This window comes from Arachis hypogaea, chromosome 20 (assembly GCF_003086295.3).
Source record: "Arachis hypogaea cultivar Tifrunner chromosome 20, arahy.Tifrunner.gnm2.J5K5, whole genome shotgun sequence".
NCBI classification, from domain to species: domain Eukaryota; kingdom Viridiplantae; phylum Streptophyta; class Magnoliopsida; order Fabales; family Fabaceae; genus Arachis; species Arachis hypogaea.
In genome coordinates, this window is record NC_092055.1 from 96,639,307 (window position 1) to 96,711,395 (window position 72,089).

Genomic DNA, 72,089 nt, shown 5'->3' on the forward strand with positions numbered 1-72,089 from the left:
TTTTTTCAAAATTCTTTTTAATTAACTAATTGTTTTAATTTCTAATTTTATTCTATTTTCCTTCTTAAATTTGAATTCTAACTAATAACTAAATTAAAAAAATATTTTTCTTTTCTTTTAAATTAAAATTCGAATTTCTTCTCTCTCTCATCTCTTTCTATTTATTTAATTATTTACTAACACTTCTCTTCTTCTTATAATTCGAACCCTCTCTCCCTCTCTGTGTTCGAATTCTTCATCTTCTCTCTTCTTCATTCTACTCTTCTATTCTTCTACTCACATAAAGGAATCTCTATATTGTGACATAGAGGATTCCTATTCTTTTCTATTCTCTTCTTTTTCATATGAGCAGGAGCAAAGACAAGAACATTCTTGTTGAAGCAGATCCAGAACCTAAAAGGACTCCAAAGAGGAAGCTAAGAGAAGCTAAAGCACAACACTCTGGAGAGGACTTGACAGAATTTTTTGAAAAAGAAGAAGAGATGGCCGAACCCAATAACAATGGTGGAGATACAAGGAAGATGCTTGATGACTTTATTGCACCCTATTCTGACTTCTGTGGAAGGAGCATCTCAATTCCTGCAATTGGAGCAAACAACTTTGAGCTTAAGCCTCAATTAGTTTCTCTAATGCAGCAGAATTGCAAGTTTCATGGACTTCCATTGGAATATCCTCATCAGTTCTTAGCTGAATTCTTGCAAATCTGTGACACTATCAAGACCAATGGGTTTAATCCTGAGGTCTACAGACTTATGCTTTTCCCCTTTGCTGTAAGAGACAGAGCTAGGACATGGTTGGACTCACAACCTAAAGAAAGCCTGAACTCTTGGGAAAAGTTAGTCAATGCTTTCTTGGCCAAATTCTTTCCACCTCAAAAGTTGAGCAAGCTTAGAGTGGAAGTCCAAACCTTCAGACAGAAGGAAGGTGAATCCCTCTATAAAGATTGGGAAAGATACAAGCAATTGATCAGAAGGTGTACTTCTGACATGTTTTCAGAATGGAGCATCATATGTATATTCTATGATGGTCTGTCTGAATTGTACAAGATGTCATTGGACCACTGGTGCACGAATTATGAATCACACTTTTGACAACTCGTACCACTAACCAACAAGTGCACTGGGTCGTCTAAGTAATACCTTACGTGAGTAAGGGTCGAATCCCACGGAGATTGTTGGTTTGAAGCAATCTATGATTATCTTGTAAATCTTAGTCAGGAGGTCAATTATATTTATCAATTTGAATTGCGAAAAGTAAAAGAGCATGGATTAAATACTTGTTCTGCAGTAATGGAGAATATGTTGGAGTTTTGGAGATGCTTTGTCTTCTGAATCTCTGCTTTCTCCCTGTCTTCTTCTTCACGCACGCAAGGTTCCTCCCATGGCAAGCTGTGTGTTGGTGGATCACCGTTGTCAATGGCTACCATCCGTCCTCTCAGTGAAAAAGGTCCAGGTGCGCTGTCACCGCACGGCTAATCATCTGTCGGTTCCCACTCTTGCTGGAATAGGATCCATTGATCCTTTTGCATCTGTCACTACGCCCAGCCCTTGTGAGTTTGAAGCTCATCACAGTCATTCAATCTCTGAATCCTACTCAGAAGGTTTAGACTTTCCAGATTCTCATGAATTCTGCCAATGGATTCTAGCTTATACCACAAAGATTCTGATTAAAGAATCCAAGAGATGTTCATTCAATCGAATGTAGAACGGAGGTGGTTGTCAGGCACGCGCTTATAGGTTGAGGATGACGATGAGTGTCACGGATCATCACATGCATCATATTGAAGTGCGAATAAACATCTTAGATAGAAACAAGCATGTTTGAATAGAAAACAGAAATAGTTGCATTAATTCATCGAAACACAGCAGAGCTCCTCACCCCCAACAATGGAGTTCAGAGACTCATGCCGTCAAAGAGTAAAACGTTCAGATCTAAAAATGTCATGAGGTACGAAATAGACCTCTAAAAGTTGTTTAAATACTAAACTAGTAACCTAGGTTTACAGAAAATGAACAAACTATGATAGAGGGTGCAGAAATCCACTTCTGGGCCCACTTGGTGTGTGCTAGGGCTGAGACTTAAGCTTCTCACGTGCCTAGGCTATTTCTAGAGTTGAACTCCAGGTTGTAACTTGTTTCTGGTGTTCAACTCCCATTTGTAACCTGTCTCTGGCGTTTCACGCCAGACTGCAACATGAAACTGGCATTGAACGCCAGTTTACGTCATCTATCCTTGAGCAAAGGATGGACTATTATATATTGCTGTAAAGTCCTGGATGTCTACTTTCCAATGCAATTGAGAGCGTGCCATTTGGAGTTCAGTAGCTCCAGAAAATCTATTTCGAGTGCAGGGAGGTCAGAATCCAACAACATCAGCAGTCCTTTTTCAGCCAGAATCAGATTTTTGCTCAGCTCCCTCAATTTTAGCCAGAAATTACTTGAAATCACAGAAAAATACACAAACTCATAGTAAAGTCCAGAAATGTGATTTTTATTTAAAAACTAATAAAAATATAATAAAAAGTGACTGAAACATATTAAAAACTACCTAAAAACAATGTCATAAAGCATATAAATTATCCGCTCGTCACAACACCAAACTTAAATTGTTGCTTGTCCCCAAGCAACTAAAAATAAAGTAGGATAAAAAAAGAGAATATACAATGAATTCCAAAGACATCTATGAAGATCAGTCTTAATTAGATGAGCGGGGCTATTAGCTTTTTGCTTCTGAACAGTTTTGGCATCTCACTTTATCCTTTGAAGTTCAGAATGATTGGTATCTATAGGAACTCAGGATTCAAATAGTGTTTATTGATTCTCCTAGTTCAGTATGTTGATTCTTGAACACAGCTACTTTATGAGTCTTGGCCGTGGCCCTAAGCACTATGTTTTCCAGTATTACCACCGGATACATATATGCCACAGACACATAACTGGGTGAACCTTTTCAGATTGTGACTCAGCTTTGCTAAAGTCCCCAATTAGAGGTGTCCAGGGTTCTTAAGCACACTCTGTTTTTGCTTTGGACCTCGACTTTAACCGCTCAGTCTCAAGTTTTCACTTGACACCTTCACGCCACAAGCACATGGTTAGGGACAGCTTGGTTTAGCTGCTTAGGCCAGGATTTTATTCCTTTAGGCCCTCCTATCCACTGATGCTCAAAGCCTTGGATCCTTTTTATTACCCTTGCCTTTTGGTTTTAAGGGCTATTGGCTTTTTGCTCTTGCCTTTTGGTTTAAAGAGCTTTTGACTTTTTCTGCTTGCTTTTTCTTTTTTTTTTCGCATTTTTTCTTCGCATTTTTTTTCCACAAGCTTTGTTCTTCACTGCTTTTTCTTGCTTCAAGAATCATTTTTATGATTTTTTAGATTATCAAATAACATTTCTCCTTTTTCATCATTCTTTCAAGAGCCAACAATTTTAACATTCATAAACAAAAAATTCAAAAGACATATGCACTGTTCAAGCATTCATTCAGAAAACAAAAAGTATTGCCACCACATCAAAATAATTAAACTATTTTAAAATTTAAAATTCATGTACTTCTTGTTCTTTTGTAATTAAAACAAATTTTTTTATTTAAGAAAGGTGATGGATTCATAGGATATTCATAACTTTAAGGAATAGACTCTAATCTTTATTTATTATTTAATAATATAAATTAGGCATAAAAGCAGACACTTAATAATAAAAGACAGGAAATTAAAGACATAAAAATAAATGACTCTAACTCTAATACTCATATAGATAAAAGGTTATCTCAGAGTTAGGACTCAACAACCTTTATTTTGGAAGGTAGATGCTTCTTTGGTTTGTGGGGTGCTTGGCCTTTCAAGAGACAGCTTCTGGCGCTTCAGTTCCTTTATGTCACGCCCCTGCTCTTCTTGTTCTTTAAGCAGTTTGCACAGCATGCTGTTTTGATTTTGCTGTTCTTCCTTCAGTTGATCCACAGCTTCTTGCAACTTGGTGACAGATGCTTCTAGGCACTCCCAGTATTAAATTTGAGGGATTTTCGGGAGGAGCTCCTCTGCTTTTCTCTTGATGGGGTCGTCCTGCACTTGTAGTCCTTCCATAGACTTTTTGGTGTTTGGTTGCTCAACTGAGATATACTTATCTACTCCCATTTTTATTCCAGCATCTTTACATAGCAGAGAGACTAAGCTTGGGTAAGCCAATTTAGCATCTTTGGAGTTTTTGTTTGCAATTTTGTAAAGCTCACAAGCAATCAGCTGATGAACTTCCACTTCTTTTTCTAGCATAATGCAATGAATCATCACTGCTCTTCTGATGGTGACCTCAGAGCGGTTGCTAGTGGACAGTATAGAGCGTCCAATGAAATCCAGCTAGCCTCTGGCAACTGGTTTGAGATCTCCTCTCTTGAGTTGGTTCGGGGCACCCTTTGTGTTGGTTGTCCACATGGCTCCAGGGAGGCATATGTCCTCTAGAATTTTGTCCAATCCCAGGTTTGATCTCATCATTCTCCTATTAAAGGAGTTTGGGTCATCTTGCAGTTGAGGCAGCTTGAAGATCTCCCTTATTTTGTCAGGATGGGCGTGAACAACCTTCCCTCTGACCAGAGTTCTATAGTCATAGAATGCGGTTCCAGCAATTCTCTGCCTGTCCGTCTGCCATAGATTAGCATAGAATTCCTGAACCATGTTTCTTCCCACCTTTGTTTCAGGATTAGCTAGGACTTTCCAGCTCCTGTTTCGAATTTGCTCTTGGATCTCCGGATATTCATCTTCTTTCAGATCGAATTTAACTTCCAGGATCACCGATCTTAGACCCATTATTTTGTAAAAATGGTTTGAATGTTCTTTGGTTATGAACTTTCCTTGATTCCAAAGTGGTGTTGGAATATTCTCCTTCTTGCCTCTTGAGTCGGTTTGTTTTCCCTTGGGAGCCATGATCTTAGTGGGTATTGGCTTGGTGATCACGGATAAACACACCAAACTTAGAAGTTTGCTTGTGCTCAAGCAAAAGAAAAGAAAGGAGAGGGAAAGAGGGAGAGACAAGCGCAACTTGTGGAGGAGAGGAGGATGCCGAATGAGGATTTAAAGGGAAAAAGGGGGGGTGGGTTCGAAAATTTAGAAGGAGATATGATTTGCAAAAGATAAGTATGATAGGAAAAAGATATGATTTTAAAATTGAAAAGATATGAAAGATATTTGAAAAAGATAAATCTGAATTTTGAAAAAGATGATGTGAAGATTTGAAAAAGATATTGATGATTTGAAAAGATTTTTGAGTGAAAAGAGATAGCTTTGTTTTGAAAAGGATTTGAAAAAGGGCTTATGAATTAAGATACATTTGATTTTTTTTTTGAAATTAGGGTTTTTAGAAATTAGGGTTTGTGACATGTTTGTGCAAGAAATTATGAATTGAAACATAAAAAATGAAAAAAATTTGAATTGAAAACGAAATTGCCTACTCCCCACATTCCTAGCGTTAAATGCCCAACTGCTGCATGTTTTGGGCGTTTAACGCCTAGTTGGTGCTTGGTCTGGGCGTTTAACGCCCAGCTGTTGCTTCTAGCTGGCGTTAAACGCCAGAAACCCCTATGTCACTGAGCGTTTTTCTGAACGCCCAGGATGCTGTCAATCTGGCGTTAAATGCCCAGAAGTTGCTTCTTTCTGGCGTTTAACACCCAGATGGCTATCATTACTGGCGTTAAACTCCCAGTAGATGCTCCTTTTGGGCGTTTAACGCCCAGTTGTGCCTCTTACTGGCGTTTTTTTGCCAGTGAGCTCTTTCTCTCTGTTTTGTGTGCTGAATCCTTCTGTAACCCTGTGAACCTATGCAATTGACTCTTTACCTTATTAACAATGAACTTTATATAAACAAATAAAATCAAGAATAGGGCAAAATAACAGAAAAAGTTTCGCAATGGCTGGGTTGCCTCCCAGCAAGTGCTTCTTTATTGTCTTTAGCTAGACCTTGCTGAGCTTTTAATCTAGCCTCAGCCTTGAGCACTCTTGCTCAACATTGCCTTCAAGATAGTGTTTGATTCTCTGTCCGTTAACAATGAACTTCTTATCAGAATCAATGTCTTGAAGCTCCACATAACCATATGGTGATACACTTGTAATTACATATGGTCCCCTCCACCGGAATTTTAGTTTCCCAAGGAATAGCCTGATCCCAGAGTTAAATAGCAGAACCTTTTGTCCTGGTTCAAAGACTCTTGATGACAGCTTTCTGTCATGCCATCTTTTTTATTTCTACTTATAAAGCTTGGCATTTTCGAAAGCAGTGAGTCTAAATTCCTCTAGCTCATTTAGCTGGAGTAATCTTTTTTCTCCGGCTAATTTGGCATCAAAGTTCAGGAATCTGGTTGCCCAGTAGGCCTTATGTTCCAGTTCCATGGGGAGATGACAGGCCTTACCATACACAAGCTGGTATGGAGAGGTTCCTATAGGAGTCTTGAATGCTGTTCTGTAAGCCCACAGAGCATCATCCAACCCTCTTGCCCAATCCTTTCTACGGGTACTGACAGTCTGTTCCAGGATTCTTTTTAGTTCTCTATTAGAGACTTCAGCTTGCCCATTTGTCTATGGATGATATGGAGTGGCCACCTTGTGGCTAATCCCATACCGGACCATGGCAGAGTAAAGATGTTTGTTGCAGAAGTGAGTGCCCCCATCACTGATTAGTACTCTAGGGACACCAAACCTGCTAAAGATATGTTTCTCGAGGAACTTCAGTACTGTCTTAGTATCATTAGTGGGTGTGGCAATGGCCTCTACCCATTTTGATACATAATCAACTGCCACCAGAATATAACTGTTTGAGTATGATGGTGGGAAAGGCCCCATGAAGTCAATTCCCCATACATCAAACAACTCAATCTCCAAGATCCCTTTTTGAGGCATGGCGTAACCATGAGGCAGATTACCACCTCTCTGGCAACTGTCACAGTTACGTACAAACTCTCGGGAATCTCTATAGAGGGTAGGCCAGTTGAAGCCACATTGGAGGACCTTGGTGGCTGTTCGCTCACCTCCGAAATGGCCTCCATATTGTGATCCATGGCAATGCCATAAGATCTTCTGTGCTTCCTCTCTAGGTACACACCTACAGATTATTCCATCTGCACATCTCTTAAAGAGATAGGGTTCATCCCACAAGTATTACTTTGCATCAGTAATTAATTTTTTCTTTTGTTGCCTGCTGTACTCCTTGGGTATGAACCTTACAACTTTATAGTTTACAATGTCTGCAAACCATGGTGTTTCCTACATGGCGAATAAATGTTCATCCGGAAAGGTTTCAGAGATCTCAAAAGAGGGGGGGCGCCCCTTCTATTGGCTCTATTCGGGACAGATGATCAGCCACTTGGTTCTCTGTCCCTTTTCTGTCTCTTATTTCTATATCAAACTCTTGCAGAAGCAACACCCATCTTATGAGCCTGGGTTTTGAATCCTGTTTTGTGAGTAGATATTTAAGAGCTGCATGGTCAGTGTACACAATCACTTTTGATCCTACCAAGTATGATCTAAACTTGTCAATGGCATAAACCACTGTAAGCAATTCTTTTTCTGTTATTGTGTAATTTTTCTGGGCATCATTTAAAACATGGCTAGCATAATAAATGACATGCAGAAGCTTGTCATGCCTCTGCCCCAGTACTGCACCAATGGCGTGATCATTGGCATCACACATTAGTTCAAATGGTAATGTCCAGTCTGGTGCAGAAATAACTGGTGCTGTGACCAGCTTAGCTTTCAGAGTCTCAAATGCTTGCAGACACTCTGTGTCAAACACAAATGGCATGTCAGCAGCTAGCAGATTGCTCAGGGGTTTTGCAATTTTTGAAAAATCCTTTATAAACCTCCTGTAGAATCCTGCATGCCCCGGAAAGCTTCTGATTACCTTAACATTAGCAGGTGGTGGTAATTTTTCAATTACTTCCACTTTAGCTTGATCCACCTCTATTCCCTTGTTTGAAATTTTATGCCCAAGGACAATTCCTTCAGTCACCATAAAGTGGCATTTTTCCCAGTTTAAAACTAGGTTGGTCTCTTGGCATCTTTTCAGAACAAGTGCTAAATGGTTAAGGCAGGAGCTGAATGAGTCTCCAAATACTGAAAAGTCATCCATGAAGACTTCCAAAAATTTCTCTACCATATCAGAGAAGATAGAGAGTATGCACCTCTGAAAGGTTGCAGGTGCATTACACAGACCAAAGGGCATCCTCCTGTAAGCAAACACTCCAAAAGGACATGTGAATGCTGTTTTCTCTTGGTCCTGAGGATCTACTGTAATTTGGTTATAATCTGAATAGCCATCCAAAAAGCAGTAGTATTCATGACCTGCTAGTCTCTCTAGCATCTGGTCTATGAATGGTAATGGAAAATGATCCTTTCTGGTGGCTGTATTGAGCCTTCTGTAGTCAATACACATGCGCCACCCTGTAACTGTTCTTGTAGGAACCAGTTCATTCTTTTCATTGTGAACCACTGTCATACCTCCCTTTTTGGGGACAACTTGAACAGGGCTCACCCAGGGGCTATCAAAAATAGGATAAATAATCCCAGCCTCTAGTAACTTGGTGACCTCCTTCTGCACCACTTCCTTCATGGCTGGATTTAGCCGCCTCTGTGGTTGAACCACTGACTTGGCATCATCCTCCAATAGGATTTTGTGCATGCATCTAGCTGGGCTTATGCCCTTAAGGTCATTTATGGACCACCCAAGAGCTGTCTTGTGTGTCCTTAGCACTTGAATTAGTGCTTCCTCTTCCAGTGGAATTAAAGCAGAGCTTATGATCACGGAAAAAGGGTCACCTTCTCCCAGAAATGCATATTTCAGGGATGGTGGTAATGGCTTGAGCTCAGGTTTAGGAGGTGTTTCCTCTTCCTGAGGAAGTTTCAGAAGTTCTTTCAATTCTTCTGAATCCTCCAAATCAGGCTGAACATCTTTAAAGATGTCTTCCAGCTCTGATTCGAGACTCTCAGCCATGTTGATCTCCTCTACCAAAGATTTAATAAGATCAACTTTCATGCAGTCTTTGGGTGTGTCTGGATGCTGCATGGCTTTGACAGCATTTAACTTAAACTCATCCTCATTGACCCTCAGGGTTACTTCCCCCTTTTGGACATCAATGAGAGTTCGTCCAGTTGCTAGGAAAGGTCTTCCTAGAATGAGAGTAGCACTCTTATGCTCTTCCATTTCCAGCACCACAAAGTCAGTGGGAAAGGCGAATGGCCCAACCCTGACAATCATGTCTTCAATCACGCCTGATGGGTATTTAATGGAGCCATCAGCAAGTTGGAGACATATCCGGGTTGGTTTGACTTCTTCAGTTAAACCAAGCTTTCTGATAGTGGATGCAGGTATTAGATTGATGCTTGCTCCAAGATCACATAGAGCTGTCTTGGTACAATTACCCTCTAGTGTGCATGGTATTAGAAAGCTTCCGGGATCTTTAAGCTTTTCTAGAAAGCTTTTCAGAATGACTGCACTACATTCTTCAATGAGGAGAACTCTTTCAGTTTCTCTCCAATCCTTCTTATGACTCAAGATCTCTTTCATGAATTTGTCATAAGAAGGTATTTGCTCAAGTTCCTCTGCAAACGGAATCTTTATTTCAAGAGTCCGAAGATAGTCTGCAAAGCGAGCAAATTGCTTATCCTGCTCCACTTTATGGAGTTTTTGAGGATAAGGCATCTTGGCTTTGTATTCCTCAACCCTAGTTCCTGCAAGTTTACTTCCTACAGAGGTGGTTGGAGAAGCCTTTTTAGAGGGGTTGTTATCAGCACTTGTGTGTGTCTGATCCCTCACTGGCATCTGATTGCCAGAGTCAGAAGCTGGAGTGGCGTTGGACGCCAACTCTTTATTTGTTCCTGGCATTTGAACGCCAGAACTGAGCTTCCATTGGGCGTTTGACGCCAAATCATTGCTTGTTTCTAGCGTTTGAACGCCAGAGTTATTCTTCTCTGGGCTCTTACTGTCCTCAGAGGGATCGTGAATAGCAGTTTGTTCATTTCTTGGCTTCCTGCTGCCTTGAAGTGAGGTATTTAATGTTTTTCCACTTCTTAATTGAACTACTTGGCATTCTTCTATTATTTGTTTTGATAACTGCTGTTCTATTTGCCTCAACTGTACTTCCATGTTTACATTAGCCCTTCTTGTATCTTGTAATATCTCCTTGAATTCGGCCAGCTGTTTTGTTAGAAAATCTAATTGCTGATTAAATTCTGTAAGTTGTTTTGCAGGACTGAGTTCAGCAGTTACTGTTTTAGCCTCTTCTTTCATAGAAGATTCACTGCTTAGGTACAGATGCTGATTTCTGGCAACTGTATCAATGAGCTCTTGAGCTTCTTCAATTGTCTTTCTCATATGTATAGACCCACCAACTGAGTGGTCTAGAGAAGTCTGAGCTTTCTCTGTAAGCCCATAATAGAAGATGTCTAACTGCACCCATTCTGAAAATATTTCAGAGGGGCATTTTCTTAGCATCTCTCTGTATCTTTCCCAAGCATCATAAAGAGATTCATTATCTCCTTGTTTAAAGCCTTGGATGTCCAGCCTTAGCTGTGTCATCCGTTTGGGAGGGAAGTATTGATTCAGGAATTTCTCTGACAGTTGTTTCCATGTCTTTATGCTAGCTTTAGGTTGGTTATTTAACCACCTCTTAGCTTGATCTTTTACAGCAAATGGAAACAGTAATATTCTGTAGACATCCTGATCTACTTCTTTATCATGTACTGTGTCAGCAATTTGTAAAAACTGTGCCAGAAACTCTGTAGGTTCTTCCTGTGGAAGACCGGAATACTCGCAACTTTGCTGCACCATGATAATGAGCTGAGGATTCAACTCAAAGCTACTGACTCCAATGGAGGGTATACAGATACTGCTCCCATATGAAGCAGTAGTGGGGTTAGCATATGACCCCAGAGTCCTTCTAGACTATTCAATTCTATTTAGGTCCATGATGGAGGAAAGGGAATTGATGTGAATTGCAGTTAAAATATATTTTTATTATTATATTTTATATATTTTTTTTAAAAAAGGGAACGAATAATTAAAAAAAAACGAAATAAAATGAAATAATTAAAAATTAAATATAAATTTCAAAAATTAAGAACAAAAATTTAAAACTAAAACAATTACTTAATTAAGAAGATTTGAAAACTTTGGATATAATTTTTGAAAAAGATTTTAAATTTTGAAATAAAAATCAGAAATTCAAAATTGATTTTCGAAAATTTGCTTTAAAATAGAGAGAAAAGATATTTTTGAATTTAAAGAGGAAAGAGAAAAACAATAAAATAGCACAAGATTTAAAATTTTTAGATCTAATGCTCCTTGTTTTCGAAGATTTTGGAGGTAAAACACCAAGGAACACCAAACTTAAAATTTTAAGGTCAAGACACAAGGAAAACTCAAGAACACCCTGAAGACTCACAAGAACAACAAGAACATGAAGAAAGAACACCAAACGTAAAATTTTTAGAAAATCACAATAAAATTTTCGAAAATTATAGAAAGATCAACAAGAAGACACCAAACTTAAGGTTTGGCACAATATTTAATCAAAGAAAAATTATTTTTGAAAAAGATTTTAAAAAGAAGATACCCAATTACCAAGAACATAGACCAACGCTCTAGCCAATTGAGCTGTAAATGTAACACTTGTTTTGAAGAAGTATTTTTGAAAACTAAGAATAAAATTTTTTTTTCTTTATTAATCTGTGATTTATCTTTAAGTCTTTTATTATATTCACAATTCTTGCCACTAACCAGCAACTGCACTGGGTCGTCCAAGTAATACCTTACGTGAGTAAGGGTCGAATCCCACGGAGATTGTTGGTTTGAAGCAATCTATGATTATCTTGTAAATCTTAGTCAGGAGGTCAATTATATTTATCAGTTTGAATTGCGAAAAGTAAAAGAGCATGGATTAAATACTTGTTCTGCAATAATTGAGAATATGTTGGAGTTTTGGAGATGCTTTGTGATGAGATATTTTGGTGAGAAACGAATCTTTTCCAAAACACCACAAATCTAACCGGCAAGTGCACCGGGTCGCATCAAGTAATAAAAACTCACGGGAGTGAGGTCGATCCCACACGGATTGAAGGATTGAGCAATTTTAGTTTAGTGGTTGATTTAGTCAAGCGAATCAAGATTTGGTTGATGATTGTGTGACTTGCAGAATGTAAATTGCATTGAAGTAAAGAGAACAAGAAATAAATGGCTGAAACTTAAAGAACAAGAAATTAAATGGCAGAAACTTAGAGTGCAAGAAATGTAAATTGCTTGAAATGTAAAGGGGATTGGGATGTGGATTTGCAGAAATTAAACAAGGAAAAACTAAATTGCATCAAACAGAAGAGGGAAAGGGAATTGGGATTGAACCGGATCTTGAAGCAGTAAAGTAAATGAACAGAAAAAGCAATAAACAGGGAATTGAAATGAGAAATTCAGATCTCAGGACCCAGAGACTAGAAAACCAAGTCTAGATCTCAATGCCTTCCTAGATCCAACAAGAACAATAGCAAGGAAATTGTAAATTGCAAAGAAAAGAGATGAAGAACAATGAACCGGAAATGGAATTCAATTAACAGTAAAGAAACAGAGAGATCCAAGATTGAGATTGAAACAGAATTTCTTCAATTCTCCAATCCAAGATCCAAGACAAATGTAAAATGAAATTGAAAGCGATGAAAACAAGAAATTAAAGTTCACTCAAGTTCAAAAGCTCTCCGAAAACTATTTTGAAAATTCTAAAAGGAAAGCTCCCCGAATAACTTGAATTCTATCCTATTTATACACTTTCAAAAATGATCTTCAAGCCTTGAGTTGGGCCTTTGCTCTTGGTGGAATTGGGTTGAAAGAGGCCTTGGTTGATTGCTCTTGAAGTTTGAAGAAGAACCAAAGTGAACCAATTGAACCGGTTTTGAGGTTAGCCAAAGTTGGACCAAAAGTTTGAGCCAAAGTTAGGGGTCTAACTTTGGCCCTAACTTTTCATAGCAGCAAGCATATTTCTCTGGTATGCACGTTGGTGCCAACGTTAGGGGTCTAACTTTGACCATAACGTTGGCCTTGTCTAGTGCTAGTGGTGCCAACGTTAGCCCCCAAGTTAGGGGTCTAACGTTGGCGCAAACGTTGGTGTCTCTCCCTTGTGTCTTCATGTGCCAACGTTAGCCCCCAAGTTAGGGGTCTAACGTTGGCGCAAACGTTGGTGCCCAGGGAAGAAGTTTCTCAAGTTCCAACGTTAGCCTCCAAGTTAGGGGGCTAACGTTGGGGCTAACGTTGGCCCTTCTCCCTTTCTAATTCATGTGCCAACGTTAGCCTCCAAGTTAGGGGGCTAACGTTGGGGCTAACTTCTTGCTTCCTGGTTCAATTTCACTTATTCCATTGTCCTCTCTTCACTCCTAGCCATTCCTCTTTGCTTCAACCTTTCTCCAAGCTTTCTTCACCTATCATTAATCAACCAAACTCATCAAAGCTATGCTCAAAATCATGAGATATTCATTCTTTCATAATATGCAACAAATATAGCACAAAACCTCATGAAATGGCATGAATTCATATATGGTTGGTTCAATCAAGGGAAACATGAAAATCTACTCAATTAGCTTGCTTGTAGCTCAAGAAAGTGCATAATTCTAATGAAAACAAAAGAAAAAGACTAGTTAAAATAGGCTAGGATGACTTGTCATCACTTTGTCTTCTGAATCTCTGCTTTCTCCCTGTCTTCTTCTTCACGCACGCAAGTTTCCTCCCATGGCAAGCTGTGTGTTAGTGGATCACCGTTGTCAATGGCTACCATCCGTCCTCTCAGTGAAAAAGGTCCAGGTGCGCTGTCACTGCACGGCTAATCATCTGTCGGTTCCCACTTATGCTGGAATAGGATCCATTGATCCTTTTGCATCTGTCACTACGCCCAGCCCTTGTGAGTTTGAAGCTCATCACAGTCATTCAATCCCTGAATCCTACTCGGAATACTACAGATAAGGTTTAGACTTTCCGGATTCTCATGAATTCTGCCAATGGATTCTAGCTTATACCACGAAGATTCTGATTAAGGAATCCAAGAGATGTTCATTCAATCGAAGGTAGAACGGAGGTTGTTGTCAGGCATGCGTTCATAGGTTGAGGATGACGATGAGTGTCACGGATCATCACATCCATCATATTGAAGTGCGAATAAACATCTTAGATAGAAACAAGCGTGTTTGAATAGAAAACAGAAATAGTTGCATTAATTCATTGAAACACAGCAGAGCTTCTCACCCCCAACAATGGAGTTCAGAGATTCATGCCGTCAAAGAGTACAAAGTTCATATCTAAAAATGTCATGAGGTATGAAATAGACCTCTAAAAGTTGTTTAAATACTAAACTAGTAACCTAGGTTTACAGAAAATGAACAAACTATGATAGATGGTGCAGAAATCCACTTCTGGGCCCACTTGGTGTGTGCTGGGGCTGAGACTTAAGCTTCTCACGAGCCTAGGCTGTTTCTGGAGTTCAACGCCAGGTTTTAACCTGTTTCTGGCGTTCAACTCCCATTTGTAACCTGTTTCTGGCGTTTGACGCCAGACTGCAACATGGAACTGGCATTAAACGCCAGTTTACGTCATCTATCCTTGAGAAAAGTATGGACTATTATATATTGCTCGAAAGCCCTGGATGTCTATTTTCCAACGCAATTGAGAGCGTGCCATTTGGAGTTCTGTATCTCCAGAAAATCTATTTCGAGTGCAGGGAGGTCAGAAACAGCATCAGCAGTCCTTTTTCAGCCTGAATCAGATTTTTGCTCAGCTCCCTCAATTTCAGTCAGAAATTACCTGAAATCACAGAAAAACATACAAACTCATAGTAAAGTCCAGAAATATGATTTTTATTTAAAAACTAATAAAAATATAATAAAAAGTGACTGAAACATATTAAAAACTACCTAAAAATAATGCCAAAAAGCGTATAAATTATCCGCTCATCAACCACTCTGCTGGAGGATCTCTTCATCTGAAGAAGACGCCTGCAGAAGCCCAGGAACTCATTGAGATGGTTGCAAATAACCAGTTCATGTACACTTCTAAAAGAAATCCTGCGAATAATGGGACGACTCAGAAGAAATGAGTTCTTCAGATTGATACTCTGAATGCCATATTGGCTCAGAATAAAATATTGACTCAGTAAGTCAATATGATTTCTTAGAGTCTAACTGGAATGCAAGCTGCATCTGGCAGTATTAAAGAAGCCTCCTGACGTGGCGAAAATTGGCAGATTAAGAATTTAATGTAAGAAATACGTTGCAAGTACAGTTCTTAACTGGAAAAAGTCCGCTTATCAATTTAAAAGGGTTGTCACGAAATTAGAACAAAAATACTGGGAGTATGAATCCCAGGTCGTCTCCCAACGAGTTGCAGGAAAGAATGCAGCTTATTGATCAGAGGTTTTCCAGGAAATTTTTTTGATGTTGAGAAATAGGAAAATAAATAAGAGAATTTATATAATTCAAATAAAGGTCTTGACCGGGAGTAGATTAATTGGAAGTTCTATCCTTGTTGGATTTCTCTCAAGATCAATTGATAATTGAAGGATGCTTCTACTTAGTTATCCTTTACCAAGTAAAGGAAAGTCAAGTAAGTTGGAAGTCTACTTCTATTCACAAGTTCTAATCCTCTCCCTTGGGAAGGATTAGCATTAATGACTAGAGAGACAACCAACAATAAACCCAATTACAATTTAACTCTTGAGTAATCCAACTCAAGTTTCTCCTTTCAATCAACTCCCAATCAAGTTAGGAAATTACTCCATTATCATGAATGTAAACTTCACAAAATTAAAAAAGAAAATAAAAAAAGACATGATAATCAATAATCAAAAAGATTAATCAAAAATAAAAATGGTTCTCGTATTAATAAATTATAAAAATAATCCAATTGTAACTCTGGATAAATTAAGGATATGAAAGAGTATGTGAAAAGTAAGGAAACAAACTAGAATGATGAAGTCTTGGCGGAGGTAATAACTCTTCTCAATATCCCAATCTAAAAAGCAGTAAAGCAAAATTCTAAGAACTATGAATGTGTAGAGAGAAAACCAAGAGGAGGGGTAAAATCAAATCTAAAAAACTGAAAACTATCCTAATGTGTTCTCCCCTTGAGTTTCTGCATGTTTCCTGGCTTTAGTCTGTGTTTCTGGGCCGAAAACTGGGTCAAAACACGGCCCAAAATCGCCCCCAACGAATTCTGTTAAATCGCCCCCAGCGTGCGCGTCGTTCAGCGTTTTTCCTTGCCACGCGTGCGCATCGTCCACGCGTGATGCACGAAAACCTATCTCTCAACAGATGTCCCTCGGCAAGTATACCGAATTTTCATCAAGTAAAAACTCACAATAGAGTGAGGTCGAATCCCACAGGGATTGATTGGTCAAGCAACTTTAATTGGAGGAATGTTCTAGTTGATTGGAGAATTGCAGGAAATTAAATGGCGGGAATGTAAATGGTAGAAAATGTAATTGTTGGAAATAAAGAACTGAATGTAAATGATGGAAAGTAAATTGCAGAATCTTAAATGGGAAAGAGGGAAGATGAACATAAAAGTAAATGGTAGAAATTAAAGAGAATGGGTGAGATCAGAAATGGGGGATTCATTGGGTTCAGGAGATGTTGTATTCTCCGGATCAAGTTCATTCTCATCTCTTCCTCAATCAATGCATTCATTGATCTCCTTGGCAATCTTAAGTGATTGGATTCCAATTCCTTGGCAACCCAATCTCTCAAATCTTGATCAATAGCCAATTCCTTGGTCTAATTGCTCATGAGAAGAGATGAAGTATGGTCACTGATTATACCACATGTATTCCCAAATCAAAGTATTGGTAGGATTATATGTCACCATATCCATCCAAACCCCAATTTGGTCCAACATGAGAAAGCATTTCTCGCATGATCTCTTCATTCCTCTTCCATGGTCTGAAGAGATCCAAGTATGAATGGCTTATTTTCCAAGATAACTACCCAATAGGATGAAGATTGAAAGCTTTCTAGTAAAATCAAGAGAAAAGAAAGAAGAAGAATAATGAAAACTATTATTGATCCATCAAATTACAACAGAGCTCCCTAACCCAATGAAAGGGGTTTAGTTGTTCATAGCTCTGGGAATGGAAAGCATAAGTGTAAAGTACATTATGAAAACTAAAACTAGAAGTTGCAGTAAAATATACAGAGTGTAGTTCTCCAAAATGCCAAAAAGCTCCCTTACTAGTTCAAAACTACTCCTATATATACTACTCTTCTGATCTTCTAGTTGGCTCTTCAAGTCTTGGATATGGACTTTTGGATCTTTAGTTGAAGCAGTTGTAGTCTTCAGTGGGCTCAACTTTGCTTGCAGAGAAAGTGTGAGTTAGGCATGGACGTTAGTTAGGACGTTAGTGGTGTTAACGTTAAGTGAAAATGTGGGTTCGAGAACGTTAGTGACGATCACCTTTTTCACTAACGTTCCTAACCCAAGATGGTCCACGTTAACTTCAACGTTAGTGGCACCAACGTGACCACTAACGTTGCCTCTTGGTCCTTCATAAACGTTATTGGCATTCACCTTTTCCAATAACGTTTGCTTGTTGCCCTTCCTCCCTACGTTAGAGTCCACGTTAGTGTAGCTAACGTGACTCCTAACGTGGGCATGCCTCAGCCTCGAGAGCGTTAGTGACACTTACCATTGTCACTAACGCTCCAAACGCCCTTTCTCACGTTAGTGCCTCACGTTAATTGTATTAACGTGGCCACTAACGTGGTGGTGATTTCCATCTCCAACGTTAGTGACAAAGGTGGGTGTCACTAACGTTGGCTCATCATTTCTTTCCTCCACGTTAGCTTCCACGTTAATGTAACTAACGTGGCAACTAACGTGGCTAATGGTGGCTTGGTCCAACGTTAGTGACAAAGGTGAGTGTCACTAACGTTGGCACTTCTTTGTTCCTTCCACGTTAGAGTTCACGTTAATGTAGTTAACGTGACTTTTAATGTGGCTAAGTGTGCCCCCTTTTTCCAACGTTAGTGGCATTCACTTTTACCACTAACGTTGGAGCTTTACTTTTCCTCCACATTAGCTTCCACGTTAATATAGTTAACGTGGCAACTAACGTGGGTTATGATGGCTCACGAAGGCGTTATTGGCGATCACTTTTCTCATTAATGTTGCAGGCTAGCTCCCATTCCACGTTAATGGTCACGTTGGTTAGACTAACGTGGCTATTAACGTGGCATCTTCCTTCCTTCCTTTGTCCTGAAATCAAGCAAGTAAAGTGTATCAAAGCTAGGTTCTAACTCATGAGATCGTGCATCCTCTATTTTATCACTCAATTCATGCATAATTCTCATAAAATCATATAAAACTCACAATGTTTGCTTGAATCAGGATGTAAGCCATTATCTACCCAAAACTTGCTTATTAACTAAGAGAATGCAAGAAACTACCCTAAAACAGTAAAGAAAAGGTCAGTGAAACTGGCCAAAATGCCCTGGCATCATAACACCAAACTTAAAGCTTACTTGTCACTAAGCAAGTACTGAAACATGAGAATGATGAATGAAATGACAAGAGAAATGAGTCATTATTGTGGAAGTCATGTCCTTGGTTTTATGAGGTTTCATGCATAGCAACTTAGGTTCATTCCTTCACTGGCTTTCAGACCTTTATCATGCCCCGAAATACTCACTTGATAGCACCGTATGAGACTTTTATTCATTGATCCCTTTATCCTTTCAGGGTTTAATTGTGTTCTTAGACGAGGTGCTTTGTGAGGGGGCGACTCTTTAAGATAAGCTTTCAGTCAGCACTCCCGAACCAGTTGGTCCAAGGTGCTGGGTGTTAAGACACCCCTAAAGACTTACTCCCTCAAGTCTCTTTCCCCCATACATACACACCACGGGCACATGGTTTGTTATTTTTCTTCTTGAGACCTTGGTGTCTAGCACCTCTTTGGGTTACTAAGTGTTCTGTAGCAAAGGTTACTCTTGATAGTGGACTTTCAGCTGATAATCCTGGGTTAGTTAACCCAAGTTACCAAGTGATAAAGCACCCCTGAGAGCTTATTCATCCAAGTATATCCTTTACACAGGAGCACCACAGACACATGCCTTAAGATTCAACCATTGGTGCCTAGCCTTATTTCTTACTCTTTTTCTTTATTTCTCAGCTTTCATTTTTCTTTCCCTTTTTTCTTATCAGGATCTTGTTATTTAGCTAGTCTCATGGGGTGTGTTTCAAGCATATGATTCAGGACAGATAGTTGCCTTTCTACCTTGTTGGTGAACCAACTTAGCTAAGTAATTACTACACCACAAGCTTAAAAACTTACTCCACAATTTGAACCTCACTCTGGTCTTTCATAACATCTCTTTTTATTTGACTTAAAAGGACAAGCATACAAGTAAGCAAAGGTGGAAATGCAGCAGGTAACTTGAAACAGCACACATATGACAAAGGCGGGGAAAAACGAACATTAAATCTTAGTGATGTAAACTAAAGAGTAACTAATAATCAGGGATACATTCAGACTTCCAATTTGAGCATTTCCAAGCATATGGAGTCAAGTAACAATACAACCTTTTGATGGCGACTTCTAGCCATCCCTTTGTTGTCATCGTCCATAGCTTTTGCATCCTTCTTCGCCTCCTTGGATGATGGTGCACCGCTTTTCCCGAAGATTTGATTGAATTCCTGTAAAGTTATTAGAAGTTGCTTGTTCCCAAAGCACTTGAGAAATAGTTAGCCTGCATGTACGCTTATGAATTTCTGAACCTGATTTGGTGTGTGGACACCAAACTTAGTTCCTTGCCTAGTGCAACAGATTGAATACATGCAGAGAACCTTATGTGCGTTTATTACTAAAACGACTATAAACTAGAAACTAAGCTCTTGTAAAGTGGTTTTCCTGATTGGTTGGGGCTAGCAATCTGCTCTTGAAGAGGTGTAGTGTGATTCTAACTGAAATCTTTGGTGGAACACTAAACTTAGAATTACACATTCACTCTTGGATTGTTTTGGTGTGCAACACCAGACTTAGCACCTTGCAATACAGGGCAAACTACTTGTAACTTTTATTGAAATGATCATGAAAAGGAAACTACCTTAGGTTGGGTTGCCTCCCAACGAAGCGCTCTTTTATCGTCGTTAGCTCGACGATTTCTCCATCAGTTGAGATGATATTTTATTTTGAGGCTTTCCCCCATGTTGCCCATGTAATACTTGAGCCTTTGTCCGTTCACAGTAAAGGTCCTCTTTGAGCTTTCCTCCATGATTTCTATGTGTCCATACGGCGAAACCTTTGTGACAACAAAGGGTCCAAACCACCTTGATTTGAGTTTTCCGGGGAAAAGTCTCAATTTGGAGTTGTAGAGGGCACTTGCTGTCCTTTTTCGAAGCTCCTGGGTGTCAGATTGAGGTCATGTCTTCTCTTTGCCTTTTCTTTATAGATCTTGGCATTTTCATAGGCTTGAGATCTAAACTCCTCCATTTCCTGCAGCTGCAAGACTCTTTTTTCACCCGCGGCAAGGCTATCAAAATTTAGTAGCTTGAGAGCCTAGAGAGCTTTGTGTTCAAGCTCCAATGGTAAATGACAGGCCTTTCCATACATCAGTTGATATGGGGACATCCCGATTGGTGTTTTGAATGCCATTCTGTATGCCCAAAGAGCATCATCTAGCTTCTTTGACCAGTCTTTTCTTGATGCTCCTACAGTCTTCTCCAGAATTCTTTTTAACTCTCTGTTAGATATCTCGGTTTGCCCACTTGTTTGGGGGTGGTAAGGTGTGGCAACCTTGTGCTTTACCCGTATCGTAGGAGAAGAGCTTCTAGTGGTCTGTTACAAAGATGGCTCCCTCCATCACTGATGAGCGCTCGTGGGACTCCGAACCGGCTAAAGATATTCTTTCTGAGGAAGTTCATAACCACCTTGTTATCATTTGTTGGGGTTGCAGTGGCCTCTACCCACTTGGAAACGTAATCCACTGCTACTAGGATATACTTGTTTGAATATGAGGTTGGAAATGGTCCCATGAAATCGATTCCCCATACATCAAACAGTTCCAGCTCTAAGATGAAATTCTGTGGCATCTCATTTCTTTTGGGTAGGTTTCCAGCTCTTTGGCATTCATTGCAGTTCTTTGCTACTTCCTTGGCATCCTTGAAAAGGGTGGGCCAAAAAAATCTGCTTTGTAACACCTTGGCTGCAGTTCTTTCCCCTCCAAAGTGGCCTCCATAGCACGAACCATGGCAGTTCCATAGGACCTCTCTTCCCTCTTCTTCTGAAACACATCTTCTAAGGATTCCATCTGAACACTTCTTGAATAGATATGGTTCATCCCAAACAAAATACTTCGCATCATTGATGAGCTTTCTTTTTTGATGTTTGTTGATTTCTGGAGGTAAAGCACCAGTTGCCTTGAAATTTGCAATATCTGCAAACCAAGGTGCTCTGTGAACTGTCATCAACTGCTCATCTGGGAAGAACTCATTTACACTTGTATCATGTGTTCCTTCTTTATCATGAGGGATTCTGGATAGGTGATCTACTACTTTGTTCTCCACTCCTTTCCTGTCTCTAATTTCAATATTGAATTCCTGCAACAACAAGATCCATCTTATTAGTCTTGGTTTTGATTCTTGCTTGGCAAACAAATATTTAAGTACTGTGTGATCTGTGAAAATGATCACTTTGGCACCAATGAGGTATGATCTAAACTTGTCAAATGCAAAAACTATTGCCAGCAACTCCTTTTCAGTAGTGGTATAATTTCTTTGAGTGTCATTGAGGACTTTACTAGCATAGTATATCACATGGACCAAGTTATCTTTCCTCTGTCCTAACACTGCCCCAACTGCAAAATCAAATGCATCACACATCAGTTCAAATGGTAAGTTCCAATCAGGTGGGGAAATGATAGGGACAGAGGACAGCCTCTTTTTCAAGTTTTCGAATGCTAGCATGCATTTTTCATCAAAGACAAATGGTGTATCAGATATAAGGAGATTGCTTAAGGGCTTGGTTATCTTTGAAAAATCTTTAATAAACCTTCTGTAAAAGCCAGCATGCCCTAAAAAGCTCCTAATTGCCTTGACATCACTTGGTGGGGGTAATTTTTCAATGAGTTCCACCTTAGCTCTGTCTACCTCAATGCCTTGGTTAGAAACCTTATGGCCAAGAACTATTCCTCCTGTCACCATAAAGTGACATTTCTCCCAGTTCAAGACCAAATTGGTCTCTTGACATCTTTTTAATATGAGAGCCAAGTGATTTAGGCAATTAGGAAAGGAATCTCCGAATACTGAAAAGTCATCCATAAAGACTTCAATGAATTTCTCTATCATGTCTGAGAAAATGGAGAGCATGCAGCGTTGGAAGGTTGCAGGCGCATTACATAGCCCAAATGGCATGCGCCTGTAGGCAAACACTCCATATGGGCAAGTGAATAAGGTTTTCTCTTGGTCTCTCAAATCAACCACTATTTGGTTATATCCTGAATAACCATCGAGAAAACAGTAATATGCATGTCCTGCAAGTCTTTCCAGCATCTGATCCATGAAAGGAAGGGGAAAATGATATTTTCTTGTAGCTTCATTGAGTTTTCTGTAGTCTATGCACATCCGCCATCCTGTGACGGTCCTTGTAGGAATGAGTTCGTTCCTCTCATTGGGTACTACAGTGATTCCTCCTTTCTTGGGGACCACTTGGACGGAGCTGAGCCATGGGCTATCTAAGATCGGAAGATAACCCCTCCCTGCCATAACTTCATGACTTCTTCTGTACCACTTCCTTCATGACTAGGTTCAGCCTCTTTTGGGGTTCAATGGATGGTTTGGCATCATCTTCCAACAGTATCTTATGCATGCATATGGCCGAACTGATTCCCTTCAGGTCAGCAAGGGTCCATCCAATGGCGTCCTTACACTTTTGCAGTACTTGGAGTAGTTTATCCTCTTGATCTTGGCTGAGGGCTGAGTTTATGATCACTGGGTAACTTTCATTCTTTCCTAAATATGCATATTTGAGAGTGGGTGGTAGTGCTTTGAGTTCAAGTTTGGGTGCTTCTTTTCTTTCATTCTCCTCCTTTGGTGCACCCTGAACATGAATCTCCGCTGTTGCAACCTCTTCGCTAGATGCTGATTCCTCTTCTGTTAACCCTTCAAGTTCTTCTTCTTCAAAAATCTCTTGTACTGCATCTTCCAGTGAATCCAACCTCACACATTCTCCCAATGGTTCTTGTGGGTAGCTCATGGCCTTGAACACATTGAATGTCATCTTCTCATTGTGTAATCTCAGGGTAAGTTCACCTTTTTTGACATCAATGATAGCTTCAGCAGTGGCCAAGAATGGTCTTCCCAGGATGATGGAGGCCTTGGCTTCTTCCTTCATGTCCAATACTACAAAGTCTGCTGGAAAGATAAAATCTCCTACCTTCACCAGTAAGTCTTCTACTATGCCATGAGGAAACTTGAATGATCGGTCTGCCAGTTGTAGGGCCATTTTTGTTGGCTTGGCCTCCTCAATCCTCATTTTTCTCATCATAGCTACAGATATCAGATTTATGCTGGCTCCTAAGTCACATAGAGCCTTCTCCACTGTGATTTCCCCTATAATACAAGAAATCTAGAAGCTTCCAGGATCCTTCAATTTCTGGGGCAGTTTGTGCTGAATGATGGCATTACATTCTTCAGTTAGTATCACAGTCTCATTGCTTTTCCAGCTTCTCTTCTTGGTCATTAATTCCTTTTAAAACTTGGCATAGAGTGGCATTTGCTCTATTGCTTCAGCAAAGGGTATGTTGATTTGTAGTTTCTTGAAGATTTCCAAAAATCTTAAGAATTGGTTGTCATCCCCCTTCTTTTTCAATTACTGAGGGTATGGAGCTTTTGGGACGTCTGGCTTCCGCATTTCTCCTTTTTGCTGTGAACTGGGAGTGGAAATTTGGACTTCATCTCGTTCCTCTTCCCCTTCATTTGAGTTTCTCTCTTGTGATTTCTTGGGAGTTTCCTTCAATTCCTTCCCACTTCTGAGGGTGATAGCTTGACATTCCTCTCTTGGGTTTGGATCGGTGTTGCTGCACAGGTTATGGCTGGAAACTTGCTTGAATAAGTAGCCAATTTGTGTCTCAAGTTTCTTGATGGTAGCATCTTGATTCTGCATATTGGACCGCACTTCCTCTCGAAATATTTTACTGTCTTGAACTTCTTTGCATATGCGTTCAAGTAGAGTCTCAATCCTTGAGAGTCTATCTTCGGATGATGGTGAGTTGGGGTTGGAGGGATGAGAATGGCCATTTTGATTTTGATATGGATGTTGAGAGGTGTTGTTAGATGGGTGCTGATATAATCTCTGTGTGGAATATTGGTGAGCCACATTGTTGTTGGGGTTGTGACATCTCTGATCTTGGCCTTGATCTTGTTGATTTTCCCATCCAAAGTTTGGGTGGTTTCTCCAACCAGGATTATAAATTTTTGAGTATGGATCATGGGTCTGCCAAGGTGAGTTTCCAAAGTAGTTGGCTTGTTCCTGATCACCCTCTGCTTCTGCATTCACTCCTTCTTGGGTTGCTGATGAGGTGGTGATTGCTGCCACTTGGTTCCTCTCCATCTTCTTGGTAAGGTCAGCCAGCTGCTTGGTGATCATCTTGTTTTGGGCCAGCAGTGCATCCACGTTGTTTAGCTCCATCACTCCTCTAGTGTTGCCTCTTTGAGAAGCATAGAAGTAGTCATTCTCAGCTACAGTCTCAATGACATCTATGGCTTCTTCAATGGTCTTCTTCTTGTTCAGAGATCCCCCAGATGAGTGGTCTACTGCCTTCTTTGATTCATAAGAAAGACCTTCATAGAAAATGTGTAACTGCACCCATTCATTGAACATATCTGGCGGGCACCTTCTTGTCAAGTCATTAAACCTCTCCCATGCTTCATAGAGAGTTTCACCATCTTGTTCCCTGAAGGTTTATACCTCAGCTCTCAACCTGTTGATTCTTTGAGGAGGATAGAATCTCACCAAGAATTTGTTCACCACATCTTCCCAGGTTGTTAGACTCTCATTCGGGAAGGATTCCAAACATTTAGATGCTTTGTCCTTGAGTGAGAAGGGAAACAGAAGCAGTCTATAGGTGTCGGGATGAACACCATTAGACTTCACAGTATCACATATCCTCAAGAATGTGGTGAGATGTTGATTGGGATCTTCTTGGACACTTCATCCGAATGAACAGTTGTTCTGAAAAAGGGTGATAAGATGTGGCTTTAGTTCAAAGTTATTAGCATGTATGGTTGGCTTTTGGATGCTACTTCCACAGTTTCTTGGATTTGGGTTTATGTAAGATCCCAGAACTCTTCTCTCTTGCTCAGCATGATGCACTGGACCTTCTCTGCCATGGTTGTGAGCATCTTCTTCATGATGGTTCTCTATATTCTCATCCATGTCTGGTTCAAAGTACTCTTCCTCTTCCTCAGCACCAACAACTCTCTTTCCTCTTGCTTCGCTCCTTAATCTAAGATAGGTCCTCTCAGGTTCAGAATCAAAAGAAGTTGAAGTCCCACTTCTTCTACCTGTCATACAACCAACAAGGCCAAAGCAAAAGGGAGATAGAGAGTATTCTTGTTAAAAATGATGTTAGTGTGAGTGATGCAATATATCAAACAGTTAGTGGGTTAGTGAACTAAATTGTAACAAATAAGAGAAAACCACAAACGGGTAGGGGTAGCGGGAAGAAAATAACTAAAACTGAAAGTGAATCAATCAAACAGAAATCAAATCAAACAAAAGAAAAGTGCTCAGTCTAGTTATCTACCAATTTAATCATTGTTGATACAAAATCAATCCCCGGCAACGGTGCCATAAACTTGATGCACAGAAACTTGTCTCTCAACAGATTTCCCTCGGCAAGTACACCGAATTGTCGTCAAGTAAAAACTCACAATAGAGTGAGGTCGAATCCCACAGGGATTAATTGGTCAAGCAACTTTAATTGGAGGAATGTTCTAGTTGAGCTAAGTAGAAATTGATTGGAGAATTGCAGGAAATTAAATGGCGGGAAAGTAAATGGCAGAAAATGTAATTGCTGGAAATAAAGAACTGAATGTAAATGACGGAAAGTAAATTGCAGAATCTTAAATGGGGAAGAGGGAAGATGAACATAAAAGTAAATGGTAGAAATTAAAGAGAATGGGTAAGATCAGAAATGGGGGATTAATTGGGTTCAGGAGATGTTGTATTCTCCAGATCAAGTTCATTCTCATCTCTTCCTCAATCAATGCATTCATTGATCTCCTTGGCAATCTTAAGTGATTGGATTCCAATTCCTTGGCAACCCAATCTCTCAAATCTTGATCAATAGCCAATTCCTTGGTCTAATTGCTCATGAGAAGAGATGAAGTATGGTCACTGATTATACCACATGTATTCCCAAATCAAAGTATTGGTAGGATTATATGTCACCATATCCATCCAAACCCCAATTCGGTCCAACATGAGAAAGCATTTCTAGCATGATCTCTTCATTCTTCTTCCATGGTCCGAAGAGATCTAAGTATGAATAACTTCTTTTCCAAGATAACTACCCAATAGGATGAAGATTGAAAGCGTTCTAGTAAAATCAAGAGAAAAGAAAGAAGAAGAATAATGAAAACTATTATTGATCCATCAAATTACAACAGAGCTCTGGTGCACGAAATTGTGATCTCAGGCAACGGCGCCAAAAACTCTGTACGCACGTCTTAATAAATTGTTTTTCATTCACAACTTCGATACAACTAACCAGCAAGTGCACTGGGTCGTCCAAGTAATAAACCTTACGTGAGTAAGGGTCGATCCCACGGAGATTGTTGGTATGAAGCAAGCTATTGTCATCTTGTAGATCTCAGTCAGGCGGATAATAATTGATTATGGAGTTTTCGAAAATAAATAATAAATAGAAAGAGAATAAAGATAGAAATACTTATGTATATCGTTGGTGAGAATTTCAGATAAGTGTGTGGAGATGCAGCTTGAGTACTGTTGGATGCAGCTTGCATTCCATTCAGACTCTGAGAAATCATATTGACTTGCTGAGTCAATAGTTTGTTCTGAGCCAATATGGCATTCAGAGTATCAATTTCAAGAACTCCCTTCTTCTGAGGCATCCCATTACTCACAGGATTCCTCTCAGAAGTGTACATGAACTGGTTATTAGCAACCATATCAGTGAGTTCTTGAGCTTCTGCAGGCATTTTCCTTAGGTGAATGGATCCACCTGCAGAAGTATCCAATGACATCTTAGCTAATTCAGACAGACCATCATAGAATATATCCAAGATGGTCCATTCTGAAAGCATGTCAGAAAGACACTTTTTGGTCAGTTGCTTGTATCTCTCCCAAGCTTCATAGAGGGATTCACCTTCTTTCTGTCTGAAGGTTTGAACATCCACTCTAAGCTTGCTCAGCTTTTGAGGAGGAAAGAACTTGGCTAAGAAAGCTGTGACCAGCTTATCCCAAGAGTTCAGGCTATCTTTGGGTTGAGAGTCCAACCATACTCTAGCTCTGTGTCTTCCAGCAAAAGGGAAAAGCATGAGCCTGTAGACTTCAGGATCTACTCCATTAGTCTTAACAGTATCACAGATCTGCAAGAATTCAGTTAAGAACTGAAAAGGATCTTCATATGGAAGTCCATGGAACTTGCAGTTCTGCTACATCAGAGAAACTAATTGAGGTTTCAGCTCAAAATTGTTTGTGATGTGTGGAAAACGATCCAACACGAAACTAACCGGCAAGTGCACCGGGTCGCATCAAGTAATAAAACTCACGGGAGTGAGGTCGATTGAAGGATTGAGCAATTTTTGTTTAGTGGATGACTTAGTCTAGCGAATCAAGAGTTGATTTGAGTGGTTTGTATTCGACAGAAGCTAAATTGCATGAAATTAAAAGGGAGAGGGACAATTGGCAAGAATTTAAAGTGCAGAGAAATTAAAGAGGCTGAATCTTATAGTGCAAGTAATATAAATTGCAGAAACTTAGATTGCAAGAAATGTAAATTGCAGAATCTTAAAGTGCAAGAAATGTAAATGGCTTGAATTGTAAATGGAATTGGGAATTGGATTTGCAGAAATTAAACAAGGAAAAGTAAAATGCAATAAACAGAAAAGTAGAAGATGACTTGAATTAAACCGGATCTAAAACGGAAATGAGAAAAAGCTTAGTGTAGCAATGAAATAAGGAAATTTAAATTTAAAACTGTAGATCTCAGGACTCAAGAGACTAGATAGCTGAGTCTAGATCTCACTGCCTTCCTAGATCCAGCAAGAACAATTACAAAGGAAATAAAGAAATGTAAATTGCAGAAAGAGTAGAAGAAGAAGCAATTAACAGAAATTGGAATTCAATTATGCAGAAAATTTAATAAGATCTCAAGGTGAGATTGAGACAGAAGTTCTTCAATTCTTCACCCAAGATCCGAAGCAAGAAAAGTAAAGAGTGCTCAAGCAAGAACAAGGAAGAAGAGAGATCAATTCTCCTCCCAAATTCCCTTGAATTAAAACAACAATGCCAAGAAATGTAAAGGTGAGCTCTCTCTGTAAGTGTTTTTCCCAATGCTAAAGGAAAGCTCCCGGAAAACTTAAATCCTAAGCTATTTATACACTTTCTTCAAATGGTCTTCAAGCCTTGAATTGGGCCTTTGCTCTTGATGGAATTGGGTTGATAAAAGCCTCTGTTGATTGCACTTGGAGTTGGAGAGAAATCCATTGTGAACCGGGGCATAAAGCACAAAAGCTTGAGTCAAAGTTTGAGGCAAACTTTTGCTCAAGCTTTTTATATCAACCACCCCCTTTTGCTGATATCCACGTTTGAGCTAAAGTTTGAGGTTAAACTTTTAGCCAAACGTGGATCCCCTTGTGTGCATGTGTGGCGCCAACATTTGCCAAAAAGCTTGAGGCAAACATTGGCGCAAGCTTTTCTCCTCCAGGGTATGCATGTGTGGCGCCAACGTTTGCCAAAAAGTTTGAGGCAAATGTTGGCGCAAGCTTTTCTCCTCTAGGGTGTTGGTGTGTGGCGCCAACGTTTGCCAAAAACCTTGAGGCAAATGTTGGCGCAAGCTTTTGCTCCATCCTGGGTGATTTCAACTTTTCCAAAAGCTTGAGCTAAAGTTTGAGGCAAGCTTTTGCTCAAGCTTTTTGTTCTCTCTTGCTCCTTGCTCTTTCTTCTTTCTTTAACCTTCTTCAAAGCTCTTTTCACCTATCATCAATCAATCAAACACATCAAAGCTATGCTCAAAATCATGAGTTTATTATTCTTTCATAATATATGACAATTATAGCACAAAATCTCATGAAATTGCATTAATTCATCCATGGTTGATTGAATCAAAGGAAATATGAAATTCTACCCAATTGGCTTACTTATGGCTCAAGAAAGTGCATAAAAATAATTGAAAACAAAAGAAAAGACTAGTGAAACTAGGCAAAGTTGACTTGTCATCACAACACCAAACTTAAAGCTTGCTTGTCCCCAAGCAAGAAAGGAATTATTGAGAAGAAAGAATGAAAAGGAAGAGGATGTTTATGCTAGCAGAGTATTATTGGTAGCTCATGGGGTTTCATGTAGATATGTAAACACTCACTTCTTATTGATATTTAGGCCTAGAAAGTATCCTCCAAGCATCAAGTAACACACTGCTATGACCTCTCACTTATTACTTTGTCCTTGGTCACTGTTTCCCCCTTTTTTTTATAAGCTTTAGTTCAGTGTCTTGTGTAACAAGCTCTTTTCTTCATTCATGCTTGACACATTATTCACTATAGACACTTGGCTCACATTCCTATTTAGAACATTGATGTCCAGTACCTCTTTGGGTTACTAAATGCCTTGTAACTAGGTTGCTCTTGATAGTGGACTTTCAGTTGATAATCCTAGGTAAGTTAACCCAAGTTACCAAGTGTTGATGCACTCCAAAGAACTTAATAATCTAAGCAGATCCTAGTACAAAAACACCACAGGCATATATTCTAAGGTTCAAGCTATTGGTGTCTAGCTTTATTTTCTTTCTTCTTTTGTCCTGCTGCCACCTTTGGCTTTTTCTTTCCTCTTTTTGTTCTTCTTTTTAGCCAAGGACTTTTATCTTGTTGAGATTCATAGACAGTGAGCTATTTTCTACTTAAAAGGAGACAGTCTAGTCCTTTTATTCCCTAAAAGTGAGCAATCATACAATCACACATACATACCACCACTCACTTTTATTGTACTTTCCGCTAACAAAGAACTATCTTACTTCACATTCCAAACATTTCTTTTATTGAATTACAGATGCAGGGGACAAAGCTTGCATTTAGTTAAGTGAAAGTAAACACACAAGCACACACTTAGACTAGCTTATTTGTTTAAAAAAAATTGATTCTACTTGTACTAGATGAACACTTTAGCAAGATATAAATCATAGCATCTCTCAACAGCTGAAGTTAAGTATAGATATAACCTATTGGTTTGCAGTTCTTTTGTCCTTCTTTCTGTTGGTCCCCTTTTGAGTCATGGTGCATAATGTCTTCAATTGGTGGTTAGTTCCCTGCATAATTCTCAAAAGTTGCTTGCTTCTCAAGCCCTTAGGTGACTGGTTAGTATGCATGAATTGAGTGTGGCTTTTGGATTTAATTTGGTGTGGGAACACCAAACTTAGTTCCTTGCCACTTCCTCTGATGCAACAGGTTAACTATATGTAAAATCTTGTGTTCTTGCTAAAGGTTATGAAGTTAAAACTAGAGAGCAATTAGGTAATTGAATAATCTGTTTGATTGCTTAGAGCTAGTATTGTGCAAGAAGTGAGAATGTGTTTTTAAATGATGTTTTGGTGGAACACCAAACTTATAATCCTTCATTCTCCTTTAAATTGTTTTGGTGTGTAACACCAAACTTAGCTCCTTGCAATGCATACCAAATATTCAACATTTTTATTGAAAAGGCTATGAAAAGAAAACTACCTCTGGTTGGGTTGCCTTCCAACAAGCTCTCTTTTAATGTCACTAGCTTGACATCCTTCAATTCTTTTCAAGAAGGCTGTAGGCTCTGAACCTCTTTTTCCTTATCCCATTGTCCTCCCAAGTACAGCTTTGCTCTGTGACCATTTGCTGTGAATTGACTCTTTATTGCTTCATCTAGCGATTCAATACTCCCATAAGGAAAAACCTTTGTTACCAAGTATGGGCCAGTCCACTTAGACTTAAGTTTGCCAGGGAAGATCTTAAGCCTTGAGTTATACAGGAGCACTTGCTGTCCTGGTTTGAACTCCTTCTTTGTGATCTTCTTATCATGCCACCTCTTAGCTCTTTCCTTGTATATCTTAGCACTCTCATAGGCTTCTAGCCTGAATTCATCCAACTCATTTAGTTGTAACAACCTTTTCTCTCCTGCAGCTTGGGAATCAAGGTTGAGGAGTTTAGTGGCCCAAAAAGCTCTGTGTTCAAGCTCTACAGGGAGGTGGCAGGATTTGCCATACAATAGCTGAAAGGGTGACTTGCCAATAGGAGTTTTGAAAGCTGTCCTGTATGCCCATAATGCATCTTCTAGCTTCATAGCCCAATCTTTTCTTATGCTTCCCACTGTTTTCTCTAGGATCTTCTTTAATTCCCTATTTACTAGTTCAGCCTGGCCATTAGTCTGAGGGTGGTAAGGTGTGGCTACTTTATGGATTACTCCATATTTGTGGAGGAGTTTCTCCATCTGTTTGTTGCAAAAGTGACCACCACCATCACTAACAAGACCCTTGGGCACTCCATATCTTGTGAAAATGTGCTTTTTAAGGAACTAGAGGACAATCTGTGCATCACAGGTGGTTGTGGCTATGGCTTCCACCCACTTTGAGACATACTCTACTGCCACCAAGATATATCTAAAAGAGTAGGAAGGGGAAAAGGGTCCCATGAAATCAATGCCCCATAAGTCAAACAGCTCCACTTCCAGGATGAAATTTTGAGGCATCTCATTTTTTTTTGTCAATCCTCCAGTTCTTTGACATTCATTGCATTGGTGAACAAACTCTCTGGCATCCTTGAAGATAGTTGGCCAATAAAACCCACTTTGTAGTACCTTTGCAGCTGTTCTCTCTGGTCCAAAGTGTCCACCATATGCTGAGCCATGGCAATGCCATAGTATGTCCTTCATTTCACTTTCAGGGACCCACCTCCTAATCATTCCATCAGAGCATCTCTTGAATAGAAAATGTTCATCCCACAAGAACTTCCTTGCTTCATTGAGTAATTTCTTCATTTGTTGCTTGGAAAATTCTTGAGGTATCTTCCTTCCTACCTTGTAGTTTGCTATGTCAGCAAACCAAGGTGTTTGTTGAACTTGGAGGAGGTGTTCATCAGGGAAGTTCTCATTTACTTGCTGTGGTTTATCTTGCTTAGCTTCTTGTGGCACTCTTGATAGATGATCTGCTACTTAATTTTCACTTCCCTTCCTATCCCTCACTTCAATATCAAATTCTTGTAGCAGCAACACCCACCTAATAAGCCTTGGCTTTGAATCCTGTTTAGACATTAAATACTTGAGAGCAAAATGGTCAGTGTATACTATAACTTTTGAACCGATCAAGTATTGTCTAAACTTATCAAATGCATATACAATTGCTAAAAGTTCTTTTTCAGTGGTGGTATAATTTTTCTGTGTTTCATTCAACACTTTGCTAGCATAATATATGACATGATGTAATTTGTCCTTCTTTTGCCCCAGTACAGCACCAATAGCAAGGTTGCTTGCATCACACATAAGTTCAAAGGGTAAATTCCAATCAGGGGGTGTGATAATTGGTGCTGTAATGAGCTTTCTCTTGAGAGTTTCGAAGGCATGTTTACAGTTGTCATAAAAAATGAAGGGGATATCATTCATTAGTAAATTGCTCAATGGTTTTGCTATTTTTGAAAAGTCTTTGATGAACCTTCTGTAGAAGCCAGCATGCCCAAGAAAACTTCTTACTGCTTTCACATTAATAGGTATAGGGAGTTTTTTAATAACTTCTATTTTAGCTTTATCAACTTCTATACCTCTACATGACACTTTATGCCCAAGAACTATTCCTTCTGGAACCATGAAATGGCACTTTTCCCAATTCAACACCAAATTAGTTTCTTGGCATCTTTTCAAAACAAGAGTTAAGTTATGCAAGCAAGTGTTAAATGAATTGCCAAAAACAGAGAAATCATCCATGAAGACTTCTAAGAATTTTTCCACCATATCAGAAAAGATGGAAAGCATACACCTTTGAAAAGTGGCTGGGGCGTTGCACAGCCCAAAGGGCATCCTTCTATAGGCAAAAACTCCAAATGGGCATGTGAAGGAGGTCTTCTCTTGATCCTTGGGATCTACTACTATTTGATTGTAACCAGAATACCCATCCAGGAAGCAGTAATAAGCATGGCCTGCTAGTCTTTCCAACATTTGATCAATGAAGGGCAGAGGAAAATGATCTTTTCTTGTTGCATCATTCAATCTCCTGTAGTCTATGCACATTCTCCACCCAGTCACTGTCCTGGTGGGGATCAACTCATTCTTCTCATTGGTGATGACTGTCATTCCTCTCTTTTTTGGCACAACTTGAACCGGACTCACCCAAGAGCTGTCTGAGATTGGAAAAATTATTCCAGCATTCCATAGCTTCATCACTTCTTTTTGAACTACCTCTTTCATGGTTGGGTTGAGTCTTCTTTGAGGTTGAACCACAGGTTTTGCTTCTTCCTCCAATAAAATTTTATGCATACAAATAGCAGGGCTGATGCCTTTGATGTCCTCAATTGTCCACCCCAAGGCTGTTTTATGAGCTTTTAATACTTCAATCAACCTTGCTTCCTCATCCATGTTCAAGGAGGAATTTATGATCACTGGTAATGCCTCTGCTTCCCCAAGAAACACGTATTTGAGGTGAGGGGGAAGAGGTTTCAATTCCTGTTTTGGTTTATCCTCCTTCTTGTCTTCAATGAATATTTCTACCACTTCCTCTCCTTGATCTTTCTGATGCTCCAAATAGTTATCTTCAAACATTTCTTCTACCAGCCCTTCTATCATATCCACATTCATGTAGTTCTCTTGCTCTGAGGGGTGTTGCATTGATTTGAAGACATTGATTACCATTTGTTCATTATGCACCCTGAAGGTCATTTCTCCCTTTTCCACATCAATAGTGGTTCTTGCTATGGCTAGAAATGGTCTTCCCAAGATGATTGAGTTGTTTCCTTCCCCTTCTGTGTCTAAGATTACGAAGTCTGCGGGGAAGATAAACTTTCCAACCTTCACTAGTAAATTCTCCACAATTCCATTGGGTGTCTTGATTGATCTATCGGCCATTACTAGTGACATCCTGGTAGGTTTGATTTCTTCTATAGCAAGCTTTCTCATCAATGATAGAGGCATCAAGTTGATGCTGGCACCTAGATCACATAAGGAATTTTGCAATGTTATCTTGCCTATGGTGCATGAGACTACAAAACTCCCTGGGTCTTTGAGCTTTGGTGGGATACCCATCTGGATCACAGCGCTATATTCTTCAGTGAGCATGATAGTTTCCTTTTCTTGCTAACTTCTCTTCTTGTTGATTAGCTCCTTCATGAACTTGGCATACAGAGGCATTTGCTCCAATGCCTCAGCTAAGGGAATATTTATCTCCAACTTCTTGAAAGTCTCAAGGAACTTATGAAAGTGTTGATCCTTTGCCTCCTTGTTGAATCGTTGGGGATATGGCAGTGGAGGTACAAAGTTCTTCTCTACTTGTTGCTTTTGATTCTTGGTTGGCTCTTCAATTGCTTCATTCCCCTTTTTTGGAATTTTTGATTGTTCCTCCTTTTCTTGAGTTTGCTTTGAAGTTTGCTTGCTTGCCATTGCATCATCACCGTTGGCTTCCTCTGCGTGTGTTGGCTTTTCCCCCTCTATTGGCCTTTTCCTGTTTTCCGCTTGCTTTCTTGTAGTGTCATTGTTGCTCATCAATGTTCTCCCACTTCTTAACTGTATTGCCTTGCATTCTTCCTTAGGATTTCGAATTGTGTCACTTGGTAGGGAACTTAATGGTCTCTCAACAGAAATCTGCTTGGAGATTTGCCCAATCTGCCTCTCTAGGTTCTTCATGGAGGCTTCATGGTTCTTGGTTGTCATTTCTTGGTGTTTCCACATTTTGTCCATCAAGGTTTCCAAGTTAGTGATTCTTTGAGAGTCATGTGAAATTGGCTGGTTATGGGGTGTTGAGGGTTGGTGGTAAGTGTTTTGGTTTGTGGGTTGGTTATTGGATGGATAATAGCTGGAGTTGGGGTGGTTGTTTTGGGGTTTTCTGTAAGGGTTTTGGGTGGTTTGCTGCTGGTTGTTGTTTTGGTTGTTTCTTGAAGTATTTTGATTTGAATTTCTTTGCCATGGTTGTTGGTTTTGGTTATGGTTATCTCCCCACCTCAGGTTTGGATGGTTCTTCCATGAAGGGTTGTAAGTATCACTATAGACTTCATTTGACCCAGAATTTTGGTTGTGCATGTACTGGACTTGCTCCTGCGGTTGCTCCTCTTGGGTTTCTTCATTTGTTCCCCATGTGGTTGATGGTTGATTGGTGCTTACTGCTGCAGCTTGGAGGCTATCAATCCTCTTGTGGGTAGCTCATGGCCTTAAACACATTGAATGTCATCTTCTCATTGTGTAATCTCAGGGTAAGTTCACCTTTTTTGACATCAATGATAGCTCCAGCAGTGGCCAAGAATGGTCTTCCCAGGATGATGGAGGCCTTGGCTTCCTCCTTCATGTCCAATACTACAAAGTCTGCTGGAAAGATAAAATCTCCTACCTTCACCAGTAAGTCTTCTACTATGCCATGAGGAAACTTGAATGATCGGTCTGCCAGTTGTAGGGCCATTTTTGTTGGCTTGGCCTCCTCAATCCTCATTTTTCTCATCATAGCTACAGATATCAGATTTATGCTAGCTCCTAAGTCACATAGAGCCTTCTCCACTGTGATTTCCCCTATAATACAAGAAATCTAGAAGCTTCCAGGATCCTTCAATTTCTGGGGCAGTTTGTGCTAAATGATGGCATTACATTCTTCGGTTAGTATCACAGTCTCATTGCTTTTCCAGCTTCTCTTCTTGGTCATTAATTCCTTTAAAAACTTGGCATAGAGTGGCATTTGCTCTATTTCTTCAGCAAAGGGTATGTTGATTTGTAGTTTCTTGAAGATTTCCAAACATCTTAAGAATTGGTTGTCATCCCCCTTCTTTTTCAATTGCTGAGGGTATGGAGCTTTTGGGACGTCTGGCTTCCGCATTTCTCCTTTTTGCTGTGAACTAGGAGTGGAAATTTGGACTTCATCTTGTTCCTCTTCCCCTTCATTTGAGTTCCTCTCTTGTGATTTCTTGGGAGTTTCCTTCAATTCCTTCCCACTTCTGAGGGTGATAGCCTGACATTCCTCTCTTGGGTTTGGATCGGTGTTGCTGCACAGGTTATGGCTGGAAACTTGCTTGAATAAGTAGCCAATTTGTGTCTCAAGTTTCTTGATGGTAGCATCTTGATTCTGCATATTGGACCGCACTTCCTCTCGAAACATTTTACTGTCTTAAACTTCTTTGCATATGCGTTCAAGTAGAGTCTCAATCCTTGAGAGTCTATCTTCGGATGATGGTGAGTTGGGGTTGGAGGGATGAGAATAGCCATTTTGGTTTTGATATGGATGTTGAGAGGTGTTGTTAGATGGGTGCTGATATGATCTCTGTGTGGAATATTGGTGAGCCACATTGTTGTTGGGGTTGTGACGTCTCTGATCTTGGCCTTGATCTTGTTGATTTTTCCATCCAAAGTTTGGGTGGTTTCTCCAACCAGGATTATAAGTTTTTGAGTATGGATCATGGGTCTGCCTAGGTGAGTTTCCAATGTAGTTGGCTTGTTCCTGATCACCCTCTGCTTCTGCATTCACTCCTTCTTGGGTTGCTGATGAGGTGGTGATTGCTGCCACTTGGTTCCTCTCTATTTTCTTGGTAAGGTCAGCCAGCTGCTTGGTGATCATCTTGTTTTGGGCCAGCAGTGCATCCACGTTGTTTAGCTCCATCACTCCTCTAGTGTTGCCTCTTTTAGAAGTATAGAAGTAGTCATTCTCAGCTACAGTCTCAATGACATCTATGGCTTCTTCAATGGTCTTCTTCTTGTTCAGAGATCCCCCAGATGAGTGGTCTGCTGCCTTCTTTGATTCATAAGAAAGACCTTCATAGAAAATGTATAACTGCACCCATTCATTGAACATATCTGGCGGGCACCTTCTTGTCAAGTCATTAAACCTCTCCCATGCTTCATAGAGAGTTTCACCATCTTGTTGCCTGAAGGTTTATACCTCAGCTCTCAACCTATTGATTCTTTGAGGAGGATAGAATCTCACCAAGAATTTATTCACCATATCTTCCCAGGTTGTTAGACTCTCATTCGGGAAGGATTCCAACCATTTAGATGCTTTGTCCTTGAGTGAGAAGGGAAACAGAAGCAGTCTATAGGTGTCGGGATGAACACCATTAGACTTCACAGTATCACATATCCTTAGGAATGTGGTGAGGTGTTGATTGGGATCTTCTTGGACACTTCATCCGAATGAACAGTTGTTCTGAAAAAGGGTGATAAGATGTGGCTTTAGTTCAAAGTTATTAGCATGTATGGTTGGCTTTTGGATGCTACTTCCACAGTTTCTTGGGTTTGGGTTTATGTAAGATCCCAGAACTCTTCTCTCTTGCTCAGCATGATGCACTGGACCTTCTCTGCCATGGTTGTGAGCATCTTCTTCATGATGGTTCTCCATATTCTCATCCATGTCTGGTTCAAAGTACTCTTCCTCTTCCTCAGCACCAACAACTCTCTTTCCTCTTGCTTCCCTCCTTAATCTAAGATAGGTCCTCTCAGATTCAGAATCAAAAGAAGTTGAAGCCCTACTTCTTCTACCTGTCATACAACCAACAAGGCCAAAGCAAAAGGGAGATATAGAGTATTCTTGTTAAAAATGATGTTAGTGTGAGTGATGCAATATATCAAATAGTTAGTGGGTTAGTGAACTAAATTGTAACAAATAAGAGAAAACCATAAACGGGTAGGGGTAGCGGGAAGAAAATAACTAAAATTGAAAGTGACTCAATCAAACAGAAATCAAATTAAACAAAAGAAAAGTGCTCAGTCTAGTTATCTACCAATTTAATCATTGTTGATACAAAATCAATCCCCGGCAACGGCGCCATAAACTTGATGCACGGAAACTTGTCTCTCAACAGATTTTCCTCGGCAAGTACACCGAATTGTCGTCAAGTAAAAACTCACAATAGAGTGAGGTCGAATCCCACAGGGATTAATTGGTCAAGCAACTTTAATTGGAGGAATGTTCTAGTTGAGCTAAGAAGAAATTGATTGGAGAATTGCAGGAAATTAAATGGCAGGAAAGTAAATGGCAGAAAATGTAATTGCTGGAAATAAAGAACTGAATGTAAATGACGGAAAGTAAATTGCAGAATCTTAAATGGGGAAGAGGGAAGATGAACATAAAAGTAAATGGTAGAAATTAAAGAGAATGGGTAAGATCAGAAATGGGGGATTAATTGGGTTCAGGAGATGTTGTATTCTCCAGATCAAGTTCATTCTCATCTCTTCCTCAATCAATGCATTCATTGATCTCCTTGGCAATCTTAAGTGATTGGATTCCAATTCCTTGGCAACCCAATCTCTCAAATCTTGATCAATAGCCAATTCCTTGGTCTAATTGCTCATGAGAAGAGATGAAGTATGGTCACTGATTATACCACATGTATTCCCAAATCAAAGTATTGGTAGGATTATATGTCACCATATCCATCCAAACCCCAATTTGGTCCAACATGAGAAAGCATTTCTAGCATGATCTCTTCATTCCTCTTCCATGGTCCGAAGAGATCTAAGTATGAATAACTTCTTTTCCAAGATAACTACCCAATAGGATGAAGATTGAAAGCTTTCTAGTAAAATCAAGAGAAAAGAAAGAAGAAGAATAATGAAAACTATTATTGATCCATCAAATTACAACAGAGCTCTGGTGCACGAAATTGTTATCTCAGGCAACGGTGCCAAAAACTCTGTACGCACGTCTTAATAAATTGTTTTTCATTCACAACTTCGATACAACTAACCAGCAAGTGCACTGGGTCGTCCAAGTAATAAACCTTACGTGAGTAAGGGTCGATCCCACGGAGATTGTTGGTATGAAGCAAGCTATGGTCATCTTGTAGATCTCAGTCAGGCGGATAATAATTGATTATGGAGTTTTCGAAAATAAATAATAAATAGACAGAGAATAAAGATAGAAATACTTATGTATATCGTTGGTGAGAATTTCAGATAAGTGTATGGAGATGCAGCTTGAGTACTGTTGGATGCAGCTTGCATTCCATTCAGACTCTGAGAAATCATATTGACTTGCTGAGTCAATAGTTTGTTCTGAGCCAATATGGCATTCAGAGTATCAATTTCAAGAACTCCCTTCTTCTGAAGCGTCCCATTACTCACAGGATTCCTCTCAGAAGTGTACATGAACTGGTTATTAGCAACCATATCAATGAGTTCTTGAGCTTCTGCAGGCATTTTCTTTAGGTGAATGGATCCACCTGCAGAAGTATCCAATGACATCTTAGCTAATTCAGACAGACCATCATAGAATATATCCAAGATGGTCCATTCTGAAAGCATGTCAGAAAGACACTTTTTGGTCAGTTGCTTGTATCTCTCCCAAGCTTCATAGAGGGATTCACCTTCTTTCTGTTTGAAGGTTTGAACATCCACTCTAAGCTTGCTCAGCTTTTGAGGAGGAAAGAACTCGGCTAAGAAAGCCGTGACCAGCTTATCCCAAGAGTTCAGGCTATCTTTGGGTTGAGAGTCCAACCATACCTAGCTCTGTCTCTTGCAGCAAAAGGGAAAAGCATGAGCCTGTAGACTTCAGGATCTACTCCATTAGTCTTAACAGTATCACAGATCTGCAAGAATTCAGTTAAGAACTGAAAAGGATCTTCAGATGGAAGTCCATGGAACTTGCAATTCTGCTACATCAGAGAAACTAATTGAGCTTTCAGCTCAAAATTATTTGTGATGTGTGGAAAACGATCCAACACGAAACTAACCGGCAAGTGCACCGGGTCGCATCAAGTAATAAAACTTACGGGAGTGAGGTCGATCCCACAGGGATTGAAGGATTGAGCAATTTTTGTTTAGTGGATGACTTAGTCTAGCGAATCAAGAGTTGATTTGAGTGGTTTGTATTCGACAGAAGCTAAATTGCATGAAATTAAAAGGGAGAGGGACAATTGGCAAGAATTTAAAGTGCAGAGAAATTAAAGAGGCTGAATCTTAAAGTGCAAGTAATATAAATTGCAGAAACTTAGATTGTAAGAAATGTAAATTGCAGAATCTTAAAGTGCAAGAAATGTAAATGGCTTGAATTGTAAAGGGAATTGGGAATTGGATTTGCAGAAATTAAACAAGGAAAAGTAAAATGTAATAAACAGAAAAGTAGAAGATGACTTGAATTAAACTGGATCTAAAACGGAAATGAGAAAAAGCTTGGTGTAGCAATGAAATAAGGAAATTTAAATTTAAAACTGTAGATCTCAGGACTCAAGAGACTAGATAGCTGAGTCTAGATCTCATTGCCTTCCTAGATCCAGCAAGAACAATTGCAAAGGAAATAAAGAAATGTAAATTTCAGAAAGAGTAGAAGAAGAAGTAATTAACAGAAATTGGAATTCAATTATGCAGAAAATTTAATAAGATCTCAAGGTGAGATTGAGACAGAAGTTCTTCAATTCTTCACCCAAGATCCGAAGCAAGAAAAGTAAAGAGTGCTCAAGCAAGAACAAGGAAGAAGAGAGATCAATTCTCCTCCCAAATTCCTTTGAATTAAAACAACAATGCCAAGAAATGTAAAGGTGAGCTCTCTTTGTAAGTGTTTTTCCCAATGCTAAAGGAAAGCTCCCGGAAAACTTAAATCCTAAGCTATTTATACACTTTCTTCAAATGGTCTTCAAGCCTTGAATTGGGCCTTTGCTCTTGATGGAATTGGGTTGATAAAAGCCTCTGTTGATTGCACTTGGAGTTGGAGAGAAACCCATTGTGAACCGGGGCATAAAGCACAAAAGCTTGAGTCAAAGTTTGAGGCAAACTTTTGCTCAAGCTTTTTATATCAGCCACCCTCTTTTGCTGATATCCACGTTTGAGCTAAAGTTTGAGGTCAAACTTTTAGCCAAATGTGGATCCCCTTGTGTGCATGTGTGGCGCCAACGTTTGCCAAAAAGCTTGAGGCAAATGTTGGCGCAAGCTTTTCTCCTCCAGGGTATGCATGTGTGGTGCCAACGTTTGCCAAAAAGTTTGAAGCAAACGTTGGCGCAAGCTTTTCTCCTCCAGGGTGTTGGTGTGTGGCGCCAACGTTTGCCAAAAAGCTTGAGGCAAACGTTGGCGCAAGCTTTTGCTCCATCCTGGGTGATTTCAACTTTTCCAAAAGCTTGAGCTAAAGTTTGAGGCAAGCTTTTGCTCAAGCTTTTTGTTCTCTCTTGCTCCTTGCTCTTTCTTCTTTCTTCAACCTTCTTCAAAGCTCTTTTCACCTATCATCAATCAATCAAACACATCAAAGCTATGCTCAAAATCATGAGTTTGTTATTCTTTCATAATATATGACAATTATAGCACAAAATCTCATGAAATTGCATTAATTCATCCATGGTTGATTGAATCAAAGGAAATATGAAATTCTACCCAATTGGCTTACTTATGGCTCAAGAAAGTGCATAAAAACAATTGAAAACAAAAGAAAAGACTAGTGAAACTAGGCTAAGATGACTTGTCATCAGTTTGCTCCAATGGTAGGGATGGAGATGCTTCCTCCATGTAAATTGGAATTAGGTGCAGTAAAGTCACCAAGCATTCTCCTTGCATTATTATTATTTTTGGCTGCCATCTCCTCTTCCTGTTCGAAAATTTCTGAAAGGTGCTTGCTAGATTATTGTAGTTTAGCTTCTCTTAGTTTCCTCTTCAGAGTCCTTTCAGGTTCAGGGTCTGCTTCAATAAGAATGTTCTTGTCCTTGCTCCTGCTCATATGAAAAAGAGAGAACAGAAAAATAATAATAATAGGGATCCTTTTTGCCCAGGTATAGAGGTTTCCTTAGGTGAGTGGAAGAAAAGAAGAGTAGAAGAAAAGAAGAAGAGAAAAATCTGAACTCAGAGAGAGAGAGGGGGTTCGGATTTTTGGTGAGTGAGGAAGAGATGTTAGTAAATAAATAAATAAATAGAATGAGATGAGAGAGAAAGAGGATTTTCGAAAATAATTTTTGAAAAATGGTTAGTGATTTTCAAAAATTAAAAGAAGAAATAAATTAAAATTGAATTTTGAAACAATTAGTTAATTAAAAAGAATTTTTGAAAAAGAGGGAGATATTTTCGAAAATTATAGAGAGAGGGTTAGTTAGGTAGTTTTGAAAAAGATAAGAAACAAACAAAAAGTTAGTTAGTTAGTTGAAACAAATTTGAAAATCAATTTTGAAAAGATAAGAAGATAAGAAGTTTATGAAAAGATATTTTAAAATCAAATTTTTGAAAAAGATATGATTTTGAAAAAGATAAGATAAAAAGATATTTTTGAAAAGATATGATTGAAATTAGTTTTGAAAAATATTTGATTTTTAAAATCACAATTAATGACTTGATTCACAAGAAATCACAAGATATGATTCTAGAACTTAAAGTTTGAATCTTTCTTAGAAAGTAAGTAACAAACTTGAAATTTTTGAATCAAAACTTTAATTGATGATGTTATTTTCGAAAATTATGTGATAAAGATAAGAAAAAGATTTTTGAAAAATATTTTTAAAATTTTCGAAAATAAATAAGAAAAATGAAAAAGATTTGATTTTTGAAAAAGATTTTGAAAAAGATAAGTTTTTTTTTTAAAATTGAAAAATTGATTTGACTCATAAGAAACAACTAGATTTTAAAAAAATTTGAAAAAGTCAACTCAAATTTTCGAAATTTATGAGTGAAAAAGGGAAAGATATTTTTTTTATTTTTGAATTTTTAATGATGAGAGAGAAAAACAATAAAAATGCTCAATGCATGGAAATTTTAGATCAAAACATGTGATGAATGCAAGAACACTATGAATGTCAAGATGAACACCAAGAACACTTTGAAGATCAAGATGAACATCAAGAACTTATTTTTGAAAAATTTTTTATGCAAAGAAAACATGCAAGACACCAAACTTAGAAATCTTTAATGCTTAGACACTAAGAATTCAAGAATGCATATGAAAAACACCATACAACACAAAACAATATAATATGAAGATCAATCAAGAAGGTTTTATCAAGAACAACTTGAAGATCATGATGAATGCAATGCACGAATGCAATTTTCGAAAAATGCAAGATGAGTATGCAATTGATACCAAACTTAAAAATTGACTCAAGACTCAAACAAGAAACGCAAAATATTTTTGATTTTTATGATTTTATTAATTTTTTTGGATTTTTGTATATTATTTTCGAAAAAACATATAGGAAAAAGAAAATAAGGATTTCAAAATTTTTAATATGAATTCTAGGAATCTTGTACTCTTAGTCTAAAGCTCCAATCTGAGGGTTAGGCATGGCTTAATAGCTAGCCAAGCTTTAGAAGATACAAATCAGGCATGCAACAGCTGATATTCAAATTAACTTGCCTCTATGCTGATGGTTGGAAGCCCCTATCCAAAATAATTAGACATGGCTTTACAGCCAGCCAGGCTTCAACATGTTTCATGAAACACTAGAATTCATTCTTAAAAATTCTGAAATAATTTTCGAAAATAGATGAGAAATTTTTGAAAGATTTTTGAAAAATTTTTTTTGAAAGTAAAACAAAAAGAAAATTACCTAATCTGAGCAACAAGATGAACCGTCAGTTGTCCAAACTCGAACAATCCCCGGCAACGGCGCCAAAAACTTGGTGCACGAAATTGTGATCTCAGGCAACGGCGCCATAAACTCTGTACGCATGTCTTAATAAATTGTTTTTCATTCACAACTTCGATACAACTAACCAGCAAGTGCACTAGGTCGTCCAAGTAATAAACCTTACGTGAGTAAGGGTCGATCCTACGGAGATTGTTGGTATGAAGTAAGCTATGGTCATCTTGTAGATCTCAGTCAGGCGGATAATAATTGATTATGGAGTTTTCGAAAATAAATAATAAATAGACAGAGAATAAAGATAGAAATACTTATGTATATCGTTGGTGAGAATTTCAGATAAGTGTATGGAGATGCGTTCATTCCTCTGAACTTCTGCTTTCCTGCTGTCTTCATCCAATCAATCTTACTCCTTTCCATGGCTGGCTTTATGTAAGGACATCACCATTGTCAATGGCTACTTTTCATCCTCTCTGGAAAATGGTCCGATGCGCTGTCACTGCATGGCTAATCATGTGGAGGCATCACCGTGGTCAATGGCTGCATCCTATCCTCTTGTGAAAATGGTCCAAATGCTCTGTCACAGCACGGCTAATCATCTGAGGTTCTCGATCATACTGGAATAGGATTCACCCTCCTTTTGCGTCTGTCACTATGCCCAGCACTTGCGAGTTTGAAGTTCGCCATAGTCATTCAATCCCAGAGTCCTACTCGGAATACCACAGACAAGGTTTAGACTTTCCGGACTCTCATGAATGCCGCCATCAATCTAGCTTATACCATGAATATTCTGACTAAGAGATCCAAGAGATACTCATTCAATCGAAGGTAGAACGGAAGTGGTTGTCAGGCATGCGTTCATAGGGAATGATGATGATTGTCACGTTCATCACATTCATGTTGAAGTGCGAATGAATATCTTAGAAGCGGAATAAGTTGAATTGAATAGAAAAACAGTAGTACTTTGCATTAATTTATGAGGAACAGCAGAGCTCCACACCTTAATCTATGGAGTGTAGAAACTCTACCGTTGAAAATACATAAGTGATGAAGGTCCAGGCATGGCCGAGAGGCCAGCCCTCATGATCTAAGAACTAGGCATCAAAAGATGTCTAATTCAATAGTAAAAAGTCCTATTCATACTAAACTAGTTACTAGGGTTTACAGAAGTAAGTAATTGATGCATAAATCCACTTCCGGGGCCCACTTGGTGTGTGCTTGGGATGAGCTTGAAGTTTTCACGTGCAGAGGCTTCTTTTGGAGTTGAACGCCAAGTTGTAACGTGTTATTGGCGTTCAACTCTGGTTTGTGACGTGTTTCTGGCGTTTAACTCCAGACTACAGCATAGAACTGGCGTTCAACGCCCTTTTGCGTCATCTAAACGGAGCCAAAGTATGGACTATTATATGTTTCTGGAAAGCCCTGGATGTGTACTATCCAACACAATTAGAAGCGCGCCATTTTGAGTTCTGTAGCTCCAGAAAATCTACTTTGAGTGCAGGGAGGTCAGAATCCAACAGCATCAACAGTCCTTCTTCTACCTCTGAATCTGATTTTTGCTCAAGTCCCTCAATTTCAGCCAGAAAATACCTGAAATCACAGAAAAACACAAAAACTCATAGTAAAGTCCAGAAATGTGAATTTAGCATAAAAACTAATAAAAACATCCCTAAAAGTAACTAGATCCTACTAAAAATATACTAAAAACAATGCCAAAAAGCGTATAAATTATCCACTCATCAAGATCCCTAACCCAATGAAAGGGGTTTAGTTGTTCATAGCTCTGGGAATGGAAAGCGTAAGTGTAAAGTACATTATGAAAACTAAAACTAGAGGTTGCAGTAAAATATACAGCGTGTAGTTCTCCAAAATGCCAAAAAGCTCCCTTACTAGTTCAAAACTACTCCGATATATACTACTCTTCTGATCTTCTAGTTGGCTCTTCAAGTCTTGGATATGGGCCTTCGGATCTTTAGTTGAAGCATTTGCAGTCTTCAGTGGGCTCAGCTTTGCTTGCAGAGAAAGTGTGAGTTAGGCATGGGCGTTAGTTAGGACGTTAGTGGTGTTAACGTTAAGTGAAAATGTGGGTTCGAGAACGTTAGTGACGATCACCTTTTTTACTAACGTTCCTAACCCAAGTTGGTCCACGTTAACTTCAACAACGTTGCCTCTTGGTCCTTCGCAAACATTATTGGCATTCACCTTTTCCAATAACGTTTGCTTATTGCCCTTCCTCCCTACGTTATAGTCCATGTTAATGTAGCTAACGTGACTCCTAACGTGGGCATGCCTCAGCCTCGAGAGCGTTAGTGACACTTACCTTTGTCACTAACGCTCCAAACGCCCCTTCTCACGTTAATTGTATTAACGTGGCCACTAACGTGGTGGTGATTGCCATCTCCAATGTTAGTGACAAAGGTGGGTGTCACTAACGTTGGCTCATCATTTCTTTCCTCCACGTTAGCTTCCACGTTAATGTAACTAACGTGGCAACTAACATGGCTAATGGTGGCTTGGTCCAATGTTAGTGACAAAGGTGAGTGTCACTAACGTTGGCACTTCTTTGTTCCTTCCACGTTAGAGTTCACGTTAATGTAGTTAACGTGACTCTTAACGTGGCTAAGTGTGCCCTTTTTTCCAATGTTAGTGGCATTCACTTTTACCACTAACGTTGGAGCTTTACTTTTCCTCCACGTTAGCTTCCACGTTAATGTAGTTAACGTGGCAACTAACGTGGGTTATGATGGCTCATGAAGGCGTTATTGGCGATCACTTTTCTCACTAATGTTGCAGGCTAGCTCCCATTCCACGTTAATGGTCACGTTGGTTAGACTAACGTGGCTATTAACGTGGCATCTTCCTTGCTTCCTTTGTCCTGAAATCAAGCAAGTAAAGTGCATCAAAGTTAGGTTCTAACTCATGAGATCATGCATCTTCTATTTTATCACTCATTTCATGCATAATTCTCATAAAATTATATAAAACTCACAATGTTTTCTTGAATCAAGATGTAAGTGATTATCTACCCAAAACTTGCTTATTAACTAAGAGAATGCATAAAACTACCCTAAAATAGTAAAGAAAAGGTCAGTGAAACTGGCCAAAATTCCCTGGCATCAACGCGTTCGCGTCACTCGTGCAGCTTCCAATCCACGCGTTCGCATCAGGCACGCGAGCGCGTCACTTCGATTTCTCTATATCTTGCGGTCACGTGAGCTATGCCTCCGCGTCGCTTCTCGTTGGTCATCTCTTTAATTTCTTGTGTTCCTTCCTTTTTTGCAAGCTTCGTCTCCATTATCTAAGCCATTTCTGCCCTATGAAACCTGAGACACTTAACACACGGATCACGGCATCGAATGGTATAGAGGAGAATTAAAATACATAATTAAAGGATCTCTAAGAAGCGAGTTTTCAACCATAGAACAAATTTGGGAAGGAATTGTAAATACATGCAAATCATATGAATAAGTGGGTGAAGACTTGATAAAACCACACAATTAAACACAATATAAATCATAAAATAATGGTTTATCAACCTTCCCACACTTAAACATTAGCATGTTCTCATGCTTAGTTGAAGGAGATAAAGTAAATGAGTAGGAACATGTAAAACTCATGCAATGCAATGCAACCTATATATATATGAATGCAACTATATGATTCTTGTCCACTTGGTTAAAAGTAAGTAAGTTCTTTAAGACCATCATAAATCAAATTCCACTAATTCAATTCTTATACAGTAAGAACAGATTAAAATACAAGAAGGTAGCTCATAAAAGCAAGGAACATAGAATTTAAGCATTGAACCCTCACTGATGATGTATGTGCACTCTAGTCTCTCAAATGTATAGGGTAATCACTCTACTCTTCTCTAATCATGCTTTCTAAATTTTGTTCTACACCTAACCAATCAACAACATTTAATATACCAATGCAAACATCATGAGGTCTTTTCAAGGTTGTAATGGGGCTAAGGTAAGGGTAAGGGTATGTATATGGCTAAGTAAGCTTATAAATTGAATCTTTAATTAACCTAAGCTTTCACCTAACACATATATATATTCTATACAACTTCAAATTTCATACCTAGCTATCCAAAATTTTCCTTTCACATTCCATACTCATGCATCAACCTTTATTTTAATTTATCACATATGCATTGATCTTTGAACTTCAACTTAGCATTGGGGTAATTTTGTCCCCTTATTTATTTATTGAATATTTTTTTTTGAATATGAAAATAAACGTAGCTTCTCAATGCACATAGATTTTTAATTTTTATAGTTTCACATGAGTAGGTACCCAAATTCCCATTATTTTATCATGACACATTCCCTTATTAACCCTTGTCCCCACAATCTTCCCATATTCAGTTAACACACAATTTCTATCTTAAGCTAACCAAAGATTCAATTGGGATATATAATTGTTTTTCTGCTTAAGGCTAGTAATGTGCTAAAATATAGAACAAATGGGATTTTAAAAGGCTCAAAGTGGTTAACAAAGGTAATTTAAAGGGTAGGCTTATTTGGGATAAGTGATCTAAACAAATAATGGCCTCAATCATATGCAAGCATATAAATATATTAAACATTGGACATATAGGATGAAACAAAATATAGATTACAATCATAGAGAAGTAAACACACAAGAATAAAATATTTATGGTTAAATAATGTAACCATGTACTTAGGCTCAAAATCTCACGGGTTGTGTGTTCTTGGCTTTTAAACTATGTTCCAAATACAACTTCAAGCAAATTTAACATAAAAGTTTTGATTAAAATTAGTGAAATTTTTCAAAAAATAGGGTCTTAGAAGAAACTTATTATCTTTTCAATCAAGTAGAACATGCATGCAATTAACCTATTACTGTGCAATCTATCCTATTCTACAAAAGAAAAACTAACTAAATATCCTATTTTATTGGTGTTAAGGAAGAGAAATTACCTCCGGAAGTCAGGTACTAACCGACCTCCCCACACTTAAGGCTTTACACCGTCTTCGGTGCCATCTGTCAGGAACAAAGGGGGGCTAGTAGCAGTATCTCCACCATCGGGACCGTCATGGTTCCCTGTGCTGGTAAAAGAAGTGGAGTCCGAGGTGTCTGGGTCTTTGTAGTTCCCCATAAGTAGCTCCTTGAGGTATGTGAATCGGCGCTTGTTTCGACGCTCTCTTAACTTTGCTTTGTGTTCCTGCCGATCCAACCTTTCGAGTATCTGATGGAGCAGTTGGTTTGTTGTAGGTGCTTGTGGTACTGATGGAGGAATATCTTCAGCCGGTTCTGTAGGCTGGCTTGTAGTGGCTGGTGGTGGTCTGATATATTTCTCGTTAGGGACGTACTGATCATCCCGTGGAAGCATGGCTTTGGTGTCCCCAGCTCTGTAGGAGACTCCGGCTGCTGAGACGAGATCTGAAACCAAGGCGGGAAAAGGTAGATTGCCCGTAATTTGTACATGTCCCATTGCATTCCGGATGTGTCTTGGTAAGTTTAGGTGCTGGTCTATAAGAATACACCAAAGTAGAACAGGCATGTCTGCAGTGAAGGAGGACTCATGGGTGCTCGAAAAGACATAATGGGACATGATCTGTGCCCATACTCGAGCTTCCAAGGTAAGTGCTGAAGCCGATATCCCTTTAGGTCGGGATCGATGGTATCCGTAGATCCATCTGCTGCCAGGTTGTGCGATAACTCTGAGAACGGCGTCCCAGTCAAATTGGTATGTCTGGCGCTTGAGTGAGGCTTTTTGGAATGCGTCCAATCCTTCTAGAGCAGGGAGAAGATCTAAAGCTCGCTGAATGGCCTCTTCAATTATGGAGACTTATTTCTGACGGACATAGACAGACTGCATGGTTGGCATGTGAAAGTTGGAGTAGAATTCTACTACCCATGAGAGATCAACCTGCCATGACTATCTCCGTAGGAATCCCCATTGTCTTCGTTTAATTTGCGGCTTAACAAAGGTAGCAATGTTAGTCGGGAGGATAAGAAGGTACTCATTGTTGTAATTCCTCTCTGCCAGGATAAGGAACATCTGCTCACAGTAGCGGTTAGGAAACCGCGCAGTGTCTTTTGCTGGGAAGGCCTTTTCTTTTTCATCGACCTTGATGATCCTCTTTATTCTTTTTGTTGAGGGCTTTACTGCTGTTGAAGATGGCTCTGCCACTAATGCTCTTTTTGTTCCTCTCCTTGCTGGTGGTTTGGGAATAGCTTTCTCCTTTCCTTTCTTGGTGGCCATCCTGAAAAAGGAAAGAGAAAAGAAATTTGTAAAATTAAGGGTTAGAGCAAGAAAGAGAACATGATATGTGATAATCAATGCACGGTAAATAATGATGACGTTAACACATGGTCATGATTACATGTGAAAGCTCATCCATGGTAATATAGCAAGTGCATGTGATGGCAATTGAATGCAAGATGTTTATTGGCATGCCGGCAAAGGCATGAGTAGCATAGATCAAGCATACAATGTCCAAGTTAGATTACCACAGCATTCAAACTAACAATCTGTTTGTATTGACAATAATATTTTAATCAATAAAATATAAAAGGGATTTTGTGAAAAAAATGGCATTAAGGTAGTAGGATAACATAAAAGTATTGCATGATGTCGTACGGGCTTTTTCACAAACACATAGCATGCATGGTGAATATGTTCTTGAAAATATAAAATAGAACATGCAAGTACCCCTTTGAAAATGTAATATTAATTGTCAAACAGATTCATGATAATCCACAAGCAAAATATAGAAACTAAAGACCGAAATAAATTTCCAACACCAATTAAAAGGAGTAAAAAGAAAGAAAGAAAAAGAAAAAGAAAATATAGATAAAGAAAGTAAAAAGAAAAAGAAGAAGAAAACATAATAAAAAATAAGAATAATAATGTAAAATTAAAGAAGGGGAGAAGAAAATAAAAACTTTGATAATGGTGGTGAAAAAGAAAGTAGGAGGAAGTAAGAAAGAAGTAAGGAGGAAGAAGGAAGAAGAAAGATATAAGAAAAATAAGGATTTGGAGAAGAAAAGATAAGATATTTTGGCTGATCTGGATATTCTGTGCGCCGTATGTGAAGCGGACGCGTGGGTCACGCTTTCGCGCTGTTGGCGCGATTGCTAAATGATGCAGACGCGTGGGGCACGCGGTCGCGTGAGTTGATTGGTGCGATTGGCGCGAGGGCAGCCTCGACTTCGCGCAACTCTCTGTTCGAAACTCTTTTTGCCAAACTTTAGGGTGACGCAGTCCCGTGGTTGACGCGATCACGTGAATGGCTATACTTTGAAAAATGATGCGGACACATGGGTCACGCGTTTGCGTGAGTGGGCTTGTGCTTCAAGCATGGGTCCAGCCCCATTCCAGCCCAACTTACTGCCTTACACCCATTTACGTCGATTTCACAAAGCCACGCGTTCACGTCGGTGACGCGGACGTATGGGGAGGCTAGTTCGCAAATGACGCGAACACGTGGTTGACGTGGTCGCGTGGGCATATTTGTGCCTAAGGCACGCCTCCAGCCATGCTTTCGCGTGACTCTCGGTTCAATTATCTTTTCTTCCTAATGCACTCGTGATGCGGATGCGTCAGTGACGCTGTCGTGTCACGTGCGTGTTATTTTTTTTTAAATAAAAATGTGTAGAATGCTCATGCGGACTATATGCAGCTATATGCAGGGATGATGAGAAAAGTTATAATAAAAAAATTAAAGTAAAAATAAAACTAAGAATGAAATGGAAGGATCATACCATGGTGGGTTGTCTCCCACCTAGCACTTTGCTTTAACGTCCTTAAGTTGGACGCTCTACTAGCTCAGTCTTCTGCTGTTGGTGGATCCTCCAAGAGGAAGATCTCTAGCTCCTTGTTTTTCTTTATCTTCTCACCATGATATAGCTTTAAGCGATGTCCATTGACTTTGATGAATTCAGAGCTTGAAGGATGACTCAGGTGGAAAACTCCATATGGCTCAGCCTTCTCTACTCTATATGGACCTTCCCATCTTGATCTCAACTTGCCTGGCATGAGCCTCAGTCTGGAGTTGTAATGGAGGACTAAGTCCCCAGGTTGGAACTCTCTCCTCTTGATGTGCTTATCATGCACAGCCTTCATCTTCTATGAGGTTTGACTATCTACTACAATATACGCTTTATTTCTCTGTTAGACACCTCGGCTTGTCTATTAGTCTGGGGATGGTAGGCTGTTGCTAGTTTATGAATTATCCCATGCTTTTTCAGTAATCCTGTTAGTCTCCTGTTACAAAAGTGGGTGCCTTGATCGCTCACAATTGCTCGTGGTGATCCAAAGCGACAGATAATATGGTTTCTAACAAAGGAAACAACAGTGTTAGCATCATCAGTGTGGGCAGGAATTGCTTCCACCCATTTAGAGACGTAATCTACAGCTAACAGTATATAAAAGTAACCACTAGAATTTGGAAATGGACCCATGAAGTCAATTCCCCAAACATAAAAAATTTCACAGAAAAGCATAATCTGTTGAGGCATCTCATCCCTCTTGGATATATTACCAAACCTTTTGTAAGGGAAACAAGATTTACAAAATTCAGCAGCGTCTTTAAAAAGAGTAGGCCACCAGAATCCACAGTCTAAAATTTTTCTAGCTGCTCTTTGAGGGCCAAAATGTCCTCCACTCTCAGATGAGTGGCAGGCCGCTAAAATGGACTGAAATTCCGATTGAGGCATACACCGTCTAATTACTTGGTCAGTACCACATCTCCATAAATATGGATCATCCCATATATAATATTTGGACTCGCTTTTCAGTTTGTCTCTTTGATGCTTAGTAAAATTTGGAGGAAAAGTGTGGCTAACTAGATAATTAGCTACAGGTGCATACCAAGGGACTACTTCAGATACTGTTTGTAGGTTATCAAATGGGAAATTATCATCTATAGGAGTGGAGTCATCCTTAATGTGCTCAAGGCGACTCAAGTGGTCTGCCAGTAGATTCTGGTTACCACTCCTATCCTTAATTTCTAAATCAAATTCTTGTAGTAGCAGTATCCAACGTATAAGCCTTGGTTTAGACTCTTTTTTAGCTAATAAATATTTTAGAGCTGCATGGTCTGAGTACACTACTACTTTGGTGCCAAGTAAATAGGCTCAGAATTTATCCAGAGCAAAAACAATAGCAAGAAGCTCTTTTTCAGTAGTAGTGTAATTAGACTAAGCAGCGTCTAAAGTCTTAGACGCATAAGCAATTACAAAAGGATCTTTACCTTCGCACTGAGCCAGCGCCGCTCCTACTGCATGGTTGGAGGCATCACACATAATTTCAAATGGCTGGCTCCAGTCTGGTCCTCTCACAATTGGAGCTTGAGTCAAGGCGGTCTTCAGCTTATCAAACGCTTGCATGCAGCTTTCGCTAAACTCGAACTCAATATCTTTCAGCAGCAATCTGGATAAAGGCAATGCTACCTTATTGAAGTCCTTAATAAATCTCCTGTAATAACCTGCATGGCCAAGGAACGAACGGACTTCCCTCACGGAGGAGGGGTAAGGTAAACTGGAAATAACGTCCACCTTTGCTGGATCTACAGAAATGCCAGTATTAGGCATAACATGTCCTAGTACAATCCCTTATTTTACCATAAAGTGACATTTTTCAAAATTCAATACAAGGTTCATACTAACATATCTATCTAACACTCTAGATAAACTATCCAAGCAAAGGCTAAATGAATCACCATATACGGTAAAATCATCCATAAAAACCTTCATACAGTTCTCAATAAGGTAAGAGAAAAGACTCGTCATGCATCTTTGGAATGTAGCAGGTGCATTGCATAAGCCAAAAGGCATTCTCTTATAAGCATAAGTTCCAAAAGGACATGTAAAAGTAGTCTTTTCCTAATCTTCAGGAGCTATATGAATTTGAAAATAGCCTGTACAACCATCTAAAAAGCAATAATGGGATTTACCTGATACGCGATCAAGCATCTGATCAATGAATGGCAAGGGGTAATGATCCTTGCGAGTGGCTTGGTTGAGACACCTATAGTCAATGCAAACTCTCCATGAATTTTGCACTCTAGTTGTCAGAAGCTCTCCATGCTCATTTCTTATTGTTGTGACTCCAGACTTCTTGGGCACTACTTGTACTGGACTGACCCATTCACTATCTGAGATGGGGTAAATGATATCTGCTTCAAGTAGCCTGGTCACTTCTTTCTTGACAACTTCTAAGATGGTGGGATTCAATCTTCTTTGAGGTTGACAGACAGGCTTTGCCCCCTCTTCTAAGAATATTCTGTGCTCACAAACTTGAGGGTTGATGCCTACTATATCCGCCAGGCTCTATCCAATTGCTTTCTTATGTTTTCTCAGCACACTGAGTAGCTGTTCTTCTTGTTGAGAAGTGAGTTCCCTTGCAATGATAACTGAAAACTTCTGCTTGTCCTCAAGGTAAGCATACTTGAGGTGTGGAGGGAGGGGCTTTAATTCTAATTTCTGCTCATAGCCAGGCTCTGGATCATCTGAAGCTGGTGATAATGGCAATGTGCTCGCATTATCTTCAAAAAGTGTCCCCACACTTGGACCTTGCACTATGTACTTCTCTTCTAATTCTTCCTGGTGAATTTCAGCTACAATTTCATCAATGATGTCACACTGGGAGATAGAATGATCTTCCAGAGGGTGCTTCATAGCTTCATTTAAACTAAACTTTACTATTCTGTCATCTATCTCAAAGGAGTAAGTTCCTGAGAATGCATCCAGCTTGAACTTTGAAGTCTTCAGGAATGGTCTTCCAAGCAGGATTGATGATGGCCTTCTTGAGTCATTAGGGGGCATTTCCAGAATATAAAAGTCAATGCGAAATGTGAGCCCCTTAATGCTCATTAATACATCTTCAGTAATTCCAACCACTGTAATAATGCTTTTATCTGCTAACATAAAACGAGCTGCCGACCTTTTTAAGGGAGGGAGCCTCAAGGTATCATATATAGACAAAGGCATTATACTAACACATGCTCCTAAATCACACATGCAGTCAGAAAATATCACACCTCTAATGGTACAGTTAACCATACATGGACCTGGATCACTACATTTTTCAGGTATACCTCCCATTAAAGCAGAAATAGAACTACCTAAAGGAATAGTTTCTAATTTATTAATTTTATCTTTATGTATACATAAATCCTTTAGAAACTTCACATATTTAGGTACCTGTTGAATAACATCAAAAAGGGGAACAGTTACCTCAACCTTTTTGAATATTTCTACCATTTTGGGATCAAGTTCCATCTGCTTTATGGGCTTCCTTGCAATTTGTGGAAATGGAATAGGAAGGGCATTTTCTGCAGCATCTGCATCCTTTGGTGCTCCTTTCTATGGTTGAGCTTCTTCTTCTTCAACTATGTCTTGTACGTTCTCTTCCTCTTCAGCATCCTCTACCTCCACCACCTCTTCAGCTGGGGCGTGTTCTGGTGAGTTTTGCTCCTCCTGATTCCTCTCTTGTAATGTGGTTCTGGACCTTAGGGTGATGGCATTGATGCCACCCTTTGGATTGGGTAAGGGTTGAGAAGGAATTCCACTAGAGCTTGAATGTTGAGTGTTAGAAGTATTGGATGATCCCATCTGAGAGATGAGAGCTTGTATAGCGGATGTTAGACCGTTAAGTGAACTTTCCATCTCTTTTGTCCTTGTGCAAGGGATTGAAGCATCTCATCATTAGAAGAGGAATTAGAATAAGTGATCTGAGGAACTTGTTGTTGGTTGTGCTGTGGTCCTTGGGATTGCCTTAGGTGAGGTGCTCTGTAAGGCTGGTTCTGGTTCTGCTGCCTGTTGTTGTTATTATGCCACCTCTAATTTTCCTAATTGTCTCTGCCTCCTCTGTTATAGTTGTCCCTCCAGCCCTGGTTGGAATGATCTCTCCAGCCATGGTTGGAGTTGTCTTGCCAACTCTGGTTATAGTTTCCACTTTGGTTGTAGTTGCCGCCTTATTGATTGTATCCTTGATTCGGGCAGTCATAAAAGTTATGAGTGGCTGCTACAGTATTGTCTTCCTGTTGGAGCTGCGGATATTTATCAGTATAATGACTATAATCAGCACAGATTCCGCACACTCTCTGTGGGACTAACTGTTGACTTTGCTGTGGTGGGGCATGTTGAGCTTGTTGTTGGTTTAACTGCATCAGCTTCAGTAGGTTGGTCATTTCACATATACTCTGTGTAAGAGCAGTAGTCTCCCTGCTGGAAGAAACTTCGTTAACAGCCTTGGGATGGCCGCGCCTCTGTCTGTGATTCCTAGTGGACTCGCTAAGTCACTGATCAGCTGCCATGCTTCATCTGTGGTTTTGTACTTTTTCAAAGAACCATTGCTAGCACAGCACCTTCCAGTGTAGTCTTATCCTGGGGGTTCATGCCTTGAGTGAAGTAGCTGATCAATACTAGTTTATGAATCATGTGATGGGGATAGGCATCTAGGAGATTATTGAAGTGCTCCTAATATTCATAGAGAGTCTCGGATTCGCATTGAATAATCATTGAAATCTCCTTCCTCAATCTATCAGTAACTTCAGCTGGAAAGTATTTTTCCAAAAACTCTCTTCTAAGCGTATCCCAGTTAGTAACAGTCGCTTGCAGCTGAGCGTAGTACCATTCCCTCGCTTTTCCCTCAAGAGAAAATGGGAAAGTGGTTAACAGAATAGAAGTTTCATCTGTACCATGACGCCTAACAGTAGAATAGGCTGTCTGGAAGTCCCTAAGGTGCTTGATAGGCTCCTCAGCGGGTAAGCCATGAAACTTGGGCAACAAGTTGATTAGTGTAGTCTTTAGTTCAAAATCTTTAGCCACAGTTGGGTGATGCACTTGATACGGCTGCAATGTAAAATCTAGCACTCCAGCTTCCTGGAGAGTAACCCTCCTTGGTGCTGCCATGTCACCTGCACGTGAATCAACTGAGTCAGTAGTAAATGAGCTTGTTTCGCTCTCAGATGGTGGTTCAGATTCGCCCTCAGATGAGATTGGTGAATCGATAATAATCACTTCACCACCCTCAGAGGCTAACCGACGTCGAGTCCGTCTAATATGTGAAAGAGTTCTTTCAATTTCAGGATCAAATGGGACTAAACTCGGATCTGGCAATGAACGCATCATTCAAGAGAGAAACATGCAGCTCATGGTAAAAAAATAAAATAAAATAAAATGAAAATAAATAAATTCCAACCAATAAGTTAGCATACTATTGCAACTCCCTGGCAACGGCACCAAAAATTGACGTGGCGGAAATTAGTAGATTAATAATTTAAGGTAAGAAATACGTTGCAAGTACAGTTCTTAACCGAAAAAATTCCGCTTATCAATTTAAAAGGGTTGTCACGAAATTAGAATAAAAATACTGGGAGTATGAATTCCAGGTCGTCTCCCAATGAGTTGCAGGAAAGAATGCAGCTTATTGATCAGAGGTTTTCCAGGAAATTTTTTTTTGATGTTGAGAAATAGAAAAATAAATAAGAGAATTTATATAATTCAAATAAAGGTCTTGACTGGTAGTAGATTAATTGGAAGTTCTATCCTTGTTGAATTTCTCTCAAGATCAATTGATAATTGAAGGTTGCTTCTACTTAGTTATCCTTTACCAAGTAAAGGAAAGTCAAGTAAGTTGGAAGTCTACTTCTATTCACAAGTTCTAATCCTCTCCCTTGGGAAGGATTAGTGTTAATGACTAGAGAGACAACCAACAATAAACCCAATTACACTTTAACTCTTGAGTAATCCAACTCAAGGTTCTCCTTTCAATCAACTCCCAATCAAGTTAGGGAATTACTCCATTATCATGAATGTAAACTTCACAAAATTAAAAAGGAAAATAAAGAAAGACATGATAATCAATAATAAAAAAGATCAATCAAAAATAAAAATGGTTCTTGTATTAATAAATTATAAAAATAATCCAATTGTAACTCTGGATAAATTAAGGATATGAAAGAGTAGGTAAAAAGTAAGGAAACAAACTAGAATGATGAAGTCTTGGCAGAGGTAGGGGTGTTTAAAACTGATCCAGACCGAATAAAATTGATCAACCGAACCAAAAAAACTAAAAACTGAACAAATCGAAAACCAAAAAACCTGATAAAATTATATTTTGCTGTTTTTTCTGCGGTTCGGTTCGGTTTTCGGTTTTGATGCTGAAAACCTTAACCAAATCGAACCGAACCGGTCAACTTAAAAACCATAAAAACCATTAGACCATTATCCCACCCCACCCCCATCAGATAACCTCACGTTCCTAACCCATTACCCCAACGCAGCCACTCTCTCAAAGAAGCCCGATTACCACAACCCCTCCCAGCCCCTCTCAGCCCCGCCTCCCAGCCCCTCTCAGCCCCGCCTCATAGCCCCTCCCAGCCCCGCCTCCTAGTGCCTCACAGCCTCTTCCAGTCTAGCCGAACCTACCCCTCCCAATCCCGCTGAACCACTGCCTCGCAGCCCCTCCCAGCAGCGCCTCCTAACCCCTCCCAGCAGCGCGAACCGGCGAACCCATCAGCGACGTTCAGCCCCTCCCAACAGTGCGACCCGTCGAACGCAGCCCCTTCCAGCAGTGCCGGACCAGCCACCCAGCAGTGCCGGACCAGCCCCTTCCATTCCCTCCCAACGCCGAACACCAGATATAGAGCCTCCAAGTTAGGTATTAATTTGAATAATTTTTATTCTATGTATTATGTATTTGTTGCTGATTGTTGTTGATTGTTCATTTATTTGTTGCTGATTGTTGTTGATTGTTGTATTTGTTTATGCTGTTTGTTGTATTTGGGGATTTTAGCTTTTGAATGTGTATTATTCCTGATTGTTCAGGTTCTAGGTTCTGATTGTGGTGTTTTTAGGAGACGTTCTTGCTGTTTATTGATTTGCTGACTTTGTATTGTTGAATTATTTTACTGCTTCTGTTTGAATAATTTTTGTTCTATGTTGAGTGTATTTTTGAAATTATTGATTATTGAATTTGTTTATGCAGTTTGTTGTATGTGGGGGTTTTAGCTTCTGAATGTGTATTATTTCTTATTGTTAGGGTTCTAGGTTCTGATTGTTAGAGAAGTTATGTTTTTGATTGTTAAGGTTCTGAATGTGTATTATTAAATGCTGTATTTGAGATTTGTGTGCTGATGTAGTTGCTATATGGAATTGATGCTCCTGAAAGTGTAATGCCATATAGAAAGGAAGCTAAAAATGAACCAACAAAGATTGTTCAAGGAAAGTCTTTGAGGGTCCTTGTATATGGAGAAGATCGCTATGGTCGTTGTGTCGGTGATCTCTACTATAATGGCATTTTTGCATAGGTAATTTGGTTTGTACTTTCTCTCGATTTTTCATTCATTTGTCAAGGTCGCCTTTGGAACATTCTTGAATTAATTTAGCTAGATACAATTAAATAACAACGAAATACATGTTAGTTCAATTAGCTCTATATAACATAGAATTGCTTTTGAGTTTCTCATTTTGCTTTTCTTTTATGATAAGGAAATGATGCTGAAGAAGGGTTTAGAATGGCACTACTAAGCCTATGACAAAAGTCCAAAACTAGAAACAGTAAGTGATATACTACTTTTTCTTGTTTCCTTCTTTTCTTTGTGCCAAAGCTATGTATCTAAACTTTATATTGTTGTTATTCTAGTGGGAAAACAAGCAAGAGCAGAGCGAGTTGGATTATGGGCTTCAAAGAATCCAAAGAACCCTGTGCCTGGATATATATATATATATATATGGTCTTTTAATAAATAAGGAATTCGTTTTCTTATGTGTTTGTATTTTGCTGAATTGTTAACACATTAGTCACTTTAAACAGTAGAATATGTAGCTTTTTTTATCTATAACTGTGAAAGATTGAATCAAGACCTTTGTTAGTTATTGCGTATTTGTGTTCTATGATTGTGAAATGGTATGATAGGTTTTTCTTTGAGTTGATTGAAAAAACCGAACAAACTGAACAAAGCCAAACCGATTTCAATTGGTTTGGTTTGGTTCGGATGATTTTAATTAAAAACCGAACCAAACCGAACCGCAGCTTAATTAAATGATTGGATCGGATGACTTTTTTTTGAAAAACCGAACCAAACCGCACCACGAACACCCCTAGGCGGAGGTGATAACTCTTCTCAATATTCCAATCCAAAAAGGAATACAGCAAAATTCTAAGAACTATGAATGTGTAGAGAGAAAACCTAGAGGAGGGATAAAATTAGATTTAAAAAATTGAAAACTATCCTAATGCGTTCTCCCCTTGAGTTTCTGCATGTTCCCTGGCTCTAGTCTGTGTTTCTCGGCCAAAAACTGGGTCAAAACACGGCCCAAAATCACCCACAGCGAATTCTGTTAACTCTGCAGATCGCGCATGTCACGCGTACGCGTCGACCACGCGTGTGCGTCGTTCAACGTTTTTCCTTGCCACGCGTGCGCATCGTCCACGCGTTCGCGTCACTCGTGTAGCTTCCAATCCACGCGTTCGCATCAGGCACGTGAGCACATCACTTCGATTTCTCCATTTCGCGCGGTCACATGAGCCATGCGTCCGCGTCGCTTCTCGCTGGTCATCTCCTTAATTTCTTGTGTTCCTTCCATTTTTGCATGCTTCCTCTCCATTCTTTAAGCCATTTCTGCCCTATGAAACCTGAGACACTTAACACATGGATTACAGCATCGAATGGTATAGAGGAGAATTAAAATACATAATTAAAAGATCTCTAAGGCTGCGTTTATTTACAGAGACAGGACACTGAGACATGGACACAGAGACACAAAATCATGTTTGGCAGAGGAGACATGGACAGAGACAGTGTGTCCAGAGGCACTGAATTAGTGTATTTTGTGTCCATCCTGACAGGAAGGACACGAGGACACTAACAAGGGACACAACTTATTTTTCATTTTTTTTCATTATTTTTGTTAGTTTTTCATAATTATATTTTTTTATTATTATATTTTTCATCTTAAATTTTTTGAATGAAAAAAAATGAGAATAAATTAGATTTTCATAATTTGTTCTAGTTTATCACCAAACAGAATACAAGAACACAAAATTTTGTGTCTCTGTCCATCAATGTCTTGTCCTGTCCTGATCTTAGTGTCTTGTCCTGTCCCGTTCTCAGAAACAAACGCAGCCTAAGAAACGAGTTTTCAACCATAGAACAAATTTCGGAAGGAATTGTAAATACATGCAAATCATATGAATAAGTGGTTGAAGACTTGATAAAACCACACAATTAAACACAATATAAATCATAAAATAACGGTTTATCACCTCCCTTGAAGGAGAAGCTTATGACCCTAAGAATCCTACAATGGAAGAGGTGAATTACATGGGAGAATCCTATGGAAATACCTATAATCCTTCATGGATGAATCATCCTAATTTCTCATGGAGGGATCAGCAGAAGCCTAATCAGAGCTTCAATAATAATGGTGGAAGAAATAGGTTTGGCAATAGCAAGCCTTTTCCATAATCTTCTGAGCAACAGACAGAGAATTCTAAGCAGAGCCTCTCTAACTTAGCAACCATAATCTCTGATCTAAGTAAGACCACTCATAGTTTCATGACTGAAACAAGGTCCCCCATTAGAAATTTGGAGGCACAAGTGGGTCAACTAAGTAAAAGAGTTACTGAAATCCCTCCTAGTACTCTCCCAAGCAATACAGAAGAGAATTCAAAAAGAGAGTGCAAGGCCATAAATATACCCAACATGGCCGAATGCACAGAGGAGGGAAAGGCAGTGATTTCCAGTAAGGAAGACCTCAATGGACGTCCACTGGCCACTAAGGAGTTCCCTATTGTGGAACCAAAGGAATCTGAAGCTCATACAGAGACCATAGAGATTCCACTGAACTTACTGTTGCCTTTCATGAGCTCTGATGAGTATTCTTCCTCTGAAGAGGATGAAGATATTGTTGAAGAGCAAGTTGCTCAGTATCTAGGAGCAATCTTGAAGCTGAATGCCAAGTTATTTGGTAATGAGACATGGGAGGATGAACCTCCATTGCTCATCAATGAACTGAATACCTTGGTTCAATAGAAATTACCTCAGAAGAAACCGAATCCCGAAAAGTTCTTAATACCCTGCATAATAGGCACCATGACCTTTAAGAAGGCTCTGTGTTACCTTGGTTCAAGTATAAACCTCATGCCACTCTCTGTACTGGAGAAACTAGGGATCTTTGAGGTACAAGCTGCAAAAATCTCACTAGAGATGGCAGACAATTCAAGAAAACAGGCTTATGGACTTGTAGAGGATGTCTTAGTAAAGGTTGAAGGCTTTTACATCCCTGCTGATTTCATAATTCTAGACACTGGGAAGAATGAAGATGAATCCATCATCCTTGGAAGACCCTTCCTAGCCACAGCAAGAGCTGTGATTGATGTGGATAGAGGAGAGTTAGTCCTTCAATTGAATGAGGACTACCTTGTGTTTAAGGCTCAAGGATCTTCTTCTGTAACCATGGAGAGGAAGCATGAAAAACTTCTCTGAATACAGAGTCAAACAGAGCCCCCACACTCAACTTCTAAGTTTGGTGTTGGGAGGCCAACATCAAGCTTTGAGTCTCTGTGAAGCTCCCTAAGAGCTCACTGTCAAGCTATTGACATTAAAGAAGCGCTTGTTGGGAGGCAACCCAATGTTATTAAATTATATTTATTTATTTTCCATTGTTATTTTATGTTTTACTTAGGTTGATGATCACGTGAAGTCACAAAAACAAATGAAAAATCAAAAACAGAATGAAAAACAGCATCAAAAACAGCACACCCTGGAGGATAGGCTTACTGGCATTTAAACGCCAATAAGGATAGTAGAATGGGCGTTTAACGCCCAGCCTGGCAGCATTCTGGGCGTTAAACACCAGAATGGGCAACACTCTGGGCGTTTAACGCCAGAAAGGGCTGTCTGGCATCTGGCTGGCGTTAAACGCCAGAAATGGGCATCTGGCTGGCGTTTAATGCCAGAAATGGACAGCAGGCTGGCGTTTAATGCCAGGAAAGGTAGTAGAGCTGGCGTTAAACGCTAGGATTGTCACAGAATGGGCGTTTGAATGCCAGATTGGTGCAGGGAGCAGAATTTCTTGACACCTCAGGATCTATGGACCCCACAGGCTCCCCACCTACCCCACCTCTTCTTCTCTCTTCTTCACACCTTTCCATAACACTCTTCCCCAAATACCCTTCACCTATCAAATCCTACCCTTTTTCCCATATCCTCTTCACCACTCACATCCATCCATCATAGACCCCACCTACCTTACCATTCAAATTTAAACCATTTCCCTCCCAAACCCACCCATTGTCACACGGATTCCCTCTCCCTCCTACCCTATAACTACCCCTCCTCACTCCCTTCATTTTCACAGATCATAAACAATTCTTCCCCCCTTGGCCGAACCCACTCCTCAGCTCCATCTCCTTAATTTCTTCTTCTTCTACTCATTTCTTTCTTCTTTTGCTCGAGGACGAGCAACCATTCTAAGTTTAGTGTGGAAAAAGCTAAAGCTTTTTTGTTTTTTCATAACCATCAATGGAACCTAAGGCCAGAGAAACCTCTAGAAAGAGGAAAGGGAAGGCAATTGCTTCTACCTCTGAGTCATGGGATATGGAGAGATTCATCTCAAAGGTCCATCAAGACCACTTCTATGAAGTTGTGGCCAAGAAGAAGGTGATCCCCGAGGTCCCCTTCAAGCTCAAAAAGAGTGAATATCCGAAGATCTGACATGAGATTCAAGAAGAGGTTGAAAAACTCTCACCAACCCCATTCAACAAGTCAGAATCTTAATGGTTCAAGAGTTTTATGCTAATGCATGGATCACTAGGAACCATGACCAAAGTATGAACCCGAACCCAAAGAATTAGCTCACAATAGTTCGGGGGAATTACTTGGATTTCAGTTTGAAAAATGTGAGGTTAGCATTTAACTTGCCAATGATGCAAGGAGATCCTCACCCTTTCACTAGAAGGGTCAACTTTGATCAAAGGTTAGACCAAGTCCTAAGTGACATTTGTGTGGAAGGAGCTCAATGGAAGAGAGACTCAAGAGGCTAGCCGGTTCAACTAAGAAGGCTTGACCTCAAGCCCGTGGCTAGGGGATGGTTGGAGTTCATCCAACGCTCTATAATTCCTACTAACAATCGGTCTGAAGTTACAATAGACCGGGCCATCATGATCCATAGTATCATGATTGGAGAGGAAGTAGAAGTTCATGAGATCATATCCCTAGAACACTACAAGGTGACAGACAAGCCCTCTACTTTGGCAAGGTTAGCCTTCCCTCATCTCATCTATACCCTATGCAATTCAGCTGGAATTGCCATAGAGGGAGACATCCTCAATGAAGAGGACAAGCCCATCACTAAGAAAAGGATAGAGCAAACAAGAGAGCCCACTCATGGACCTCAACAAGAGCATGAGAAAATTCCTCATCAAGAAATCCCTGAGATGCCTCAAGGGATGCATTTTCCTCCACAAAACTATTGGGAGCAAATCAACACCTCCTTAGGAGAATTAAGTTCCAACATGGGACAACTAAGAATGGAGCACCAAGAGCATTCCATCCTCCTCCATGAAATTAGAGCGGACCAAAGAGCCATGAGGGAGGAGCAACAAAGGCAAGGAAGAGACATAGAGGAGCTCAAGCACTCCATAAGATCTTCAAGAGGAAAAACTAGCCGCCATCACTAAGGTGGACTCGTTCCATAATTTCCTTATCCTTATTTTTCTGTTTTTCGAAAATTATGCTTTATGTTTTGTCTATGTTTGTGTCTTTATTACATGATCATCAGTGTCTAGTGTCTATGTCTTAAAGTTATGAATGTCCTATGAATCCATCACCTTTCTTAAATGAAAAATGTTTTAAAATTGCAAAAGAACTAGAAATTCATGATTTTGAATTCTATCTTGAAATTAGTTTAATTATTTTGATGTGGTGGCAATACCTTTTATTTTTGAATGAATGCTTGAACAGTGCATATTTTTGAATTTGTTGTTTATGAATGTTAAAATTTTTGGCTCTTGAAAGAATAAAGAAAAAAGAGAAATATTATTTGATAATCTGAAAAATCATAAAATTGATTCTTGAAGCAAGAAAAAGCAGTGAACACAAAGCTTGCAGAAAAAAAAAGAAAAAAATGGCAAAAAAGCAAAAAAAAAAAGAAAGAAAAAAGAAAAAGCAAGTAGAAAAAGCCAATAGCCCTTTAAACCAAAAGGCAAGGGTAAAAAGGATCCAAGGCTTTGAGCATTAATGGATAGGAGGGCCCAAAGGAATAAAATTCTGGCCTAAGCGGCTAAACCAAGCTGTCCCTAACCATGTGCTTGTGGCGTGAAGGTGTCAAGTGAAAGCCTGAGACTGAGCAGTTAAAGTCGTGGTCCAAAGCAAAAAAAAGAGTGTGCTTAAGAGCTCTGGACACCTCTAACTGGGGACTTTAGCAAAGCTGAGTCACAATCTGAAAAGGTTCACCCAATTATGTGTCTGTGGCATTTATGTATCCGGTGGTAATACTGAAAAACAAAATGCTTAGGGTCACGGCCAAGACTCATAATAGTCCATACTTTGCCCGAGATTTGATGGCCCAAACTGGCGTTCAAAGTCAGCCTAAAATATCTTGGCGTAAAACACCCAAACTGGCACCAGAATTGGAGTTAAACACCCAAACTGGCACCAAAGCTGGTGTTTAACTCCATGAACAGCCTATGCACGTGTAAAGCTTAATGCTCAGCCCAAGAACACACCAAGTGGGCTCCGGAAGTGGATTTCTGCACTATCTGCACTTCTAGTTACTAGTTTAGTATAAAAACTACTTTTAGAGATTTATTTAGGAGTTTTAATCTTTTGATCATTTGGGAACTTGTATGTTCATGTTTGGAGGCTGGCATCACGGCCATGCCTAGACCTTTTTCACTTATGTCTTTTTTACGGTGGAGTTTATACACACCATAGATTAAGGTGTGGAGCTCTGCTGTTCTTTATGAATTAATGCAATTACTACTGTTTTTTATTCAATTCACGCCTACTTCTTCTCCAAGATATACTCTCGTACTTAATTCAGTTAAGTCAGAATGAAGGGGTGACCCGTGACAATCACCCAATCTTCGTTACTCACTTAGCCAAGATCCGTGTGCCTGACAACCCCAAAGCGGTCTACATGATGTTCAACGTAGTCATTGGACGACAGCTGGAGTATATTCTCTTGGATATCTAATACACGGACCAAGTTCGTGAGATTAGTATCTTCGTGGTATAGGCTAGAATTATTGGCAGTCATTCTTGGGATCCGGAAAGTCTAAACCTTGTCTGTGGTATTCCGAGTAGGATCCGGGAAGGAATTAGTGTAAAGAGCTTCAAACCTGCGAATGTTGGGCGCAAGTGACAGTGTGCAAAGGGATCAATGGATTCTATTCCAACGCTAGCGGGAACCGATAGATGATTAGCCATGCGGTAGCTGTACCTGGTATTTTTCATCCGAGACGAGCAATCCAACAGTCAATTAGCCGTGCAGAAATCGTAGAGGACCATTTTCACTGAGAGGATCTTATAGCTTGCCATGGAAGGAAGTAATGCATGGTTGGAAGAAGGCAATAGGAAAGCAGAGGTTCAGAAGCAACAAAGCATCTCCAGACGCTTATCTGAAATTCCCACCAATGAATTACATAAGTAACTCTATCTTATTTTATGTTTTATTTATATTTTAATTATCAAAACCTCATAACCATTTGAATCCGCCTGACTGAGATTTACAAGGATGACCATAGCTTGCTTCAAGCCGACAATCTCCGTGGGATCGACCCTTACTCACGTAAAGTATTACTTGGACGACCCAGTGCACTTGCTGGTTAGTTACGCGATGTTGTGAAGAAGTGTTGAGATCACGATTTCGTGTCCCATTCCTCCATGAAGGATTATAGGTGTTTCCATAGGATTCTCCCATATAATTCACCTCTTCCATTGCAGGATTCTCAGGGTCATAAGCTTCTTCTTCAGAGGAAGCTTCTTTAGTACTGCCGGATGCAGCTTGCATTCCAGTCAGATTCTGAGAAATCATATTGACTTGCTAAGTCAATATTTTATTTTGAGCCAATATTACATTTAGAGTATCAATCTCAAGAACTCCTTTCTTCTGAGTCATCCCATTATTCACAGGATTTCTTTCAGAAGTATACATGAACTGGTTATTTGCAACCATTTTAATGAGTTCCTGGGCTTCTCCAGGTGTCTTCTTCAGGTGAAGAGATCCACCAGTAGAGTGATCCAATGACATCTTGGACAATTCAGACAGACCATCATAGAACATACATAAGATGCTCCATTCTGAAAGCATGTCAAAAGGACACCTTCTGATCAATTGCTTGTATCTTTCCCAAGCTCCATAGAGGGATTCACCTTCCTTCTGTCTGAAGGTTTAGTCTTCCACTCTAAGCTTGCTCAACTTTTGAGGTGGAAAGAATTTGGCCAAGAAAGCATTGACCAACTTTTTCCAAGAGTTCAGGCTTTCTTTAGGTTGTGAGTCCAACCATGTCCTAGCTCTGTCTCTTACAGCAAAGGGGAAAAGCATAAGTCTGTAGACCTCAGGATTAACCCCATTGGTATTGACAGTGTCACAGATTTTCAAGAATTCAGCTAAGAACTGATGAGGATCTTCCAATGGAAGTCCATGAAACTTGCAATTCTGCTGCATTAGAGAAACTAATTGAGGCTTAAGCTCAAAGTTGTTTGCTCTAATTGCAGGAATTGAGATGCTTCTTCCATAGAAGTCAGAAGTGGGTGTAGTAAATTCACCAAGCATCTTCCTTGCATCTCCACCGTTATTGTTATTTTTGGCTGCCATGTCTTCTTCTTTTTCAAAAATTTCTGTTAGGTCCTCTCCAGAGTTTTGTGCTTTAGCTTCTCTTAGTTTCCTCTTCAGAGTCCTTTCAGGTTCAGGATCAGTTTCAACAAGAATGTTCTTATCCTTGTTCCTGCTCATATGAAAAAGAAGAGAATAGAAAAGAAGAGGAATCCTCTATGTCACAGTATAGATATTCCTTTATATGAGTAGAAGAAAAGAAGAATAGAATGAAGAAGGGAGAAGAAGAAGAATTCGAACATAGAGAGAGGGAGAGGGTTCGAATTATAAGTAGAAGAGAAGTGTTAGTTAATAATTAAATAAATAGAAAGAGATGAGAGAGAGAGTATTCGAATTTTAATTTAAAAGAGAAGAAAAATATTTTTGTTTTTATTTTAATTATTAGTTAGAATTCGAATTTATAAAAAGAAATAAAATTAAATTAAAATTTAAAACAATTAGTTAATTAAAAAGAATTTTGAAAAAGTTGTTGATGACAAGTCATCTTAGCTTAGTTTCACTAGCCTTTTTCTTTTGTTTTCAATTGATTTTATGCACTTTCTTAAGCCATAAGCAAGCCAATTGGGTAGATTTCCATGTTTCCTTTGATTCAATCAACCATGGATGAATTCATGCACTTTCATGAGATTTTATGCTATAATTGTCATATATTATGAAAGAAACACAATCTCATGATTTGGGGCATAGCTTTGATTGTTTTGATTGATTGATGATAGGTGAAAATAGTTTTGAAGAAGGTTGAAGAAAGAAGGAATGGCTAGGAGCAAGAGAGAACAAAAAGCTTGAGCCAAAGTTTGCCTCAAACTTTAGCTCAAACTTTTGGAAGAATTGAAAACACCCCAGAGGAAAAAAGCTTGAGCCAAAGTTTGCCTCAAACTTTAGCTCAAACTTTTGGGAAAAAAGCTTGAGCCAACGTTTGCCTCAAACTTTTTAGCAAACGTTGGCATCACAAAACCTACACCCTGGAGGAGAAAAGCTTGCGCCAACGTTTGCCTCAAACTTTTTGGCAAACGTTGGCGCCACACTTGCACACCCTGGAGGAGAAAAGCTTGCGCCAACGTTTGCCTCAAGCTTTTTGGCAAACGTTGGCGCCACACATATACACAAGGGGACCAACGTTTGAGCAAAAGTTTGACCTCAAACTTTAGCCCAAATGTTGGTAGCAGCAAGTGAAGCCATCTGGTATAAAAAGTTTGAGTAAAAGTTTGCCTCAAACTTTTACTCAAACCTTTTATGATTCTTGACCCGGTTCACAATGGGTTTCTCTCCAACTCCAAGAGCAATCAACAGAGACTCTTATCAACCCAATTCCATCAAGAGCAAAGGCCCAATTCAAGGCTTGAAGACCATTTGAAGAAAGTGTATAAATAGCTTAGGATTTAAGTTTTAAAGGGAGCTTTTCCTGAGAGAATTTTCAGAACACTTACAGTGGAGAGCACCTTGACATTTTGGCATTGTTGTTTTTAAAATTCAAGAGAATTAGAGAGGAGAATTGATCTCTCTTCTTCCTTGTTCTTGTTTGAGCACTTTTTACTTTTCTTGTTTCGGATCTTGGGTGGAGAATTGAAGAACTTCTGTTTCAATCTCTCCTTGAGATCTCGTTTAATTTTCTGCATAATTGAATTTCCATTTCTGTTAACTGCTTCGGGTTCTACTCTTCTGCAATTTACATTTCTTTATTTCCTTTGCAATTGTTCTTGTTGGATCTAGAAAGGCAGTGAGATCTAGACTTGGCTATCTAGTCTCTTGAGTCCTGAGATCTATAGCTTTCAATTTCAATTTCCTTGTTTCGTTGTCACACCAAGCTTATTCTCATTTTCATTTAAGATCCGATTTAATTGAATCCATCTTTTACATTCCTGTTTGTTGAATTTTTCTTTTCTTTGTTTAATTTCTGCAAATCCAATTCCCAATTCCCTTTACAATTCAAGCCATTTACATTTCTTGCACTTTAAGATTCTGCAATTTACATTTCTTGCGTTCTAAGTTTCTGCCATTTAATTTCTTGTTCTTTAAGATTCAGCACTTTATTTTCTGTTTCTTTAATTTCATGCAATTTACCCATTCCCTTTACTTTCCATGCAATTTAAATTCTGTTGATCACAAATCACTCAACCAAATCTTGATTCGCTTGACTAAATCAACCACTTAATTGAAATTGCTCAATCCTTCAATCCCTGTGGGATCGACCTCACTCCCGTGAGTTTTATTACTTGATGCGACCCGGTGCACTTGCCAGTGAGTTTTGTGTGTTTGGAATTCATTTTCCAAAAATACACATCAAGTTTTTGGCGCTGTTGCCGGGGATTGAAATAGATTGACAATGATTAAGTGAAGTGAAGATCTAGATCAAGCACTTTTTATTTTATGTTTCTTTAATTTTTGACTGACACACTAACTGTTTGAATTTTTGCTTAAACTAACTAAAACATCACTTTAGCAATAGAGTGAAGTTTTTCTTAGTTCCCCTGGCTTATGTGATCCTTGTGCTTTTGCTTGTTGATTATACGAGAGAAGCAATTTTCTTCTACTAATCTTTCAAGTCCATCAACTGTTTGACACATTGTGTCAACCAATCTTTTAACCATATTTTGGGCATGAATGTATTCAATCTTCATTTGGATTGTCTCTGACTGTGCAGATCATGGAGAAAAACCCAACGAATCCCAGTCAGTATGGGAGCAGTGTCCCAACCTTAGATGATACTGCAACCCACAATTTGGAGCAACCACTCATCACCATGAACGATGTTGCTCAATGGTTTGAAGCTTTCCCACAAGGGAGCATCATCGGATGGGAAGAACTAATGAGTGAACTCCTAGTCAAGATGAAGCCACCTCAGAGAACTGTTAAACCAGAGGCAGGAGTGCAACCATTCGCACAAGAAAAGGAAATTGAAGGTATTCGTGCAATCATGGCCCAAAGCGAGCAGATACATCAACAGCTTAAGCAACAATTGGAGCTGATTAACAGAAAAATAGATGAACTGCAACATGCTGTGGCAAATGGATAGAACTCACCTCAAAATCCCCATTGTTGGAATCAACCTGAAAAAGGTTCTGGAGTAATTAACTATGAGCAACCAAGTCATGAGCGATCACACTCTCCAGATAGCTCCTCAAGCATGTTCCCACGTAGGACTCAGAATGATGTGTACAACCCACCCTGGAGAACTCAATCCAACTGGAGGGGGTTGAAAACCAAAATCAAAAACCAAGGAACTTCAACTGTAACAACCCCAAGTTCAAAAATCAACATAAAAGCCACCCCCACAACAACAATCATCACACACCATCCCAATACACATACTTCCAACCCCGTCCTACCTCACCACTCACCCAAAACGACTTTCATCAACCACCACAGTTGACACAGCCACAACCAATTCTAAACTTCCAAAGAATCTATGTTCTAGAAATGATGATGGAAATGTTCATGAAAGTTCAAGAAATGATAACAATAGAGCAGAAAGAAATAAAAAAAATCAAGAGATGATAAGCAGGAACCAAGAGGTCTCACTCAGAAGACTTGAAAGGCAAATGGAACAACTGGTTCAAAACATTGCTGAAATGGGCGAGAGAAAGGTAAATATATCCCTAAGGGCAACTGAAGATGACCCAAAGAACAGTGAAAAAGCTGCTGGGTTGAAAGAGAAAGCAGTTATGGAAGAAAGTGAGAAGGCTATGAAAAAGGAAATAATCAGCAAAGAAAGACATCACAGAGGAATTCCACAAAAAGAAATAGAGGAAAGGAAGCCCATAGTGAGAGGAGGAAACCAAAGGCAACAGAAGCCTCAACTTCCATGATCCGAGGATGAAAGATGTCAAGCTAGTGACAATAAAAGAGCGCTTGTTGGGAGGCAACCCAACCTGAGGTAACTTTCTTTTCATAGCTATTTCAATAAAAAAGGTTGATTAGTTTTATCTATATTGCAAGAAGCTAAGTTTGGTGTTGCACACCAAAACAATCTAAGGGAGAATGAAGGATTCTAAGTTTGGTGTTACACCAAAATTTCATCATAAAACATATTCTCATCTTCTGCATCATGCTAGCTTCAAGCACTTAGATAAACTAGTTAACTATTTTTGCTGTTTCCTAGTTTTCAGTTTTACTACTTTTAGCAAAGAAAAAGAGTTTCACATCTGGTTAGTTTGATGAACAATAACCATTGGCAAGGTACTAAGTTTGGTGTTCCCACACCAAAGTAAGTACAAAGGCCCACAAATAAATCATGCATGCTAACCATTGTTTCTAAGTGCTTGGGGAACAAGCAACTTTCAATATCACTGCAGAGCACCATACAAACTTTTGGAAGACTTAGCATCATCAATCAAAGAGGTGAAAGAGGAATGTGAAGA

At 39.3% G+C, this 72,089-nt stretch overlaps 1 long non-coding RNA gene and 3 other non-coding genes across 4 annotated transcripts; all 4 read left to right on the forward strand.

The window, feature by feature from the left end:
- The first annotated feature begins 27,303 nt into the window (after positions 1-27,303).
- Positions 27,304-27,411, forward strand: LOC112788306 (small nucleolar RNA R71). The gene has a single exon (XR_003195674.1). It is a non-coding gene; the product is annotated as a small nucleolar RNA R71 (small nucleolar RNA).
- Positions 27,412-37,209: 9,798 nt separating this feature from the next.
- LOC112787553 (small nucleolar RNA R71) lies at positions 37,210-37,316 on the forward strand. Its single transcript, XR_003194959.1, has one exon. It is a non-coding gene; the product is annotated as a small nucleolar RNA R71 (small nucleolar RNA).
- Positions 37,317-39,655: 2,339 nt separating this feature from the next.
- On the forward strand, positions 39,656-39,763 carry LOC112787944 (small nucleolar RNA R71). The gene has a single exon (XR_003195330.1). It is a non-coding gene; the product is annotated as a small nucleolar RNA R71 (small nucleolar RNA).
- A 19,282-nt stretch (positions 39,764-59,045) lies between these two features.
- LOC140182807 (uncharacterized) lies at positions 59,046-59,763 on the forward strand. Its single transcript, XR_011878950.1, has 3 exons — positions 59,046-59,198; positions 59,380-59,448; positions 59,534-59,763. It is a non-coding gene; the product is annotated as an uncharacterized lncRNA (long non-coding RNA).
- The last annotated feature ends 12,326 nt before the right edge of the window (positions 59,764-72,089 follow it).